At 36.0% G+C, this 60,948-nt stretch overlaps 1 protein-coding gene and 3 non-coding genes across 4 annotated transcripts; all 4 read right to left on the bottom strand.

Moving 5' to 3' along the window:
- Positions 1-442: 442 nt before the first annotated feature.
- On the bottom strand, positions 443-515 carry Trnak-uuu (transfer RNA lysine (anticodon UUU)). The gene has a single exon. It is a non-coding gene; the product is annotated as a tRNA-Lys (tRNA).
- A 13,744-nt stretch (positions 516-14,259) lies between these two features.
- On the bottom strand, positions 14,260-14,332 carry Trnak-uuu (transfer RNA lysine (anticodon UUU)). The gene has a single exon. It is a non-coding gene; the product is annotated as a tRNA-Lys (tRNA).
- Positions 14,333-15,135: 803 nt separating this feature from the next.
- On the bottom strand, positions 15,136-15,208 carry Trnak-uuu (transfer RNA lysine (anticodon UUU)). Its single transcript has one exon. It is a non-coding gene; the product is annotated as a tRNA-Lys (tRNA).
- A 4,408-nt stretch (positions 15,209-19,616) lies between these two features.
- LOC134658507 (uncharacterized) lies at positions 19,617-22,024 on the bottom strand. The gene is made up of 3 exons (XM_063514193.1): positions 21,983-22,024; positions 21,356-21,491; positions 19,617-20,949 (listed from the first exon to the last, which is right to left on the bottom strand). The coding sequence occupies exons 1-3, from the start codon at positions 22,022-22,024 to the stop codon at positions 19,622-19,624; spliced, it is 1,506 nt and encodes a 501-aa protein (XP_063370263.1). The 3' UTR covers positions 19,617-19,621.
- Positions 22,025-60,948: the final 38,924 nt, after the last annotated feature.

The raw sequence follows: 60,948 nt of genomic DNA, 5'->3' as shown, positions 1-60,948 counted from the left end.
GTCGTTTAATTCTTTTATTAAATAACATAGGTAATAATAAATTCAAGTTTTACCTGTAATATTTTTTAATGATTTTAATGAGTAGTTACTCATTAAAATCTGCATTCTCAGAAGAGTAAATTACCTATGAAAGCAATAATGATACTGATTACTGAATTATGATACTTACTAATTTGATTTTAAGCGTTCGCAGGGGCTAACTCAGGAATATTTAATGATTGCGAAAAAAAAAATTCTTTTGAATTTAAAAATTCACGTTCATTATTTAATTTTAATATCAGCGCCTTGAGCTCGCACATACATATATGCACACTATGTAACTGATTGAAGAGTATAATGCCTCCTTTTAAATATTTGAATAAGTAACAAATTATGCCAAATTAAGTTAACGGTTAACGTAGACTAACGCAAACTAGTAATATTCCATCGATACAAAAAATACCGCCCGAACAGGGACTTGAACCCTGGACCCTTGGATTAAAAGTCCAATGCTCTACCGACTGAGCTATCCGGGCATGTGTAACCGTCTCCAAAGTCTTTATCGCCTTCCACCATAAACTACGCAAGCGGCCTAACGATTGCATCACGAATACGTAATATAAAAGCAATTGGGCTGTTTCAGCACCGATAAAAATAGCTTGAAGGAATTTATGCTAAACCGTAATAAAAAAACCTGTTTTATTCGAATTTGAAACTTATTTCACCGTTATAAAGTCGTGTTTTGAAGTGCACACTTAATTCATATACGAGCTTGTAAGATTTTTCTAGTTAATATAATGAGAATATCACGCCTTAGGGAATATAATGTGTTGTTACATTGTAAAGTTAATGCATGGGCAGTCCGTAACACCTTAGTCCAATAACCTAAGTAGCCCAGTAAACGGAGGTCAAATGAGATAACGATTTACTCAAGTTCATGACTGGACTTACATATAATTGAAACTACTTCTAGAATTTTATTAACTTATTTATATTATACCTATCCTATCCTATAAACTATTTTTGGGAGGGTATATGGGTGCATATTCCCATCGAGTGAAGCGTGAAATGGCATAGCTTCGTCCTGCCCACGACACTCAGTTCAGGCCAATGAAATTTATACAAAAGTATTTGGAAAATACAGTTGATTTTCCTTTGTTTCACATTTTAAGTAAAAAAAAAAGAAGTTTCAGTGTAACCTGAACCTGTCCAGACTTTCATATTTAAAACTTGCTAAAATTGAATATGTCCTTTAGGAATCACAATGGGCAGGACAAACAAAGTACCGACAGAACAAAGTGAGAGAGTGTCTTCATAAACGTCATATTTTCATAGAAATTTTTAAATTGATTATGAAATGCTTACACTTTGTCATTGTAAATGCCATGCACAGTTAGCTTAGTCCGACTTTAAATGGCTTAAAAAGTTGCTACTTACGACGTTTTCATAGATTGCGAAAATCTATTAAATCCAAAAAATGGATGGGCTTTTAAGGGTCGTAGCGTTTATTGACTGGACTATTACCCATGGTTTTATGGGGGTCTGGCATGGGGCATTACTGCCACTCGTGTTGAGTTACTATAATGATCGGTAAGTAGATACAGCTGGTTACAACGGGAGTTTATGGTACACACTAAAATGTATGATTCACTACTAAGTGGTTAATGATTTAATTACATATTAAAGACGCGGCGAATCGCTAAGTATTCGCTTAATTAAAAAAAAACTCTAAAGTTTTACATTAGTTATATTTTGCTTTGATCTCGGACTGTCTAGAACACAAAATGACTAGTGTAATATTTTGCCTATATCTCTTTTAGTCTACATCGCAAACGGTCTAGAACACAAAATGACCATATATAGGTAGGTTAGGTTCGTTAGGTATCTTCAAATGGCCGAAGGCCAAACCGCACAGAAATAGGAGCTCCGTCGACATCGCTAACGTAAAGATAAACCGACGAAATGTAGGTAAATAAAGGTCTAATTAATTGTAGTCATTTTGTGTTTTAGACCGTTTGCGATGTAGACTAAAAGGGATATAGGCAAAATATTACACTAGTCACTTTGTGTTCTAGACAGTCCGAGACCAACCCATAATTTTTGAGGATAACGATTTTTTCTGCTCTATTCGGCTCGATCGAGGTTTGCGCATGATTGTTTACCATCAACAAATACAAAAGGTTAAATTCAAGTACTTAATTCAAGTATTTTGAATTTTTATACCGATAAAAGATGCTTCTTTAGTTGCTGAGAAGTGAAACGACTTGTACCTATTATTTTACGTGCAAACAACACGCATCTCAAACTAACGCTTATTGAATCGATAACCCTTGTTGAATTTTGCGCACAAAACAAAACTACTTACATGAAATTCAAGAATGAAATGAACTACGTAAAACACCAGGGGCCTTATTCGACATGCCAATTTTGACGTCGCATGTTGAAGTTCATTTGAATCTGAACTATCGTGGGTTGTCGAATAGGTAAAGATCATTATCTGTCAGTGAATCTCATGTAAACAAATCATTTCATCGCTAGACTTGGTTGTCTATTGGTATGGCCGCCATGTTTGGATTTATGACATTTAAAAGGGGATTCTATGGCATAGAGTAAACTGCATTTCTATTTTCTATAGTTTTTTGATTCCTCTACTCGACGCAAGATGGAGTTAACAGTCAAATTTTGATCTTGGCGTTATAAAAATAAACCGCAAGAACATGACATGCAGTTGCGTTGGTGTAGATCTATCATGAAAACGAATATATGACAATTGTCCAGAATTAAAAAAAACTTGACAATAAACATACAGCAATACATATGTCAAAAAGGAAACAGATTTATTATAATTACTAGGTAACAAATTATATATAAAGTTTAAATTTTAAACCAATCGTCGTGGTTCTTAGCAATGAACTTCTTGTAACTTGTGTGAAAAATATCATTTGATATTACACCAATTACTTTATGGTGAAGTAAAATATCATGAGTCATGAGGAAGACGGAGTAGCCAGTAGCCACAATAAGCTATATTTTTGTCCTCTGGGTTAGATGGCAGTGAAATAGGGAGAGATAGTGAAGAATGCGGCAAAATAAGCATTTATTGTGTTGTTAGTAGTTAGTAGACTAGTTTTTTTTTCTAAAAATGAAAATTGACGCAACAGCAAGCTCATAGCCCCCTATGAGCCAGTCTATTAGGTGCAGGCTTAAGGGCTAATCCCGGGGGAAGCGGAGCGTCGGCGACTAGCTGGTGCATCTGCTTATTAACCTCTTCTCACTTTTACCTCAGGTCCTTTGATTAATAAATTAAGGTAAAATTCGTAAGAACTAGTGCCTGTGTTATATTCTAAATTGGACGCTATGCCTAATTAGTTGTTATAAATAAAATAAAATTATTATTTATTTAATTAAATTTATAACAACGCAACGTGGGGTTATTCATGATGAATTTTAATGGCTTATATAAGACAGCGGTCGTATATTGCCTTAGAAATTTGGATTTTGTCAGTTTGAATGAACAGCAAACTGGAGACATTGAGATTAATTTTAAACTTATTATTTTAGGTGTTCGTAAGAAATAAGGTATTGACAGACATTGACGGAAAATCGCGAAAACCCGGCCAGGTGCGTCGGACCACGCAAAACGGAGGAGGATTCCATACTTACTTCTTCTACCATGTATCCATATGCCAAAATAGCAACAAAAAAGCCGAACAAAAATACAGTTTCTTCGCAGCACTAGATTTCAGTCCTTTTTTTAGAAAAGTAATATGTTTAGGTACATAATATATATATGTAAGTAATTTTGTTATGTGAAACTTATATGTTGTGTTACGAGACTTACGAGTAGGTAACTTTAAACTTTAACAGCCTAACAGATCCCAATAAGGCCTAGTTTACCCTCTGGGTTGGAAGGTCAGATGGCAGTTGCTTTCGGAAAAACTAGTGCCTACGTCAATCCTTGGGATTAATTGTCAAGAGAACAATAGGTTCTCATGATCCGTGGCAAAATCGAGATAACGCGAGGAAGAATAACTTTGTCACAAGAATATTTGGCCAAATATAAATCCTTATTTTAATACTCTCGTGTATTTGACCTACCTACTCGTATTGAGTCGTATTTTGCCACCTAGTAGCCTCGAATTGGTTGATATATGTGGCTTTCCATAAATTAAGGGTCCTTATGCTTCAATAAGGACGTTTTCATGGGGTCCCGTTGTTTCCCATAAAGTTTTAAGTCATAATGTATTGTTTGTCATATTATCATTACTCATAAAACTGAAACCGTTAACATTTCAAGATTTTAGTTAGGTTATCCTATAGATAGGTTAGGTTAGGTTAGATTTGTTTTATGGCAATCCTGAAAAGTGACGCGTTTCTGAACTAAATGAATTATGACTAACGAAAATTCGAGCAAACAATACATTATGGCTTAAAACTATTTGGGAAACAATAGAGACCCCGTTTTCATCTGAAGTTGCAATAGAAATTGAAAAAGCCACATTTTTTCAAGCTTTTACTTAGTTTTATCTGTCCCGTTGGTTGTCTGTCTGTTCCAATGTGGTTCCAATCAAATCATGCAAATTAAATCCCAACAAAAACATAAATGTGAAATGAGAGCCAAGTTCAATATTGAGAATACGTGTCGTTGTTGACTCGCCGACAAAAGAATTGAGATCTATATGGGTGCCAAGTTCTGTGCTGTGTAGAAAATCCTGAAATTATAAAGGATTTGTCTTGGCTAGTTTTTAACAACAAACCAAGTTTTTGAAAAACTAACAGAAAAATATATATTACCTATATGCCTATACGTAAAAACTAGCCAAGACAAATCCTTTATAATTTCAGGATTTTCTACACAGCACAGAACTTGGCACCCATATAGATCTCAATTCTTTTGTCGGCGAGTCAACAACGACACATATTCTCAATATTGAACTTGGCTCTCATTTCACATTTATGTTTTTGTTGGGATATCATTACTTTTTGTACAGAAATTACTATAGTATTCATCATGAAAGCAGTTTGCCTAAGCTGAAAAGGAGACCCTCGCTAACGCGCGGTTAATTGTCAAAAAGTGTATACGCCTTATAGTCTACTTTCATTCCAAATATCAAGTTTCTAAGTAATCTAGAAGTGGGTTAGGTTTTTGGTCTATAAGTATGTTTTTTTCCATCGATATATCAATAATTTCCAGTTTTCAGATTTTTCCCTCTATATGCACCTAATATTCTACCTTGATGCCAAATATCAAGTTTCTAAGTCATCTAGAAGTGGGTTAGGTTTTTGGTCTATAAGTATTAATTATTTTTTTTCCATCGAAATATCAATAATTTCCAGTTTTCACATTTTTCCTTCTATATGCACCTAATAGTCTACCTTGCCAAATATCAAGTTTCTAAGTAATCTAGAAGTGGGTTAGGTTTTTGGTCTATAAGTATTAATTATTTTTTTTCCATCAAAATATCAATCATTTCCAATTTTCACATTTTTCCTTCTATATACACCTAATAGTCTACCTTGATGCCAAATTTCAAGTTTATAGGTCACCTGGAAGTGGGTTAGGTTTTTGATCTATATGTCAGTCAGTCACAAAAATGCCGGTTTTTAAACGTTAATTTATCAATAACTGTTTGAACTATGTTTATGAAATAGTGTATTTTGAACAAGCTAAGGGACTTGAATACATGTGCCAAATTTCATGTGTGTAGGTTAAGTAGGTTTCAAGTTGTGAAGGGGTCAAAAGTAGCTCGAAATGGTTCGTGTAATATTACACACGGTTGCTGCGTCGCCAGTTCCTTTTTCTTTGAACTTGGCTGGACACGCTACCGCGTGTCTAGATTTGACCCACTTCTCGGGTGTTCAATGAAGCTGAAAATTTACATAAGTACATAATATGTAATATGGGTGACAATACAATATTTTTATGGTTACCATCGAGTTGATCTGATGGTGATGATACAGACAGTGGTCTTTTAAGTCTTTTTAACTTTGTGATAAAACAACGCAACTTAATTATATTTGAAAATATTTAAAGAAAAATACAGTCAGAAATTAGAAATATTGTTATCTAACCTCTCTATCACTCTTGCGTATTCGAGCGATAAAGAGGCAAATAGCTGAGTTTCGATTTTCGCACTTCCCGATAGGCCCCTTTGTAAACAAACCGCCTTGATGTGTCTATGTCAAATTATTAATTGTCTGTGAAAACTTGTTAAAAAAAGTTTAAAGCAAAGGCGTAGGCAAAGAGTAGTATAATATGTATATAGCTGGTCAACCAAATCTTGTCAGTAAAAAAGGCACGAAATTCAAATCTTCCATGGGACGATATCCCTTCGCGCCTACATTTTTCAAAATTGCCGACTTTTTCTACTGTCAAGATCTGGTTGACCAAGTATACCTATATAGCGCTGGCGGTACACCGAGAAATTCAGTAAAATGCTGCAAATGATGTTAAAGGTATGAAAATCGGTACGATTGATCTTTAGAACATTTGAAACAATTTGACCCGAAGCACCAACAAATAAAAAAAAACGAGAGGAGTTATGACGTCATCTTTTTTTGTAAGGAATAAAAAAATATTGTTTAAAAACCTATCGTGTTTGGTATTAAACGAAAGGGCTTTCTGAGCCGATTCCAAACATATATCACATCATTACATTTCAGTATTTTTTTTAAATTATAATATAAATAATTTTCAAAACATACCAATTAAGTTTGGGATTCTCCAGATACAATACGGTAAAATTTTTTTTGTAAAATATACCTCTAATCTTATACCTAATATCCTCATATCTAACCCTAATAAAGCAATTTTGAAATTATATACATTTAGGTTTTTTTTTATTTTTCAATTTTACATAGTGTGATCTATGAATCTCTCAATTAAATATTTAAAAAGAAAGCATAAAATTAATATATAACGGTTTTTTTCAGAAAGTCGCTTATATCTGGGAATCTATAAGTCGTAGTAAAAATTGTCTATGTAATAATTAAGAAAGAATTAACCGAAAAAACTCACCTTTAACGTCCCCCCTTTCCCGAGTTCTCCACCCCCCACTCATCTGAACTTTTTCTTACTTAAAGCTTAGATATTACCAAAGGAACATGTAATAGTATTTTATGCAACTGTTGTTTAAGAGAGGTCAAAAAAGGCGAGTGGCGTGAGTAACAATAACAACAAACAACAACCGAAAATTGTTAATAAAGACGCCACTAGTATTTTTTGACTCGGTTAAACAACGTTGCATACAATACTTTTTCTACGACCAAGCACTTACTTTGAAATGCAATGAAATAATAATAAAAATGGATGATGATGATTGTTTCATGTCCTAATGTGATAGGTTGTTCAGTGCGTGGGTTTCTTAAGGGGAACGAAAATTTCATTATTTTTGCGCTACGACGCACGGTTTAGGAGATACAGCCCTATAAATATTTTTCTTCCTCTTTTTCTTTTTTTTCTTTTTTTTTCTTTTTTTGTGTTTTTTAAATCTTACTTAGGGGTTTCTTAAAGGGGAACGAAAATTTGATTATTTTTGCGCTACGACGCACGGTTTAGGAGATACAGCATTATAAAGTTTTTTTTGTTTTTTTTTTAATCTCTTTTTTGTGTTTTTTTTTTTTAAATATTAATTAGGGTTTCTTACAGAGGAATGAAAATTTTAATATTTTTGCGCTACGACGCACGGTTTAGGAGATAAAACCCTATAAAAAAAAATCTTTTTTTTTTTTGTTTTTCATGTTTTCTAAATATTACTTAGGGGTTTCAAAGGGGAACGAAAATTTGATTATTTTTGTGCTACGACGCACGGTTTAGGAGATACAGCCCTATAAAGATGAAAATAATCGTACCATTAACCATAACATGTCTATGGTTTACTCATCTGTCAGAAATGACAATTAAAATTAGGTTGGAAACAATGTATTCCATACAATATTTTTTAAATGGTGATTACACGAAGTATCGTAAAAGTGCCAAAAAGATACTGCGTGTATGCACAAATATTTTTTTGGGGAATAGACTAAAGACTTGTGTTGATAACTATAAGTTAGGGGTTTAAAGGTGTGTGCACGACCCTTTAAATGACAAATAAAAGTACGGGAGTAGAAAAAGCAAGTTTCAATACTCTTATTTTACCCGAATGACATTATTACTCGTATTGAGTAATTCGGCAGGGCTATTATTACACTTTGTAAAATTGAAAAATTAAAAAAAAAACCTAAATGTAAATAATTTCAAAATTGCTTTATTAGGGTTAGATATGAGGATATTAGGGATAATTTGAGGTATATTTTACAAAAAAAAAATTATGGTATTGTATCTGGAGAAGTCCAAACTTGGTATGTTTTGAAAACTATTTTTATTATAATTTAAACAAAATGACTGAAATGTAACTATGTGATATATTTTTAGCATTGGCTCAGAAAGCCCTTTCGTTTAATACCATACACGATAGGTTTCTAAACATTTTTTTTTTATTTCATACAAAAAAACATGACGCCATAACTCCTCTCGTTTTTTTTTATTTGTTGGCGCTTCGGGTCAAATTGTTTCAAATGTCCTAAAGATCAATCGTACCGATTTTCAGACCTTTAACACCATTTGCAGCATTTTACTGATTTTCGCGGTGTACCGTCAGCGCTAGAAGTGGGCAGCAAAGAGTAGTATAATATATATATATATATATATATATATATATATACTCTCCCGGCCGATTTCGACCACGGCGACTGTTTCAACTCCGCTGCTGAAGACAGGACAGTCGGCAGTCAACGTTTGTTCCTAATAAATATAACATTGATGAATCAAGGCGGTTTGTTTAAAGAGGGCCTGCCGCGAAACCAATTTCGTTATCTGCCACCATTAAATTTCGCTCGTATATGCAAGAGTGATAGAGAGGCAGATAACGAAATTTCCCCCACCCCCCTTTGGATGGTTCTTGTTTGAGTTATAATGTCACTGTATTGAGGACTCAACCTTTCCATTTTTAAAGTGTTTTTATATCGACATGACACTGGCTACTGTAGTAAATGCCAAAAAAGAAAAAAAAACGCTGTCATAGTAACGAAAATAATAAACACGTCAATCGAAATAAACAACGTAATATCCAAGAAAAATTTGCAAAATAGTATATGATAAATATGTAAAACATCATTAATTATCGAATTAAGATTACATACAACTTTGTGTAAAAAAAATTGAGGCAATTATACAGCCCGATTATACGGGTTACATTTTGAAAAAGATGATTATCTTGGAAAGAAGAGTAAATATACATAGGTGAACATAATGGTGAACAAAGGTATAGTAAAATAGGTAGGGACATAATTCAGGGTTTGCTTGTCTGGTCCACGCATGCTGAGGGCCTACCGCGAACCACGTTCGACGTGTTACATCCCTGTCACACTTACGTACGAATTTACAAGTGCGACAGAGAGGCAACACGTCGAACGTGGTTCGCGGTAAGCGCTCTGTACCTATCACGACCACGGCACGGCCGTCTCCTGCTAACTTTTCGCTATAATAGTAAAATCATAGGTCTAATACCTATGATTTTAATATTATAGCGAACAATATTTCATGTTCATGATCTCGAATTTAAGACTTTAGCTTAGATTTATGGCGTGCGGCCTAGCGCGCGTTGCCTCTATGAGGAGCTGTCAAAGCGCTTTATATCTGTATGCTTTTGATGATGCGGATCAGCATTCTTATCCAGCGGGGCAAGCGGCCAGCCTGCAGAAGGGCACCCTACCGCACTTGGTAGGTCACTACACTCACTACCAGGATTTAGGGCTAATAATTTATTTATAGGTTTTTAATACCTTTAAACGAGCAATTCTTGTATATTTATTTATTTATTTATATGTATAATATATTTCGGGGATCTCGGGAACGGCTCTAAACGGATTTAGATGAAATTTGCTATATGGAGGTTTACAGGGGCGCAAAATCGATCTAGCTAGGTTTTATCTCTGGGAAAACGCGCATTTTTGGGTTATTATATGTTTCCAGAGCAAAACTCGGTCTCCCAGACATTAAGTTTTTAATTTAAGTGTTTTTATCATGTTTCATATTTAAACTTACAGATGTGAATCACCAGCAGAGTTTTTTGAGAGGTGTGGTTTTCTTATTTCCTGTTACCAACCTGAAACACCATACCTACCTAAATATCAGAAAATAATAAGGTGAAGAAAATTAAATAAAGTTGAATGCTTAAAATCTTTAATGTTTTATTAAAATTAAACGAAAAAAAATGTGTAAACTGAAATAGATCAATTTTTTTTATTTGTAGTTGAATAACATATATGTATTTAATCTCCTTTAATTAAAAATCATCTCTGAGTAGATACATATTAAACAATAGGTACTTTTAGGTCTTGGTAGTAATGTTAGGTCTTATGACCTACTGTATTTGACTATATATTACTTACCAAGACCGGAGCCTGACCTGTCAGTCGCCAACTATTTTGATGCTCTTTGTAGGTAGCATCAAAATAGTTGGTGACTGACAAAGTTACCAAGTTACTAAGGTAGTAGGTACCTATATAGTAGGTAGCAGTAGCGCAATATTTAGTCAAAATATTTTGACTAATTTAGATTATTTTTATGCCAAAAAAGTAATACAAGCTATTCATGTTCCACTTAGTAATAAAATACGGACTTTTCTGAATATGTGGTTTACGAAATGTGTTAAGGTACAACTTGTGGTTTATTAACGTGGTTTAGAAATAGGCAGCTTGAGTTGAGAGAGGTGATGAGTAAATTGTTTCATTTTTTTACAATTTTGAGCGTTTATAGGAGAATGTGTGGAGCAAGCATTATTTGACGTGTAGGTGTGGGTTCAACAAAAAGATCGCTTGTCAATAAGGCATTCTTGCTGTTAAAATTCAATTATTAATAGCCTTTATCGACCATCAGCAATGTAGTCCCTTTTTGATTGATGGAAATTGTCACGTAAGTTCCACTACTCGCCGCCGCATCGCCTACAGCGCATTCGTTGGTCTATCGCTCACAAGATGTCATTAATTCATGTAAACTTACGTACTGAAAAAAAAAAGTTTTACTCTTTGCTATAAATTACCCTTTCGCACGTCAAAAACTCCAAAATGGTGCCGAAGGTCATAGAGAACCAAGTCTACCTTTGGAATCATTACTTGTCAAAATTTGACATTAGCAATCCACAGTTAGGTGACAACCAAACCAAACCATTATAAACCTTAAAGTAATAATAAAACAAAGTTGTTTTTTGTTAAATTATTGTTTGTACCAAATGAACTTCAGCACTTGATGAACTTCAAATGAACTTCAACAGTTGAATTTCAAATGACGCGAAATTTGACAGTTTCACATGTCGAATAGGGGCCCAGGCGCTCCTATCGCTAATGAGCAATCTCTAGACAACCGGGACTGTAATAGTTAAGTTTAATTACAAATGCGAGGCATTGTATGTATTTTAATTAAGTCGACAGTCTTTACGCCTAAATAATATCAAGAACGTTTTTCATCCTTTCCCATTTTAAGCACGCTTGACGTCTTAAACGTCGTGCAACTTAAGTTAGCTGAAAAACTAATAGATGCAACGATATTTTCACCCCAAGTGAAGCGGGCTTAACGAACACAGTCGACATATTGTAAATCAATAAGCGAAGACTGTTGCGAAGACACACAGTTATTCGTTAGAGTTTTTGGTGTCTGAATATTCATAAATAGTTCAAGTTCTTTTTTTGGAATCATTTTGTATAATAGGTATTTTATAAGTGAGATGTTCAATAAGAGTTGTTCATAGGTTCATAACATTCGAACATCCTTAAAAATCTATCTATTATCTATGTGTTATCGCAACCAACCTTATAGGAACACTTCCTCAGGGTAATTTTATTACAATTTTGATAAAACACTTAAATAAACCATGTATCTTTCTATTTGTCACTTAGAAATTTTATATGTTCCTTGTGATTTCTTTTTATGGAAATCGCCCACGATTTACAACTTCCGCTTCGAATTTAATCGCAAATTTAGAAAGGTTTGTTAAGCGAGCTTTAAGCAAGAATTTGCACCATTTTTGATCAAACTTTTGAATATTAGAAAGTTGACCTTATTAGTCGGTAATGTAGCATAAATTGCATGCAAGTTCTTGCTTGCCTAAGCTTCGCTTTATTATGGTCCTTCGAGCCGCACACAATAGTCTCACACTACTGTTGAACGACTGTCAACTGTGCCAAAAGTCCTTAGGAGCCATTTTAAGCATTTTGTTATTTTTTGCGGCGATAAATAACAGCTAGGAGGCGAGTTGAGCGGTTGAATTAATTTCCCGAACAATCTTAGCTGGCGCGCATTTCCTATATTCATCTTTCGTTTTTAACACTTGCTTGGAATAAAAGAAATTTATTTTTGTCGGATTAATTTACTGTTATGTTTGGATAAGTAATGCAAAATGGAATGTCTGTCGTAATGATTTTAAAAAAAGCATACGCACAGCCTTAGAGACAGAAATATCAATTGAATTCTACAATTCTACCAACGAAATGTAATAGAATGTGCTCAGTATATTGACGCACCTCAAATAGCATATATTTAATGTAGGTAAGTATAAATTAATACCTACGTGAAGTCAATCTTATTCAGTCAACTGCGATCGTTTGATTTTTTCATACAGAGACCATAGGATAATTTTAAGTGGACCTACCCTCTAATATGGGGTGACCGACGTTTAACCTTTCATGTGTGTGGTGGTCAAAAATTGTGGATTCAACCAAATGCAAAATGATGATTGAAATGGAAATCAGGATCCTTATCTTTATTATTATACACAGACCTTTTTGTTTATTAGGTGTAGTATTTCGTACGTACATCTAATGCAAAAGGAGACTGTAATAACTATGTAAATTGAATAACAGTTCCTCGACTGCCAACAATATCGCCGGGTAAATCATTGCCCCAACATTAACTAATTCCAATTCATATTATATTGTAATTTCATAGTTACGGACTTAATAGACAACTAATTTAGTCCCTCGGGCCTGTAGGAAGGACATAAATATGGCCGGGGCATGTTTATGGCACTACAAGTAAAGTAGCAACTATCGCCCTTCAGGGCTTCCTTGATAAACTTATATTATCTAATATACATATATATCTATCTATTATCTTATATATCTATCTATCTATCTGAATAACTTTAAATCAGCAATTCTTGTATATATGTATATACCTATTTCATCGATCTCGGAAACGGCTAACGATTTCGATGAAATTTGCTATATGGGGGTTTTGGGGGCCGATAAATCGATCTACCTACCTCTGGGAAATATTTGAGTTTTTATATGTTTTCCGAGCAAAGCTCGGCCTCCCAGATATTATTTATTAAGTACTAATAGTACAGGGGTTATGCTCCTATATAGGGATTCTATTTCTTTTAATTGAGATAGTTCGCTGGTCAACGATCTTACATTAAAACTGGACTTTGCTACTTAATAGTTCTACACCTACTGGTGTACCAGCGAAAAGTTTCTAAAATTGCGAAATTTCTACGTGGAGAATTTCGGAAATTTCTCATATTTTTGTACGGGGATTGAAGTTTTCCATTTCCAAAATAAAAGTTTTCTTTGTTTACCGTGATATTTCCGCAACTTGCACGCCTCTCTTTCGCACTTGTAAATTGTTACGTAAGTGTGACACCAGGGAGGCAACACGTCGAACGTGGTTAGCGGTAGGCCCTCTGTAACTACACCTCAGTAATCTTACGAGTAAGGGGCACACACCGTTCATACAGTAATTCATTACTAGGTAATGACATTAGGTACTATAGTAGACACTGTAGTGAATTGATTGATTGAAAATTGGCCGATAAAATCCCCCGTTGACCGTCCTCTATAAGTATTTGATTTTCTTTTTCTACACTTAAGGGGCCCACTGATTACCAGTCCGCCGGACGACATCAGCCTGACAGTAAGATCAAAAAGTTGACAGTTCCGAACAACTGACAGGCTGATATCGTCCGGCGGACTGGTAATCAGTGTGCCCCTTAAGTGTAGAAAAAGAAAATCATACTAATAAAGGACGGTCAACTGGGGATTTTATCGGCCAATTTTCAATCAATCAATTCACTACATTGTATTAATAGTACCTAAGGTCATTAGGTCATTACCTAGTAATTAATTACTGTATGAACTGTGTCTGCCCGCATATTCATACCTACGTTTCTTTCAGTCGTTACATTAGTAACATAGGTTATCTTACCAAATTATCGACATATTTATTTATTGATAAAGCAAAATAAATGCCCGAACAGGGACTTGAACCCTGGACCCTTGGATTAAAAGTCCAATGCTCTACCGACTGAGCTATCCGGGCTCTTAATTACTGTAAGAAAAATATTACTTATATCCAAACATTCATTTATTACTTCAACTTCATAAAAGTGCAAAATATATACGATTATGAATCTTATTCACCAAATAATAAGTTATATAATGCGAGAGAAGAACTTATGAAATTAATTCAAAATTTGGTTACAAAATTCAGGCCTTGAAGCGAAACGTTATTGTACAAAACACTTGTTTTCACACAATTTCGCACTTGTAAATTCTTACGTAAGTGTGACACCAGGGAGGCAACACGTCGAACGTGGTTAGCGGTAGGCCCTCTGTAACTACACGTTAGTAAACATGCAGTAAACTTACGAGTAAAGTAAGGGGCCCACTGATTATGAGTCCGCCGGACATCAGCCTGAGAGTTATATCAAACCTGACAGTTGTTCGGACCTGTCAACTTTTTGATCTAACTGTCAGGCTGATATCGTCCGGCGGACTGGTAATTAGTGGGCCCCTTAAGTGTAGAAAAGGAAAATCAAATACTTATCTTATAAAGGACGGTCAACGGGGGATTTTATCGGCCAATTTTCAATCAATCAATTCACAAGGTTTTGCCCACGATTGGTCTTGTAATATTAACATGCATGTAACTTGTTATTATTCAATATCAAAAAAAACTACACTGTATCAATAGTACCTAATGTCATTACCTAGTAATGAATTACTGTATGAACTTTGTCTGCCCGCATATTTATACCTACGTTTCTTTCAGTCGTTACAAAAGTAACATAGGTTATCTCACCAAATTATCGACATATTTATTTATTGATAAAGCAAAATAAACGCCCGAACAGGGACTTGAACCCTGGACCCTTGGATTAAAAGTCCAATGCTCTACCGACTGAGCTATCCGGGCTCTTAATTACTGTAAGAAAAATATTAGTTACATCCAAACATTCATTTATTGCTTCAACTTCATAAAAGTGCAAAATATATACGATTATGAATCTTATTTACCAAACAATAAGTTATATAATGCGAGAGAAGAACTTATGAAATGAATTCAAAATTTGGTTACAAAATTCAGGCCTTGAAGCGAAACGTTATTGTATAAAACACTTGTTTACACACAATTTTACTGTGTAATTAGCTGGTGAAAGATAAACATTAACAATTTACAAATAACAAAAATTATTTATTTACAAATAAGATATATACAGTGGTATTAGTAAAAAAAATTATAACTAGCTTAAATCTAAAATAGGCCCTTGAGGAATTGTACCATGGATGCTGGCGACATTTCCTCGCTGTATCGCAATGCTGATACGTTGTGCGAGGTAGCCGCCAGCTCTTCGGTCACCAGTTACGTCAACCAGACGCTTTGCGATTTCTGCGAACAACTTATGCGCGCTTATAACAATAGTTACCATATTAGTTATGCTGACATTGCTGACGTCAAATGACCGGGATTATTACATTTGTAATTTTTACATTATTTATTAATCATTCGGTAAGTACCACTTATTTTCGATAAGTAAATACTTAAATTCGACCTAAAAAGGGTTAGTTACTTTGTACTTATTACTCGTAATTCTCGTATTTTTGAGCTAGATAGGTATAATTAATAGATTTAACAGTTAGAAATTACTCTCCAATCCAATATCATTCACTTACCTTAGGTAGGTAGAAGGAATAGATAGAAGTATAGTGGTTTGGTTGGTAATTAAATTACTTTTTTTTAGTAGTTTTATTTAATTTGCACTCTCCTCTTCAAACTGTCTGTCTTCCCCCTTAGTGCTACCTAAGTAAAAAACTAAATAAAATAAACAGTTTTAAGGGCGTGGGGGATAAAGTTTGTATGAGAGCACTAAACTAAGGTTGAAGACGATGGGAGACAGATTCAGAGGGACTTCCGCGAACCACGTACGACGTGTTGCATCTCTGTCGCACTTGTAATTTCGTACGTAAGTGTGACAGGGAGGCAACACGTCGAACGTGGTTCGCGGTAGGCCTTCAAGTCTTGCGCTCGGACGAATTCGCGGACAGATGCTTGTATAAAACATAACTAAGTATTTACATTCTTACACCCTAGGTTACACGATTTTGTACTTAGGTTGACTACTCACATTAAACAAGTCACGAGTTTGAAGCGAGTTAACCATGAATTAACGACTCTAGTGTAATAAAATTAATTGATTATCTGTGTAGTAATTAAGGCAGTTTATTAATTTAATGATCCCCGGTTTTATAATTAGGCTTTGCATTTATAGCCGTAAGTACTGAAGTAATGTAAGCAGTACTTGAGTGCGGATTACGAGTAACATTTTAAAGGTTTTTAAGTGAAATAATTATGGAAATATCAATATATCAGTTCAAAAACCATTTTAATCGATGTTATTAAACATTATTGTTTAAATAACTTAGTTAACCAACATTCTCAAATCGGTTACATTTTGGGTAGGCCATTGACGTATAATATCTAAGGACGGGCTAATGGGGCACTAAAAATGGTACTAGTTCAGCGGTGTTACTCACGAATTCCAGCCAATCGTGCAGTCTAACGCAACTAGTTGCGACCAATAGCGCGCGTAATGCGAACTCGTCAACCAATCGCGCGCGTGATGCGAACTCATCAACCAATCGCGTTGTAGCGATTTCACACCGCGGTGCTGGCCCCTGTCATGCCTCATTATTATTGCCCGTAAAGCCAGTCCTTAGATATCTATGTCAATGCGGTATGCACATCTTTCTTGCTGGCGAGGTTGCGGATACCTCGGCGTTCCTGGGACCTCGCCGTATAGGAGTGAGGCGGCAACAAAGGGGTTTTAATAGGTAAACCATCCCATTAGCCTGTATGGCAGTCCGACATAAGGCCCGTCCCCGCGCCTGGGTGACATGCGTAATGCATTCCCGCTCTATATAAAAAGGATATCTTTATTTTCTTTCAGATTTTTTTCATAGATTTACCAATTATTTTATTGATACGGTGGAGAGTAAGTAAAAATAAATTAAATACAGTAGAGTCCGATTAGTACGACTTCGCATATAACAACCAACCGCTTATAGCGACGTAAGTATAGGCACTTGTTTGGTTTTAGTATGAGCTACTATGAAAGTACAACCGTTTATTACGACTCCGCTTATAACGACCGATCGCTTTTAACGACGGAAATTGGCTCAAAATCCGTCCGTCAAGTCCGGTTACAACGACGAGCGACGTAGTTTTTACAAATAAATAGTTGGTAAGAAGCTTACTCCGTCCCGCGCACCTAACTCCCCTCCCCCTTTTGCCTATACGCAGCAAGACTTTTCGTAATCTTGCAAACTAAATAAAACCCAATTCCCATTATTCAATTAGCTTAAACTTCACATACATAATTATGTACATAAGTTAGGTACAATGCAATATTTTGGTAGGTACCTTCGAGCTGATCTATGGACACAGGAGATGGCCATAGGAAATGTGTGATAAAACAACGTCAGCTAGATTAGATCCCCAAGAATTACGACTTTTTATTTTACGGGATTCGAGTAATTTGCGGATGACGAGTGAGTTGACTACGCGTACCTTGAAAAGTGGCTTCTTCTAAACACACAAGTCTCTCCATTTAAGACAGTGGTGTAATACTAACGTAAATAAATATTTCAAAGGAAATGTTTTTTTTCCTTTAATTGTCGCATAAGTATTAATAAATACAAAATGACGTAATTATTTTGATTAAAAGAATATATTAAAATTGGCAGTTCGTTTTGTACGACGTCCGGTTAGTACGACGTAATATCAGCGGTCCCTTGGGCGTCGTTATAACCGGACTCTACTGTATTAGGTAAACAAGCATACGGTAGAGGGGCGTGAATCGTACCGAAGTTCTACGAAAACGAAGTCGTGGACAAAAACTAAGAAGTGTCTCAAATCACCACTAAACACCACTAAAATCATAACATGGATCGTGATGAATGAACGAAAGCAAAAAGGTTATGTTGTATTGATGTTGCTATATTTAGAGTCAAGTCAAGGCACTGATATGACCTAACCTATCTACCGTTATGTTATGTTATGGTCACAATACTAAAGTACCTACCTACCTACCTATGAACGCGTAAGGCCCTACACCGTTACTTAGTCCTTTTCAATTAGGGTCGGTCTTGTAAGCTAACGGTTTACGAGTACCTACACGCGTGTTATCTCAAAACCGTCCGGTCCGCGGTACATTATAACAAGAAAACAATCACAAAATTATATCTGCGAATGCTTACACATTTCATTTACCTGTTACCTGTGCACAACGTGACTAGGTACAGTCAGCAGCAGAAGTTGCTAAGCGGGCGAGGTGTTCATATTACTTTGATGCGCTCTTATTCTCTTAACAATAAAGTCGCGTCAAGATTATTTTGAACACCTCGCCCGCTTAGCAACTATTGCTGCTGACTGTACATAGGACTAGACGGTTTGGGGCCTACCTACCTATAAAAAGCAATTTTTTAGAATTCACCCTTTTTGACATCCGATATCGGATTGGATAATGTGAAAACCCTCTGAGGATTCCTTTTTAATATGAAACCCTTATCGTAACTGGCGTCTGTGTCTAGGTCTCTCTTTACGTAGCTTGCCAGTTACGAAAAGAGACACCTAAGCCCTCCTACGTGTACACGGTCAACGCAGCTGTCCAACTTTATTGTCACGCGTGCAACAGAGTATTTAAGACCAAGTTCGGCCTGGCCAGCCACATTAGGGCTTACGCTAGACAACGTCCATGATATTTATTTAGGGTCGCCGTCATCGAAAACGATGAGGAGGACTATACATATATAATATTCCCCTAGAAATATGGCATAAGCACACATTTAGCGCCTCCGTACCGAACACCTCGGCGTTAGAGGATCTATTATCGACTAATGACCGGCTCCGACTGCAGAACTAGCTCAGCGCAGAACACATTACAACAACCGTACGGCAAAAGCGAGACTTTAAAAATTGCAAGCGTCTGTTGGCAACGGTACCATATTGCTAATAAATTAGGCGGTTCCGACGCATGTTATTCATCGAAATGGTCTAAAAATCGAAGTATAAACAAGTTGGGCCTAACTTCTGTTTCACTTGAGGGATTAACAAAAAATGAAAAAAAGAACATTAAATAAAAAACAAGAAGAGTCTTTATATCTCATAACAACTAACATTAAATTACAATTACCTACTGTTCAAGGTGCTTGGCACTGACCATGATAAATGAATTTAATATTTTAAATTGCCAAACAAGGTTTAACGCATGGTGTTTCGACAATTCATAATCACTATTATGTAAATAGGAGTTTCTAAATATAAATAGTCTTAATGTACAATGATTTGGGAGCTGTACCGACGCAGCAGGATATTGCCATTCAGAGGTTCCGACTCTCTCCTGTCTTCAAGCACAGTGTTTCCTCTCAATTCATCCTCTATCTCTTGAAGAGTTCTATCCTTTGTCTCTGGCAAAATAAACCAAAGTACGACCAGACAGTATGATACTATTCCACCATACACGACATACGTTAATGGCAGACCTATGGATCCTGTCAAAACTGGGAAACTCTTCACAGCTATAAAGAAATTCAGAGACACTGGCAATGCACTGAGACCACCACCCAACCCCCTGTATTCCAATGGAAATATTTCTCCAGAAATCGCAAATGGGATTGTCGATAAACCGAATGTAAGCGAAAACATGTACATACATATTAGAAATATAGGAACAATCTGATTTTCGAAAGGTAGCCAGTTGTTTTGCTTTGTTAGCACATATGTTGCTTTACTTATATATGAAATTACGCATATTGCTCCTAAAGTGAACAGAACCGTTCTTCTTTTACATTTCTGCATAATGAACACAGCTAAAATGTTACATACGAGTCTTTCGCAATCTAATATGACCATGAGCACTACAGCGTTTGCTTCAGGACCCACTACTTGTTCTATGATATCCTTGGCATAAGAACTGATGACATTTATGCCAGCGAATTGAAACATAGCAAACACGTGGAGCATGATCAACATGGGCTTGTAAAATTCAGGCTTCTTAAAAGTGGATCCTATATATCTGAAGAATCTTTTAGTTTTTGTGCAGAAGGAAAGCTTCTGACCAGCGACACTGGACTTCCGAATCATCTTTTGAGCTGTAATCATATGTTGGAGCTCGTCTTCTTGTTCGGGCCCCTGCCCACGAAGCCAATAAAATACTTCTCTGCTCTCTTCGTATTTTCCTTTCGCTATCAGCCATGGCGGTGTTTCAGGAGTGAAAATAATCATGTTCAAACTCGTAAAGCTTAAGAAGGAGCATAATAAAGCCGTCTGCTGCCAGCTCAACAAAGTCCCGATTGTATGCGTGAACATTACTCCAATAGTCAAGGATAACGATATGCAAGTCAGAAAGGCTCCCCGGTACTTTGGATCGGTCATTTCACTTATGATAATTGAGCCTAGAGGCCCTAATATGCCCATGGATATGCCCTGTAAGAATCTGGCCAGGATTAAGGCTTGGACGTTGTCAGCCAGAAGAACCAGGAACCATCCAACTAAGATGGGTATGACGGAGAGGATGTGGCACTTTTTCCTGCCAATTACATCCATGAGAGGCATCACTAGTAAGTTGCCTGGCATGAAAGCGAAGCCGATGACGGAGGCTGAAAAGATAAGGTATAATTAATCCAAATTAATAAATTAATAATTGATAAAAACAAAATGCAAAGGTTTTGATAACCAATTATTTCTAACCAAAGCGAAATTATAGTTCATAATCTCAATGCTAATTGTAGAGCAGTGATTTGTTTTTCTCAAGCCACTACGGGTAAAAGAGTTTAGCAAAAGAGAGTACTCGTAGCTAGAATATGAGGTCATATCGCTGGATCGTGCATAATTATTTTCCATCGTATTTTCACGCAAACGTACGAACGTGTCGTGCTATTTTAGTTAGTCTCGGTACAAAAAGTACTGAGGTTGACTGAAGTAGCATGACAAGTACGAACGTTTCCGAGAAAATACGATGGAAAACAATTATGCACTACGTCTGTAACCATGTGAATGACTTACCGATCCACGACTCCTGACTGGCCGTAGGATGAATATAGGACTCGGGCTGCCTCAATCTAGGAATCAAGACTGCGGGGTAGCCTATGACACAGCCGTGCCCCATGATGTTAAAGGCCACACTTGCCGTTAGAAAACACTGGAATTTACAGAAATGTATTTAAAACGAGTCGAACTCGCGCACGGAGGGTTCCGCACCATCAACAAAAAATAGAGCAAAAAAATCGTGTTTGTTGTATGGGAGCCCCCCTTAAATATTTTTTTTAGTATATGTTGTTATAGCGGCAACAGAGATACATCATTTGTGAAAATTTCAACTGTCTAGCTATCGCGGTTCATGAGATGTCTTAGTAATAGGGTTCCGTTTTTTACCCGTTGGGTACGGAACCCTATACGTAAAAAAACTAACTTTTAGACCTTTCAGAGTGCACACTGGCACTAATAACGTTAAAAACGGGCAAAATTCATGAAAAACCTTAATTTGACAATAACTTGAAAACCGTGCCACTTTTACTGGGGTCATGTTAAGTTAGTTTGGGCCCTCTTGGCCTGGTCTACCTCCAGTGTCACTGTGACGTGTCACTTATGTGTCCCATACCTGTATATCAAACTACGATTATAAAGAGGTACCTGTCTCAAAAATGGTATACAGCTCTTCTGCTTCTTATCCATTTTTCAAATGATGTGTATTCTCCTAATAACTGATTTTAAACTCGTAACTAGTTTCTAAAGTAAAACTGTAATCTCACTATTGTCCCCGATGTCTCAGATATTTATTTGGCAGACAAGTGATCGGGTTTGAGCAAATGTTGTAACTGAAAATGATTAGGTTGAGATAATCTTTCACTGATCGATGAACAACGGAGATAGCATTGGATATGAGTGATATGCTGGAATGACTTGCCACCTCTTTATTATATAGAAACTGTGGTTCCAAATTCGGTTTCAAACGGAAACTGCGTGAAATACTTCTTAGTACTCAAATTGAATCTGGACCCGCTGCACATTGGTTATCTTTATTATTTTTATTATTTATTTTTTATTTCTTATCAAAATATCGTCACAAATATTTTAATTCTTCATTTTTATGCCGCTTTCTTTCTTTCTTTACGCCACTTTATCTTTTATGCTGCTTTTAAACTCAAAATAACTATTAATTTATTTTTCACTCACATACTTTATTATTATGTTTATTTTTATTTTATTTTTTTCTATATAGTTATAATTTACTAATATTTAATGTCACTCCCTAAGGCCTTGGCAGAATAACAGCGTTGGAATTTGCCTCGTTTGCAAATTGCAACAATATGCTGAGACAGGGCCTTTTCCCTACGGCACACATTGCTGGACCCAAGTGTGTATTTTTTCTCTGTTTTGTTTTTTAATGTGTACATATAATAAGAGTGTATTGATAACGAACGAAGTTGTAGAAGGTACCTTTTTCTGAACTGAGAGAGTAAATAATAGTACCTACTAGGTACAGAAGGTGTCTATTACGACAGATATGACCGCTAGGTGGCGCAAGCGCGAGCAGACTATTATGGCTAGACACCAGAATTAGTGTGGGCCGCATCATAGAGAAAAAAATACATAGAGTGCTCACTCCATACATCAGTTTTAGTACCAAAAAGACTATTAGCATCTAGCATCGAGTAGCGGAACTATCAGTACTGCTACTTGACAATAGATGTAGCACCGACCGGAAAGTCTTATGCTGTTGAGATAAGACTTTCCGGTCGGTGCTACACCTATTGTCAAGTAGCAGTACTGATAGTTCCGCTACTCGATGCTAGATGTAGACACTGAAATTAATAGTCTGAACTGATGTATGGAGTGAGCACTCTTGTCTTACTATATTTCTCTATGGCCGCATGTACTTGTAGCGAATTAGATGTCATCGTCATATATTCGATGAGATGTAATTGAATTATTGCTAAAATTTTAAATAGTCTCGGGTTATTTTATTTCCCAGCCCTAAAAGTAAATCTTTCACGACAGTCGGTTTGTTATGATTACAAACTTCAGATTATGTCACATCGTGTTCAAGATTACAGGTAGGAAGCTAAGTCATATCAGTGATAAAAACGAAGAAAGTCAAGAAACTGATAAATAAAAGTTACATAAATGTGGTTCTTCAGTCACACGTAGTATTTATCATTGTCACATTATTTTTGAAAGTAGTTAGGTACCAACATCAATATTGAAGAATTATTTCATTAAATGAATTAACTTTGGATTCGGATTTAAATTGTATCCGACTCGGCCGTACTGATTTTAACGCGTCCTCTGTGCACTCTCTCTCTGTGCGTCTCTGTGTAAGTCGTAAGTCTCGTGATTAATTCCGTTGCAAAATAACAGTGTGTGTATAAATACGGTCATATATCTGCGTATAATGGGGAAGAGCTTATGAAACTTGTTATTATGGCGGCAATCCGCACTGGTTTGCGGTTAGTGCTTTATATGTTACATTTATGCGTATTTTAGCGGTTAGTGATTTATATGTTACATTTACTAGGATTTTAATGATAACTGCCGTCAAATTTCACTCACTTGATATTGTGGTCCAATGCTTATTTTTCATAGGAATGTATACTTACTATAATAATAAAAAATATGTTAGAGAATCGGTAAGACGAGCATTTATAGATTTAAAAAAGTCATATGTCGAATCCCGGCTCGTACAACAATGAATTTCACGGAAGTTTTTCAGAAAACTGAATTAATTTCGACATAATTTGGTACATCTATAGCATACCTACTTAAACTAGACTGCCTAACTAATAAGTAGGTACCTATAAGATACTTTTTATTCTGGAAGTGTTCCGTTTAGATCGTCAGATGTGATATCTCGTCTAGGTAGGTACCTATTCGGAACGCAAGTAACGCGTTCTACGGAGACAAAGTCGCGGGAATAGTCTAGTTTATAATATTTCCTGAATTCTTACCATAGCCTCGATTACAGGTAAATTACCAGGCAGCTAGCCCCGCCTTGCGCCGCGCATTAGCAACGATTAGCCTGGATTTAACACTCGACCTATGATTTCGCTCAGTAATTTCACTACATATATAAATATAACTTTGACGTTTGTTGGTCATTACTTGCATGTTAATGAATGTATAATACCTACTGGGTAATAATCACTAGTAACACACGCAAATGTGTGATTGTTGCATTTTTCATAACCATAATATAATAGTATAATAAGGTCAGGTAGAGTAAGAAAAACATGGTTTATTTTGCTAGGGGCAAGACATGAGTATGAGGTGTTTCTCTCGCCCCAATGTTTCTCTTACCAAAATGTTCGATTGGCCAATTTACTAACCAATCATCCTGTTTTTATGCCACTTTTGTACTAAAATGCCGATCGATTGGACGAATTGGTACAATCAAATTGTCATTTTAGGGTCTGCGATATAAAAACAAGATATACCTAGCGATGATTTAAGTTGTGTGTATTAACCCTTACGTGCGCGGCGAATGCACAAACGTTGATATTGTAAGGGTCATTCTATGGAACTTGCTAACTACTTATATTAACTCACATTTATAGACGGGTCTATCGCTAACTAAGAATAAGAATAAGAATAAGAATATTTATTTAACAGAAAGCCTTATTAACAATTAACAATGTCCTGTGGCCCCACACTAGGCTATGCCTGTCACGTGGTAGCCGAATTCGTTATTCGTAAGCTAAAGGTTTAGTAAGATCTAACTATGGGGCGGGGCTATTGCTAACTATGTAAACAAACCGCCATATTGAAATTGTCTCTGAACTTCGATCAACACGGGCTTCCTCTCTGAATGATGAATTTACTAGTGACTTTTGTTTACATAGCAAGTTCCATATAGCATGACACTTTAGCGCCTGTAGCCGCGCGCGTCAGTTGACGTCTATAGCGGTCGAGTATACCGACCGAAGTATCCGGGATGGCTTTTATTTTAAACAAATACATACATATGTATTAGTTATAGATGCTTAGGGATTAAGTTTCCAATAAAGTCGGAAACTTTCATTTTAATTTTAACCTGCTGAGACCCAGAAGCATTTATTTTGTTTTTTAATTTGGAACCCTTAAGTTACTCAATTAAAGTTAAAAATATTTTTTGGAATATGTACAAAAATTTGTGTCTTAGGAGGTTACGTTTAGGATGGCTAATAGTGGCGTATCTCCATCTCCACGAAGCCTATTTACATGATATGTGTTCCGACGTTAATATCATTTTTGCATAACGCGTTGCTTCGTCCATCATCATAAGTCGTGGGCGTTATTATTTTAGAAACTATTTAACATTGACATATTTATAACGCGACTGGGCGATTATAGAGGCCGTTTAGAGATCCGCAATAATATGATTCGACCTATTTTATGGAATAGGCTATTTTTTTTATAAATTTTCGTATACCTTCAATAGCCAACTGGTATTTTTCTTTAATATCGCTATATGTAAAGAAAAATTGATTAAATTTAAACGATAAATGTTGGCGCCAAAAAAGCAGACGCCATTATTTTGACGCCCTGACGTCATAATAGCTGTGCAGTAAGTTACTGCATTCTATGACATAGTTAAACGTCTAATGTGCGCGGTGCAAACTTTTCACCGTTGTTACAAAGTTAATCCTTGTTTCTGCTATAGTGACGTCACTCACGAGTCAAAAATGGTGGTGGCGTTATCAGTCACGTGACATACAGATAATAAAAGTACGATTTTCGTTTTGAAATTAATAAAAATAAATCTTATTTTTATAACAAAATATTATTGAATTCGTATTTCTAATTTTTAAGGGTCCATGGTACTGTACTGACTAAAATAAAAGAACATCTTGTAATACCATGGTTGTAACAAATAAATTTATAATATAAATATAATAAATTATATTAATTATTATTAAAAATGGTATAAATAGCAATTCTTTCATAATTTAGTTTTTATGTAGGTATATGAAACTTACAGTGAGACAGAACCTTACAGAAAATTATGTTCTTAATTCATTTTTTTTTCGTATAACATCATATTATGGTCAGTTATGCCATGCCTGAATAATAGTCATTTTAATTTAGGTGACGCTATTTTGTAAGAAAACGTGGTAGCAGATAATTTTGGCGTGCGAACATAACAATAAATCTTCTATAGGATTTGAATTAAGAATCCTGTTTTGGACTTGGAATGTTTTTGTTGAGTCATTTGTCATATATTTTTATGAATGCTATGCTATTTATTTTATAAAGTTGATTTTATTAGAAAATTTATAAAAAGGTTATTGACTTTTTTGTTTTATTGACTAGTGTTTAGGTAGGTACACTATTGATTAGGTTAGTACCTTAACACTAAATTGTGTTGATTACGGCATTTCATATATGTATTACAGCCAACGCAAGTATGTACATGTATACTGTAAGTCAATAGGTATCTACGTCTTCAGTAGTTAAAACATTGTACTTTATTTACCTCATTAAAACAAATTGACGGCAATTAGGTATGAAAACAATTATGTACATAAATTATTCATTAATAATCGAGGAAAAGTTTGATTACCTTCATGGTTGAATTTATGAAACTATAACTGTACAATGTCCATAAAATGTAGGCGCTGATCTGACCAGTTAAGCAAAACTGTCCAACTATACCTATCAATGTTTTACAAACGACAACCAAATCTTTACACAAACCCTGATTACTTATTTAAAACTAAGTTCACTACATACCTCTCATGATACACATTGATCAACAGCATTTTCAACCATAACTCTATAGGCATAAGATTGAATTTAGTTTCACGGGTTTTAAGAACAATTGTACGCATTGTCCGTCAGTGGGTCCGCTCTCAAGTTAAATTGAGTTCCTGTTATCACCTTATCTCAGAAGGGTTCGTCCAGGGGACAGATTTATTTACTTTCCATGACAAACTTCCGTATTACGGCGTGGAACTTGTGCTGACTGTTCCAAAAAGGTTCGGTGGAGAAAGGCGTATGTTTGTTGTAGAAAAAGGCAGTTACGTCGTTGTGAAAAAGGTGCGTAGGATTGACCTAGAACTTGGTATGGTTAACGCAGTCAGATGGTATCGGGAAAAAAGGGGGAATAAGAAATAAGAAGGATGAAAACAATGCGTTAGGTACCTATTACTGGTGTATTAAATAATAGGTACTCGTACTACAGTATGACCAGATAAAACCTATAAATTGTCTTAAATATTAGAAAACTAACGGTTCGGACCAAAAACTTAAAGCTGATTTCGACCATAAGTTAATACTACCAATTAAATTGTTTTACCAACCAAATACTTTGCTGTCAAGACGATGTTGTTGAAATATTAAAACTATTTTAAACGGGCTACTCACATAATATTATAAATTCGAATAAAGCCCTTTCGAGGACCTTCGACGGGAGCACCATCTCTACTGATCGAGCGCGCAGACGTGTACAGGTATCGAATGACCTTAAAAACGGATCGAAACATGTCGAGCGTTTATTCGACTTAAAAATTTACGTATGTAACCCGTAAGTAATTTGAATACCTATGTTCCAGTCTCACGGGAGTTTTATAAGTAGATAAAAAATATGTTGTTGATGTTATTGTTGTAAGTACCTAAATGTAAAGACGAAGAACCACTTAACGCAAATGAAATCGCTTTTAAACCATAATTAAGTCAGGTCTCTTAGTACAGGAGATATAGATTGCTATCTTGAGACTCTTCATGCCTATTACTTGGTGAGCATTAAAATGTAGACTAGGGAAGAAGAAAGTTCACTTAGCAAAACATGAACCCTGAAAACAATACACTCCTTTTAGGGGCAGTCGTGTAAAAATAGCACTCCGTTTTAATCAAAAGCAAACCGTGTGTCTAGAATAGAACTTACTAACTATTATGTAAACAAACCGTCATATTGAAACTGTTAAAAAAGATTAATTTACTAGTGACTTTTGTTTACATAGTTAGCAAGTTCTATAGAATGACACATTTAGGTACCGTAAAACACGTTTATGGCAATCTGATTTACACGACAGATGATTTAGGTCAAATTGATTATGAACTGCGCAGAACCTTGTACTAATAACAACGATTGAGTCTGCATTATTTGATCGCTTTCACATAATAAACTGGGGGACATGTTCCGACCTTTTTAGGGTTCCGTACCTCAAAAGGAAAAAACGGAATCCTTATAGGATCACTCGTGCGTCTGTCTGTCTGTCCGACCATTCCTCCCCCTTTATCTCCGAAACTACTGGGTCTAAAATTTTGAAAAAAAAAATACACTAAATAGATCTTTACCTATAAATGACAGGAAATGTATTAAAACCTATTAGAAATGTGCAGTCAAGCGTGAGTCGGACTTAATGTACGGAACCCTTGGAACGAGAGTGCGACTCGCACTTGGCTCTTTTTGGTAAGCATTTTCCAAAAGCAACGTTCACGGCCGCTCCCTGAGCGTGTAAAATTTTTGTTATTACCTAGGGCGTTTTAAGTCTAAGTGTCCTGACTGTTATTCTTATTCTATATTCTACAAGTAGAGTTCATAATAAGTTCATTTCAGAGGTAAAAGTTTGGATGTTAACCGTAATGGTGTATCTTTTATATTAGTCTAGTTACAGCTAAGTGAGCTGAAAGAATCTGGATTATGTTAAGCGTCGAGTAATAGAGACAATATGGCTCGGGGCAACTACTTTTTAACTCTATATACTTAGTGGTGCATTTACGGGTTAAGTTTTTAAACACTTTTACTTAAATACTGATTTCGATATAGAGGAAATTTCTCATTTGGTTGAAAAGAATCTAGAAAATAATTTGGTTTTAGTACAGTTTTCGTAGTTTGTTCAGTAAAATATATTATACAAAAAAATCAGACTACAAAATTATTTATGCGTACCATACCTAGGTAGAATCGGACCAAACTAACTCGGCATGGTATTTGCCTTAAACTAATAACGCATAGACAGATAGTCCCCATACGGCTAACCTGAAGCCGAAACACGATCGACGTGTGCGACTGTGCGTGCGAGGCTCGTGGTTTACGCTCAGCACACACACATTATATCGTCGGTATACTTCCAAAACATGATAACTGACAAAATAGACAAAAATGAGTTATATATACCTACAGTTTTGTTCAAATTTTATTGTTTTAAATATATCTTTACGGTATCCTTATTTAACTTCACATATTTTACTACTTTGTGGTCCTACCAAGTCAACGTATTTTATCTATAACATCCCCAAATCTCATTAACAACGTCCAAAGACAGTTATTATCTGTGAACGGGAAAATGCAGTCGTTAAGCGCAAGAATTGAATTTCAAATTCGGAACACATCGGCGCTCGGTAGAAAACTTGGGATTTGAATGTGGAACCAACTTCTGTCATGGCGGACAGAAGAGTCGGTAGGGTGCTTTGCGGTAATGTGGGAAATTTTAAAGTACCTACTGTAAAACGTTGTACGATACACGTGCGATTCGCAACTCGTGTCAATTTAAAACACTTCCTTTGGGCGCGTTTTAATGTATCGCCACTCGTTGCGAATTTCCTACTTTCCGCACTTGTATCGTAAATAACTAGATGGGTTACCTCCTGAGATGTTTCCTTTGTACTACGACATGGGTTTCTTCAAGAAGCGGGTATTCTGTTAAGGGTCAGCAACGGTGGCTCCTCCAAAGCTGCTTATGTCCATGGACGACAAAGACCGCTTCCCATCAAGCGGCTGATTATCACATTAAAAATACATATCTACGTATCATCTCGCGTTATGTAACCGACAATTGGATTGGTTACCCCAGAAGCATGTGTAAGGGTGCTATTTCATCTGTCCACTATCTTGGCCCAATGTGTATTTTGACTCACATTTCTCTTGATAATTTCTTCTCAAAAGATAGAGTGAGACGCAATGACATTGGACAAAGAAATTGGACCGTTGGAATACCACCCTAACTGTAAGGCATTCAAATAAGACACCATCACGGGAGTGAGCCGGCAACAATTTGGCGGGAATTAGAAAAGTAGGTCAGACGACGGATATGTTTGTGCAAACTTCAAACTTGGAATAGCACATCACGTGCTATTGGTGCTAGCTAGTGGAGATTCTTATCGAGGGTCCCTAGATCTAGACTTATGTTTAAATGCCTGGTATATTTGGCTCATGGTCCTTGCTCACACTGTTTGCCTTACCCCGAGCATAATAAACTATGATTCTCTTACCCCACATGACCTTAGCTTAAAAATTGTAATAAAGGCTTCATCACACAGGCGCGTTTTCCGGGTGGGGCGTGAGCGTTTTATATGTAAAAGCCGCACCCCGCTCACGCCCCGCCCGGAAAACACGCCTGTGTGACGAAGCCTTTATTACAATTTTTAGCCACGAAAAGTAGTACCTAACTAGTGGTAGTTAGTAGTTGTATGTTTATGACGAATTTTACGAATAAAAGTCGCGGGCAGAGGCTAGTAAGAAAACTTTAAGTATGATATAATTATGTATATTTTTCTTTCAAAGAAAAGAAAGGAAGAAGCCTGAGTGCCTGGCGTCCGTTGGGTCGTTGTGGGTGGACGACATTCGGAATATTGCGGGTCACTTCTGGATGAGATTGGCTCAGGACCGGGACAAGTGGCGTACTAGAAGAGAGGCCTATGCTCAGCAGTGGGTAGGGTTGCCAACCGTACTATATTACATATAGTATTGTACTATATTTTGGCTCTCTGTACTATATAATTTTGGAAAAATATATAGTACGCTAAAATACTATATTTCCGATTAAACGTATTTAACACTTATGTATAGTATTTTATCTAAAAGTACTATATTTTTTTGAAATTACTATATTTCTGATGCCTTATTCTGGAAAATACTATATTCCACCAAAAAATAGTTGGCAACCCTAGCAGCGATAAAAGCCTGATATGATGATTTTTATTTGAAACTACAAGCTTTCATTGAAGTTTTCGCAAGAGTAGTAAAATTCTGTGAAATTAGCGTGATTATTTACAAAAAATCCCGAAAAGGTCGGTAATTTGCATGCGCTCATAAAGTTGCAAGCGTCCATAGGCGACGGTATCCGCTAATAGTTAACAAGCTGGTTGTAGGTAGGTATGGTTTTTTGCCACCATCGTGGTACAACAACACCAACTATTACATTTCCGATCTCCAAGTATAAGATCAAACAAACAAATTCATTGTTGCTGAAAACTGAACAAAAGCAGTCTGCATCAGACACGAGCTCCAACGAAACTTAAATACACAATCTGTTTCTTTCACTCGATCCCGTCACGGGCGAGAGTGGAAGAGACAGCACTAATGATGTCTTCGCGAAGTCAGGCCGTGTTCGTATTGCTTACAAGGTGCAGGCGAATCAAACGTTACAAAGAACCAATATATCAAAAAGGTAGTTTTTATCAACAATTCGACATTTCCTGCAGTAATGCGGTTGGCAGCTTGCCTGCAGATTTAATTTGTCTTTTTTGGTAGGTGTATTAATTAATGTATTGTACATGCTGGAAGGCGTAGCGTGGGTATACCAATGATATTATATAATCATAGATAGGTTATACTCATACTTGAGGAACACAAAAAATACTTCCATATTTATTTCTGTGCTTACGAAGAAATCTGTTATTTTTGATTAATTTTTTCATTCCACCCATCTTTGTCACACTCGTTGTTAAACATAAGGTCGTCTCTTCCTCTTTCGGTGTGCGGGAGCTCGTCAGCACGTGCACATTTCTCGCTTGTCCAGCCGCGACTAAAGGCAACTTGTCCAATTTGTCACAAGGTAAGCGCTTCAATTTTGGAGCGCCTATAATCTATCTTAAGTTATAAATCATTGGGGTATACCCCCCACAAGGTGGACTGATGACCTGGTAAAGGTCGCGGGAGTCCGCTGGATGCGGGTGGAGCTAGACCGGTCATCGTGGCACTCTTTGGGGGAGGCCTATGTCCAGCAGTGGACGTCCTCTGGCTGATATGATAATAATGATGATTGTACATGCATGAAAATATTGCCAACTAGCGACCTGCCCCGGCTTCGCACGGGTTACACAAAACCTTACTCAAGAATCACTCTATTGATAGGGGAAAACCGCATGAAAATCCGTTCAGTAGTTTTTGACTTTATCGCAAACAGACAGACGAGGCGGGGGACTTCGTTTTATAAGGTGTAGTGATTTCATATTCCTAAAATAAATTTAACCCCAGATCTGAAAACTCAATAATTTGACTATACATTTAAATAAATGTATAGTCAAATTCTAAAAAAACGCTAAAAAATTTTTAGAAAGCGTAACTAGCATTTGCATAATTGCGGTGCATACCCGCAAGTGTAAGCCGGGACAGTCTCGCGAAGCTTACTTAACCTATAAAAGTTGTAACAAAAGCTATTACCTGAGACGCTCCGTTAACAGCCTGTACGAACAGCTTCTTTAAAATATTATAGCTATTCTTTCAAAGTATATGTATGTATATGGCATATCAAATAGATGATATATTTATTTTAAAACAATATACATAAAAATTAAATTAACACTAACATTAATATACAAATAACATATCAAATTGATAAATACATATTTAATAACTTGTAAATGTGCGTATTTAATTTATTAATTGATCAAAACAAACCTTAGAAATAAACCAGTTCATAGATATGTAAGATATCCGCAACGCAGGCTACGTCAGGCCAGCGGGCTCAGCACGGTTCAATTTTTATCAACTATCACTATGCCCGTCACTTTCGCACTTACATACTTGTTAGAACGTGACAGGCATGGTGATAAACGATAAAAATGCGACCGTGCTACTAGGGCAGGCCTTATTTTATTAAATGTTAATTTTCCTTTAGTGATTTTTGAGTCAATACCATGGTAAAAAGCCTTTCAATATGACCATCCATACATCGGGGTTTTCGGTGCGAGAATGATTTCGTTTATTTATAACTTAGAAATAATGTTTATTGTAAAATAATTACCAAACTATGAATTAAACGTAGGTAGTAAGGTCCAAATGTTAATTTAGTATCGTTTTTTCAGTTTTTACCTGTTATTTGGCTAGTGTAAAACATTCCCGCACCGAAAACCCCGATGTATGAATATGACTTAAGGTGTAAACAACATAGAGTGAATTTCGGGAGTTACATATATAATAATTGCGCATTCATAGATGCGAACTATATTATGTTCATAAAATACACACAACAACAAAGAGTGGGCTGAAGAAGAAGAAGAAGAATTTTATCCTGCGGCGGTAGCACGGTCGCATTTTTGTCGCTATTGTCACCATGCCTGATGTGACAGGACAGGCGATAAAAATGGAACCCTGCTGCGCCCGCTGATATACCTACTACAATATGTATAACGCATTACAGTAACCAAAAGTGTGACCACACATCACAATTTACAATGTATGTTTACAGTAAGTAAGTACTCAAGTTTAGCAAGTTTAGGGTGACAAGGCTGTCCGCAGCAGCTGCTAACTCGCAGACGGCGCTAGGATTATCCGCGGGCACGTTTGAATTATGCTCGCACTACTGTACCACTAAATTGTATGCATTTTGCCATTGTGTTTTGTCTCCAGGATAAATTAAGGATGTAGTTCACATTCGTTGGCACTGAAATCCTTTTGCACTTTAGAACATTTTTTTACCTAAATAAGTAGTAAAGAGACGTAGGTATATCAATCAATTATTTTTTGCAAAAAATCTTGGCGCGAGCTGAAGGTATGGTTCTGAAATTTGTGTAAAATTAGTACCTATTTAAAATACGAACCGGGCTATAACAGCGAAATACACTTTACAAAGTTCGTTTATGACTAGACTAGCTGTTGCCCGCGACTTCGTACGCGTGGATTTGTATATTGGTGGTTATATATTCTACATTAGCTTAGAACATTATGCAGCAAGAGATTGCGGTAGGACGGTTAATCATTTCTTAATTATTAATATTATACAACGCATGAGACTTTTCTTTCACAACCTAGGTACGAAGTTTCAAGCCCCTAACTGAATAAAATTGTCCTCGATGTAATCCCTCTAAACCCCCTTAGAAGATTTTCATGTCCTCTATTTAATTAAACCTACTACCTAACTACCTATTTACGAAGTTTCAAGTTCCTAGCTTTAAATAAAATTTGCACCCTAAGACGAACTTTCATCCCCTTTTTAACCCCCTTAGGGGTTGAATTTCCAAAAACGTTGCAATTACTTTTTTTGTAATCGGCTATTATGCCTTTCTAAAAAGTTTCAAAGCATTTGTAATGGATTCAAACTTTCAACCCCTGTTTAACCCTGTTAGGGGACGAATTTTACAAAACGCTGAAATTACTTTTCCTGTATTTTAATAATATCCCCAAATACAAAGATTCAAGTCCCGCGTTCGAAAAAATGTTTGATATCCATACAAACTTTCAACCCCTTTTTCACCACTTTAGGGGATGAATATTCAAAAACGCTGAAATTAGTTTTCTTGTATTTTAATAACATATATTTTTACGAAGTTTCAAGTTCCTCGCTTAAAATAAAATTTGAACTCCATACAAATTTTCAACCCCTTTTTAACCCTCTTAGGGGATGAATTTTACAAAACGCTGAAATAACTTTTACTGTCTTCTAATAATATCCCCAAATACAAAGATTCAAGTCCCGCACTCTCAAAAATATTTGATATCCGTACAAATTTTCAATCCCATGTTTTACCACCTTGGGGGATGAATTATTAAAAACGCCGAAATTTGTTTTCTTGTTTTTTAATTTAATACCTTTTTACGAAGTTTCAAGGTCCTAGCTTAAAATAAAATTTGCACCCCAGGACAAAGTTTCATCCCCTTTTTTACCCCCTTAGGGGTTGAATTACCTAAAACGTCTCAATTACTTTTTTTTGTCATCGGCTATTATGCCTTTTTAAGAAGTTTCAAAGCATTTGTAATGGATTCAAATTTTCAACCCTTTTTTAACCCTGTTAGGAGATGAATTTTCAAAAACGCTGAAATTACTTTTCCCGTCTTATAATAATATCCCCAAATACAAAGATTCAAGTCCCGCACTCTCAAAAATATTTGATATCCGTACAAATTTTCAATCCCATGTTTTACCACCTTGGGGGATGAATTATTAAAAACGCCGAAATTTGTTTTCTTGTATCTTAATTTAATACCTTTTTGCAAAGTTTCAAGTTCCTAGCTTAAAATAAAATTTGCACCCTAAGACGAACTTTCATCCCCTTTTTAAACCCCTTAGGGGTTGAATTTCCAAAAACATTGCAATTACTTTTTTTTTTGTAATCGGCTATTATGCCTTTCTAAGAAGTTTCAAAGCATTTGTAATGGATTCAAACTTTCAACCCCTGTTTAACCCTGTTAGGGGATGAATTTTAAAAAACGCTGAAATTACTTTTCCTGTATTTTAATAATATCCCCAAATACAAAGATTCAAGTCCTGCGTTCGAAAAAATGTTTGATATCCTTACAAACTTTCAACCCCTTTTTCACCACTTTAGGGGATGAATATTCAAAAACGCTGAAATTAGTTTTTTTGTATTTTAATAACATATATTTTTACGAAGTTTCAAGTTCCCAGCTTAAAATAAAATTTGAACTCCATACAAATTTTCAACCCCTTTTTAACCCTGTTAGGGGATTAATTTTACAAAACACTGAAATAACTTGTCCTGTCTTCTAATAATATCATCAAATACAAAGATTCAAGTCCCGCACTCCCAAAAATATTTGATATCCGTACAAATTTTCAACCCCATGTTTTACCACCTTGGGGGATGATTTTTTAAAAACGCTGAAATTTGTTTTCTTGTATCTTAATTTAATACCTTTTTGCAAAGTTTCAAGTTCCTAGCTTAAAATAAAATTTGCACCCTATGACGAACTTTCATCCCCTTTTTAACCCCCTTAGGGGTTAAATTTCCAAAAACGTTGCAATTACTTTTTTTTGTAATCGGCTATTATGCCTTTCTAAGAAGTTTCAAAGCATTTGTAATGGATTCAAACTTTCAACCCCTGTTTAACCCTGTTAGGGGATGAATTTTACAAAACGCTGAAATTACTTTTCCTGTATTTTAATAATATCCCCAAATACAAAGATTCAAGTCCCGCACTCTCAAAAATATTTGATCTCCGTACAAATTTTCAACCCCTTTTTTACCACCTTGGGGGATGAATTTTTAAAAACGCTGAAATTAGTTTTCTTGTTTTTTAATTTAATACCTTTTTACGAAGTTTCAAGGTCCTAGCTTAAAATAAAATTTGCACCCCAGGACAAAGTTTCATCCCCTTTTTTACCCCCTTAGGGGTTGAATTACCTAAAACGTCTCAATTACTTTTTTTTGTCATCGGCTATTATGCCTTTCTAAGAAGTTTCAAAGCATTTGTAATGGATTCAAATTTTCAACCCTTTTTTAACCCTGTTAGGGGATGAATTTTCAAAAACGCTGAAATTACTTTTCCCGTCTTATAATAATATCCCCATATACAAAGTTTCAAGTCCAACACTCACAAAAATATTTGATCTCCATACAAACTTTCAACCCCTTTTTCACCACCTTGGGGGATGAATTTTCGAAAACGCGGAAATTAGTTTTCTTGTTTTTTAATATAGTACATTTTTACAAAGTTTCAAATTCCTAGCTTAAAATAAAACTTGCACCCCATACAACCTTTCATCCCCTTTTTAACCCCCTTAGGGGTTGAATTTTTCAAAATCGCTTCTTATCTCTTGTACACTTTATAAATTCAACCTAGTGTGCAAATTTCAACTTTCTAGCTTTTGTAGTTTCGGCTCTGCGTTGATGAATCAGTCAGTCAGTCAGTCAGTCAGTCAGGACACTTGCATTTATATATATAGATTAATAAATTGAGTAAACGATATAGACATTTTAAAAGGAACGAATCAGGAATGTTGCGGATGCAGATATTTTTTGACATCCGCGGATGCGGATGCGGATATTTAAAGGCTCACATCCGCGGATGCGGATGCGGATGTCAAGATTAGGTACTTAGAAAACGTCAAATATTACATTTTTAGTATTTTTTTATGAAAAAAAAAACGAAACGTTTAGTATTTGAGCAAGAATATATATAGGTGCGTTAAATATTTAATAAACAGTAACTTGGCCGACTTTTCTGGATCTAGACGGTTTCGTTATAGGTAATGACGAAATTACCTAGCACTTACGTCGCCGCTAAGACGTTCCTGTACCGACTTGTTCGACATGAGCATCCGCATAAGCTCCGCATCGATTTTATGCGGATGCGGATGCAGATGCGGATGTTGAAAATAATGCGGAAGTTCCGCGGTTGCGGATGCGGATGTTCGCAACATCCCTGGAACGAATGTTAAAAAATATAATATTAAAAATACTCGGTGATAGCTAATGGGGTGGACTGTATAATGAGATGATGCAAACACGTAGAATCGTAGATATTATTATTTATTTATTTAAATAGTACACAAGATATATTAAGAGTAACGCGGTGACAGGCAGACTGATATGGAAAGCCAAGAATTCAAAAACGTAGAAAAGTATATGTGACGTCCCACGGATAAAGGTACCTTATGGCCGTTGGCGCTTACGCTATTATTAACGCCGCTCCGCCGCCGCGCGCTATTATTATTGCGGCGCTATGCGACGTAAGCGCCAACTGCCATAAGGTACCTTTTTCCGTGGAACGTCACATATAGTTTTAAAGGTAAAAAGGAGGTCGCACGCCAGCCAGTCGCCAACACTCAGTTTGAAGGACCAATGCTTGCACTCCTAATGATTGCACGTTATGCAAACACAATAAAAATATCAGTAGTGCGATGTAGAAAGTTCCCTATCCGATTCAGCGACATCTACCGAGTTATTCATTAAACTTTGATGAATGAAATTATAGCTTGGCCAACCAATTTGACATTAGAACAAGGTCCGAAAATAAAAAATCGATGGGATTTACGCCTAAATTGTGCTTTCAAATTTCTAACTAAAGTGTCAGTCAATAGAACTTGCTAACTATGTAAACAAAAGTTACTAGTAAATTGACATCCAGTGTCAATTTTAGTATGGCGGTTTGTTTACATAGTTAGCAAGTTCTATTGAATGACACTTTAGTCTGTAGCATACGCGTACAGTATTTATTTATTTACTATTTACACAGCATTACAACAGTCTTATAGTTCTATTACACTGTGAAACGATACCGTATGTAGCATTTCGGAATATTTATTGACAATGACACGACTGCGCAGGCGCGGCACAGATGCTGCCGATTTCTTGACGTGCCTCATAATCACAATAACTCAAGGGTTGCCAGTAATGTGAAAAATGCCCTGTTATATTCTGTCAAGCCATTTCCGTCAGCAAAAAAACCGGCAAATTTAAAAAATGTAGGTGCGAAAGGTTTTTGTCCCATAGAAAATTTTAATTTCGCGCCTTCTTCTACTGATAAAGTTGTTTGACAGACTATAATATACAAGGTGTCCCAAGAAGTAGTGATATACTGAAGCTGGGAGGTAGAGAACCTAGGGCGCTATCTGAATCACCCCCATGTATGTTCCGCGATTTTTCGTATTTTCGGAGTTATGATTTTTTTTAATTTTTCACCTATCGCCGAGTACGATGAGATTTTTATTTATGGTGACGTGAATTATTGCGGTAGATGCTTGATTTTTTTTGTGTGCTAAGCTGATAGATAGGCCAATTCAGTATGGTAACATTTACTATCGTTAGATCTTTGACTGGAATTAAAAAAAAATTTCAAGAAAGATAAAATTACCCAGTACGTTTTATTTTTTTAAGCGCCCTTGAAGTTGTGAACATACTGGGTAATTTTATCTTTCTTGGCATTCATTTTTTTATAATTCCATTCAAAGATCTAACGATAGTAAATGTTACCATACTGAATTGGCCTATCTATCAGCTTAGCACACAAAAAAAATCAAGCATCTACCGCATTAAATCACGTCACCATAAATAAAAATTTCATCGTACTCGGCGATAGGTGAAAAAAAAAAAAAAAATCATAACTCCGAAAATACGAAATATCGCGGAACATACATGGGGGTGATTCAGATAGCCCTCTAGGTGCTCTCCCTCCCAGCTTCAGTATATCACTACTTCTCGGGACACCTTGTATATTTATTTATTAATTATCAAGCTTTTGTAAGTAACACAGGTTCATCAATTTCTCTTTTCGCTAATACTGTAGGAGTCCAACTCAAGTCTAGGTCCGAAGTTTCAGGGGTGTATTTGTCACTCTTTTGTTTGTTTTAATTGCTTATAGGTATTGGACCCTCAGTTTTATGACGATTGCTAACCGGCCGTTAATGGTACACAGTTAAGTGAAAATGCCCTATATGGATTCCTTATTATCCGAAATAAATGAATTTTATTTTTACCCCAATCCGCATTGGGCTAGCGTGGGGACTATAGCCCAAGCCCTCTCGCGCATGAGAGGAGGCATGTGCCCAGCAGTGGGACATATACATAAAGGCTCAAATTATTATTTTATTTTTATTAATGAATTGTAGGTTGCTTAATTGTGTATTGTAAGGTCTCCGGGGTAAGTTTAATTTGGCAAGAGTGTCAACCCTAACAGTGCGTACAAATATTACCATTCAGCCCTGGATCGCTTGCGCAAGGATTAACAGGTGTGGCGTTATGTGTGTGTGTGCGTGTGTGTATGTGTGTGTGTGTGTACGTGAACTAACACTAGATAGGGTCTAGCTTAATGCTAGGATAATTGGAAGAACCTTATCTCAAGGTTCGTAGGTTCACGTTTTTGCCTATTTGAAATCTATCCGTTTGATGCCGTGACTAAATGTGGGCGAGTGGCTTGAAAGACTAAACTTAGTACTTAATAACATTTGAAATACTTTTTGTGCACAAAACACAAACAAATAAGCTGAAATCAGCTTAATCTGTCAGCTCCCACGGCTCATATATGAGCCAGAACGCTTATGGTGACGTCATATCGTGGGATTTGACAGGTTAATAACTTTAAAATATCTAAATTAATTTAAACTACAAATAAACTAATCAAAAAGACCTCCGCGAGCTGTAACGGGTGCAAAGGTGAATGCTTTTGTTTTATCCTTTTGGGTAAAGTAATATGAGTAATAGTAGGTAAGTTGCTGAACAAATGTTGGTCAGTTTGAGGAGTACAGCCTTTAGTTTAATTTATTGCTCCTGTTACAGGAAGCACCCTGTATATCTAAACTGTAGACCTATAGTCGCCGTATACCTAGAGCGGGTAACAGTAAAGGGCGCCATTATGCTGTCCGCGGCGACAACTCTAATGAGAACTTAATTCCGAACCGAAGGCATCCGTGCCCTTAGCTGGACCATAATTACCGCTATGAAGCTTTGGGGTAATTCCGATATTTTTCTAAGATTTTTTTTATAAAAACATTTTTACCAGCCCGCCGGATGTTTAACCTTTCGTGATAGGTACCTCTAAAGTTACTTCATTTTGCGTTATTAAATATTTCTTCTCCCACAGCGATACATCAGTAACGTTGTGAGAGATGCCGCTACAGTACGGCTACCACCAGTTTAACATTGACATATTCCCTAACTATGCACCTGTGCATAGTGCGAGCGAGACATAGAAAGAAAATTACGCAGTCGTTGTGAATATGTCAGTTTGACTCTGAGCACGTACCATGAGTCATTGACAGTGTCAAAACTGACATAAATAAACGCTTTCGAGAACGTAATTTACTTTCTATACATCTCGCTTGCAGTAATATGCGAGTACGAGCGAGATACATAGAAAGTAAATTACGTTCTCGATGGCGTTTATGTCAGTGACAGTGGTAGTGGTACTGATAAGGCAGTCGTGGTAAGGCTCCTGCTGCCATCCGAGTGTCAATTTTACGCTGTAATTTCATTAAATACACGCCCGAAATGTCAAAACGCCCTACACATTAACACAGTAAATCCTCATAATTATAAGCAAGCGCCACTTCCATATATAAATAACTTCAAATATCACCTTACAAAATTAAGTGTAATAAAGATTTGGAATCATCCCAAACCCCTTCACTTTTTGATTCGTTAACTTTACCTAGGAATGTCCGACTATTCAGCTACACTTTATTAAGTCTTATTATCATTTATGTTGCGAAATGGTGGACTAGCGTTTGATTGGCGAGTAATGTAGCGACATCTAGTTAAGAACTGTTAAAGAAATGAGGGCCTAGTTATAGGTACCGTATAACCACCCAACTAGTACAGTCAGCACCAAAATTATCAGATCCAACTACGCGACAAAACTTATCTACCATTCTCCAACAGCTTAACAATAGTACTTTGTGTTACAAGGGATCAAAACGATATATTTCCGTCAAGGGCGTACATTTAATCCTGAGCGTAATGAGGGATTCAAGTGTTAACGCCCAAGACGAAATAATGTTGATACCGTGTGACACATACTGCTTTTCACATCAACTATGAGGAAAATAACAAAATTTTTCAAAATGTTGACATAATCTGATGCTTAAACAAATTATTTAAGCTAAAAAAAATGTAAAAATAGTGTGCTAGAACAGAAAAGTGTTACTTTGATCCCTCCTAGCAGGGAGGAAAAGTGCCACTTTGATCTCTCCTAGCAGAGAAAAAAAGCTCTTTCCTGAATAGGAGGTGTGAAAAAATAGATATTATATACGTCTCTATATGTAGAACAATTAGACTTTAACACACTTCAATTTGGACAGCGAACTGTAGAAATGTAATTATCTCTATTTGGAAAAATATTTCAGGATGGCAGATACTTTTGGCGCGTCAAATACAGAAGTTTCCGAGAAAATACGATGGAAAACAATTAAAAATAAATAAATAAATATTATAGGACATTTTTACACAAATTGACTAAGCCCCACGGTAAGCTCAAGAAGGCTTGTGTTGTGGGTACTCAGACAACGATAGATATAATATACAAATACTTAAATACATAGACAACAACCATGACTCGGGAACAAATATCTGTGCTCATCACACAAATAAATGCCCTTACTGGGATTCGAACCCAGGACCGCGGCTTCACAGGCAGCGTCACTACCCACTAGGCCAGACCGGTCGTCAAAATTATACACTATATCTGTATAATTCTGTACGTTCGAATATGCCCTTTGGGCTATAGTTGTACGGTTCCTGTGGTTGTGCGTGCTATGGCACAGATTGAGCAGAACAAGTAGCTTAATAATGCATAAACAAAGTATTTATTACCTAATAAGTAACCCCTTACCTATTTACTATACCTAGTAATATTTCTCTCCCTATGGCGCACACTGAGGTATTTCTGTATTGTATTGCACAGTTAGAATTTATAGATGCTGAGCATAGTGGGCATACCTACGCGATTGCTATCTTAGGTTCATAGTGTTCAACTTTGAGCTAGGATTTATCGTTCGCCTAGAATTCACTAATGGAGTAGAAAAGACGTGCTGTTTTCGTAGGTGTCACGTTATACAGTCACGTCACACGTGCAATCATATCTTATAGGGTGAGTGCTATAGTTATTGGCCACCACAATACATAGTAATTGGGTACTTTCCTCTATTTAAAATATATTATTACTCACTGTGCACGAAATAAAACACCAGATTAAAAAAAAAAAAATTGGTAAAGCCATTAGAAAAATTTGGTAGCAGTTATATTATTTAACACAATTTCTATTTAATAAATCGGATTGAAATATAAAAAGTAGGCGAGTTGACTGTGACGTCACTACACATGTCTTCATATAAATTCCATATTAGCAAATCGTTTTGACAGTTCTATAAAGAAGCTGATTTGACTAATAGGACAGTAGCCAATTGGCCACTCCTAACAAATCAGAAAGAAACAAGCCAATAGAAAGCCTTATTACCTAAGCCTTATTGTTAAGAGTGACCATAACTATAACAGTTACCCTACCGCAGTTCTTTATTTTTATAAAAAAACCGGCCAAGTGCGAGTCGGGCTCGCGCACGGAGGGTTCCGCACCATCAACAAAAAATAGAGCAATAAAATCGTGTTTGTTGTATGGGAGCCCCCTTAAATATTTATTTAATTTAATTTTTAGTATTAATTTTTAGTTGTTATAGCCGGCAACAGAGATACATACATCATTTGTAAAAATTTCAACTGTCTAGCTATCGCGGTTCATGAGATACAGCCTGGTGACAGATGGACGGACGGACGGACGGTCCCGTTTTTTACCTTTTGGGTACGGAACCCTAAAAATAGTTATTTACGATACAAGTGCGAAAAAGAGTAAATTCGAAACGAGTGGCGATAAATTAAAACACGACCGAAGGGAGTGTTTTAAATCGACACGAGTTGCGAATTACTTATTCGCACGTGTATCGTACAAAGTTTTACAGTACATATGGCCCTTTAAAATTTTAAATTCGCACGAAAAGTGTTATTTTACGCACTTGTGCGGGAAAATAGTCATAGTCATAGTCATTTATTTATAATATTTTAAATATTACATGTCAATTTATTTAGGTATTAGGTTCCGTTGTTATATAATATTCAAATTAATTAAGTAATCAGCTTAATTAAGATATCAAGATAGGTACAATTACAATGTCAGTTATTCAATGAAATTAGATACATTACATTATTATTAATAAATTACATTTACAAATTATTCGGTAAGTAGGTAAAAAAAATCTTTAACATCGTAAAAAGAGTAAGTAGTCCAATAGCCATTTTCTTAATTTTTTTAAAAATAATTGTGTACTACCCGCATTCTTTATCTCCGCTGGGAGCTTGTTGTATACTTTAGGTCCTACATGTGACATAATTTTAGATGACTTGGTCAATCTAATAGGTTCAGTGCGGAGTTGATTTTTCGATCCCTGTCTTGTGCGAGTGGTCTTTTTGCACGGGAATGTGTCTAGATTTTCATTAACATGTTTTGCTACCATATGTACTGTAAAATGGTTTTATTTTTCATGTCTCATTGTAATAAAATACTGAAAATGTATAACATACCTTTACAATTAATTATAAGCTCTCCAATAAGGCCCAGTTTCCCATCTGTTACAATTATATGAACAGTTAACGCACAAGTGACGTAGTAATTAACCGCACGATATGATTGACCGGAGATTAGCGGCCTGATGGCAGTTCGATAATGCCCAATCCTGTTTCAATATCCATGTACCTGTATAGCTTAACCAAAATGTTTATTACACATAGCAACATATACACAGAAAAAAATGTTCTTAGTGTAAGGCCTGAGTGGACGCTCGAGTTGGGCGTGCAGCGGGGCGCGGCGTGCGGCGTTCATGTTAAACAAATGCAAGCGTATAGGAGCGGCCTTAGTGCACGCTGCTCAAATCACTTGTGAGCCAATGATATTATAACTCAAGATAGGTTATAGGCGTTCCAAAATTGAAGCGCTTAACTTGTGACAAATTGCCTTTAGTGGTAGCTGGACAAGCGAGAAATGTGCACGTGCTAACGAGCTCCCGCACACTGAAAGAGAAAGAGACGACCTTATGTTTAACAACGAGTGTGAGAAAGATGGATGGAATGAGAAAACTAATCAAAAATAACAGATTTCTTCGTAGGCACAGAAATAAATATGGAAGTATTTTTTGTGTTCCTCAAGTATGAGTATAACCTATCTATGGTTATATAATATCATTGTTGAGCCCGACGCCACGCTGCACGCCCCGCCGAACGCGCCGCTTCGAGCGTCCACTCAGGCCTTACACTTAGCAAAGGGCATGGCTTAGGTTTCCACACAACAGAACCCTATTACCATGGAGAAAGAAGTAAGCTTACCTACTTATTTCTTGATGCTATTACTAATGGCGTTATTCATAAACTCTAACAAACATTTGATAATCCTTTGTCCCTATCCGTCATGTTGACGTTTCTGTTTGTTAGAACGAGATAAAACTTAACAGAGGTTTGTAAGAAGTCTCTAAGTTTTCATGAATAAGGGGGTAAGTCTCCTCTGCCTGCCCGTCCAATTGTCTGTATGTCAGGGGGCGTGTCCCAAGAACAATAATATGTAGTTGTATTTAAACTTTTATTTATATAATAACAAATAATAAAAATAAATAAACATTAACCTAAGACTGGTTAGTTCTAGTTGAATTAAACGATTTTAATAATAATTTTCAATTTTCTCACGACAATCGACAGCCTTATGTAAATACCATATCTAATTCCAATTTATCGCTAGTAAGCGGATCTTTAAAGAATTTACTAACAGGTTAAACCTAAACCTTCACACTGCCAAGTAATTATTTTCCAGATTCCTTTAAATATCAATTATTTGCCTAGAATCTTAAGTCAACGCATTAAGATCGATATTCGAATAACTAGTATATCGATTCGAAAGACAATCAAAAATATTAACATAATAATCTAAGCCGTTTCAGACACCAATTGCTATTCAAAATTACTATCATTACATCCCATTTCACTCAAGCAGTATATACCAAAACGAAACCTTATAGCAATTCAATACAGTTTAAAATCCCTTGCAAATATTTTTATGTTAAGAGAATTTGAAAATTACCTCTTCTATTCTTATCATTTTGACGTTTACTAGAAACAAAACACGATAGCGTCAACGTATTGAGTTACACAATCTTATTAAGGATATTGTGTTTTGATACAAACTTAGTTTTGCGGATGTGAAAAGCGCTACTGTTAACTGAAGTATGTGAGATAGTATCTAGGTGTGATAGTTCTGGTTTTAGCCGTGTTCAAGGATACGTTTGTAACAGATGGCTAGATGCAATTTTGAATCGGTAAGTCTGGGAATAAGTAAATTAGGGTCTAATTTAGTCGGCTGTAGTGTATGTTTCCATAGGACTTTGCTGTAGCAGTAGTATATCACTTCAGGGGACCTAGAGGCCTATTCAGAATTCCGAATTTAGATAGTAATTATTTTTGGAAGAAATGTCATTGTTGATCCCTTACAAATCATATATGATCTGTAACAAGTTAATAACAAGAAGTTACTATCTGAATAGAAGTCCTAGCCAAGTGCCAATCGTTTTTAGAAAACGCCAATCAGTCGCTCTGGCCCCGTAGACAACATATGTCAATCGCTAACGCTCCGTAGCGAACGAAACGCAACTGTCACTGTCACACTAAGTAATATGGAAGAGTGTTAGAGAGACACAAAGCGATTCGATGGCGAAGCGATAGCGATTGTCACCTTTCATTTTAAAACGGCATTACATGAAACTCGGCATGAACATTTTGCTTATTGTGTGTAAAAATTAATTTCGATTGCATGATATTACATAGATACCTAATCAGGTACCTAATCATATTGCTTTTGTACCGAATTTTATAAAATTCGGCTACTAAAATGACAGTTATATATCTAAGTAGGTATATCTTATCTATATATATAAATGCAAGTGTCCTGACTGACTGACTGACTGACTGACTGACTGACTGATTCATCAACGCAGAGCCGAAACTACAAAAGCTAGAAAGTTGAAATTTGCACACTAGGTTGCATTTATAAAGTGTACAAGAGATAAGAAGCGATTTTGAAAAATTCAACCCCTAAGGGGGTTAAAAAGGGGATGAAAGGTTGTATGGGGTACAAGTTTTATTTTAAGCTAGGGATTTGAAACTTTGTAAAAATGTATTACATTAAAAAACAAGAAAACTAATTTCAGCGTTTTTGAAAATTCATCCCCCAAGGTGGTGAAAAAGGGGTTGAAAGATTGTATGGAGATCAAATATTTTTCTGAGTGTGGGACTTGAAACTTTGTATATGGGGATATTATTATAAGACAGGAAAAGTAATTTCAGCGTTTTTGAAAATTCATCCCCTAACAGGGATAAAAAGGGGTTGAAAGTTTGAATCCATTACAAATGCTTTGAAACTTCTTAGAAAGGCATAGTAGCCGATTACAAAATAAAGTAATTGCGACGTTTTTGGAAATTCAATCCCTAAGGGGGTTAAAAAGGGGATGAAAGTTCGTCTTGGGGTGCAAATTTCATTTTAAGCTAGGAACTTGAAACTTTGCAAATAGATATTAAATTTAAATACAAGAAAACTCATTTCAGCGTTTTTGAAATTTCATCCCCTAAGGTGGTGAAAAAAGGGTTGAAAGTTTGTATGGATATCAAACATTTTTTCGAGCGCGGGACTTGAATCTTTGTATTTGGGGATATTATTAAAAGACAGGAAAAGTAATTTCAGCGTTTTGTAAAATTCATCCCCTAACAGGGTTAAAAAGGGGTTGAAAGTTTGTATGTGGTTCAAATTTTATTTTAAGCTAGGTACTTGAAACTTCGGAAGAAGATATATTATTAAAACACAAGAAAACTAATTTCAGCGTTTTTGAAAATTCATCCCGTAAGGTGGTGAAAAAGGGGTTGAAAGTTTGTATGGATATCAAACATTTTTTCGAGCGCGGGACTTGAATCTTTGTATTTGGGGATATTATTAAAAGACAGGAAAAGTAATTTCAGCGTTTTGTAAAATGCATCCCCTAACAGGGTTAAAAAGGGGTTGAAAGTTTGAATCCATTACAAATGCTTTGAAACTTCTTAGAAAGGCATAATAGCCGATCACAAAATAAAGTAAATGCGACGTTTTTTGGAAATTCAACCCCTAAGGGGGTTAAAAAGGGCATGAAAGTTCGTCTTGGGGTGCAAAGTTCATTTTAAGCTAGGAACTTGAAACTTTGCAAATAGATATTAAATTTAAATACAAGAAAACTAATTTCAGCGTTTTTGAAAATTCATCCCCTAAGGTGGTGAAAAAAGGGTTGAAAGTTGTATGGATATCAAACATTTTTTCGAGCGCGGGACTTGAATCTTTGTATTTGGGGATATTATTAGAAGACAATACAAGTAATTTCAGCGTTTTGTAAAATTCATCCCCTAACAGGTTTAAAAAGGGGTTGAAAGTTTGTACGGGGTTCAAATTTTATTTTAAGCTAGGAACTTGAAAATTCATAAAAAGGTATTATTTTAAAAGGGAAAAAAAAAATTCAGCGTTTTTGAAAATGTATATCTCAGGTGGTGGTTTGTATGGAGTTCAAACATTTTTGTGAGAACGGAGCTTGAATCTTTGTACAGAGGCATATTATTAGAATACAAGAAAAGTCATCATGGTTAAAAAGGGGTTGAAAGTTTATATAGGGTTCAAATTTTATTTAGTTCAAACTTCGTAAATAGGTAGTTCGGTAGTAGGTTTTACTAAATAGAGGACATGAAAATCTTCTAAGGGGGTTGAGAGGGATTATGTCGAGAACAGTTTTATTTAGTCAGGGGCTAGAAACTTCGTAGGTTGTGAAAGACAAGTCTCATGCGTTGTATACTTAATATTAATAATTAACAAATGATTAACCGTCCTACTGCAATATTTTGCTGCATAATGTTCTAAGCTAATGTAGAATATATAACCACCAATATACAAATCCACGCGTACGAAGTCGCGGGCAACAGCTAGTATATTAATATATAAATGCAAGTGTCCTGACTGACTGACTGACTGACTGACTGATTCATCAACGCAGAGCCGAAACTACAAAAGCTAGAAAGTTGAAATTTGCACACTAGGTTGCATTTGTAAAGTGTACAAGAGATAAGAAGCGATTTTGAAAAATTCAACCCCTAAGGGGGTTAAAAAGGGGATGAAAGGTTGTATAGGGTTCAAGTTTTAGTTTAAGCTAGGAATTTGAAACTTTGTGAAAATGTATTATATTAAAAAACAAGAAAACTCATTTCAGCGTTTTCGAAAATTCATCCCCCAAGGTGGTGAAAAAGGGGTTGAAAGTTTGTATGGAGATCAAATATTTTTGAGAGTGTGTGACTTTAAACTTTGTATATGGGTATATTATTATAAGATAGGAAAAGTAATTTCAGCGTTTTTGAAAATTCATCCCCTAACAGGGTTAAAAAGGGGTTGAAAGTTTGAATCCATTACAAATGCTTTGAAACTTCTTAGAAAGACATAATAGCCGATTACAACAAAAAGTAATTGCGACGTTTTAGGAAATTCAACCCCTAAGGGGGTAAAAAAGGGGATGAAACTTTGTCTTGGGGTTCAAGATTTATTTTAAGCTAGGAATTTGAAACTTTGTAAAGATGTATTATATTAAAAAAATAAGAAAACTAATTTCAGCGTTTTCGAAAATTCATCCCCCAAGGTGGTGAAAAAGGGGTTGAAAGTTTGTATGGAGATCAAATATTTTTGTGAGTGTGTGACTTTAAACTTTGTATATGGGTATATAATTATAAGACAGGAAAAGTAATTTCAGCGTTTTTGAAAATTCATCCCCTAACAAGGTTAAAAAGGGGTTGAAAGTTTGAATCCACTACAAATGCTTTGAAACTTCTTAGAAAGGCATAATAGCCGATTGCAAAAAAAGGAATTGCGACGTTTTAGGAAATTCAACCCCTGAGGGGGTAAAAAAGGGGATGAAACTTTGTCTTGGGGTGTAAATTTATTTTAAGATAGGACCTTGAAACTTCGCAAAAAGGTATTAAATTAAAAAAAAACAACAAAACAAATTTCAGTGTTTTTAAAAGTTCATCCCCCGAGGTGGTGAAAAAGGGGTTGAAAGTTTGTACGGAGATCAAATATTTTTTAGAGTGCTGGACTTGAATCTTTATATAAAGCCATATTATTAATTCTCAAGAAAAGTAATTTCAGCGTTTTCAAAAATTCATCCCATAAAATGGTTAAAAAGGGATTGAAAGATTGTACAGGGTTTAAATTTTATTTTAAGCTACGAATTTGTAACTTCGTAAAAAGTTATTTCATTAAAAGAGAAGAAAACTAATGTTAGCGTTTTTCAAAATTCAACATTTAAGGTGGTGAAAAGGGGGTTGAAAATTTGTATGGAGGTCAATATTTTTTGTAAGTACGGGACTTGAATCTTTGTATAATGACATATTATTAGAATACGAGAAAAGTAATTTCAGCGTTTTTAAAAATTCATACCCTATAAGGGTCCAAAAGGGGTTGAAAGTTTGTATAGGGTTCAAATTTTATTTAAAGCTAGGAACTTGAAACTTCGTAAAAAGGTATTTTATTAAAAAACAAAAAAACCTATTCAGCGTTTTTAAAAATTCATCCCCCGAGGAGGTGAAAAAGGGGTTGAAAGTTTGTATGGAGATCAAATATTTTTGAGAGTGCGAGACTTCAATCTCTGTACAACGCCATAGTATTAGAACACAAGAAATCTTATTTCAGCGTTTTTAAAAATTCATCCCATAACAGGGTTAAAAAGGGGTTGAAAGATTGTATAGGTTATAATTTTATTTAAAGCTAGGAACTTGAAGCTTCGTAAAAAGGTATTTTATTAAGATAAAAGAAAACTAATTTCAGAGTCTTTGATAATTCATCCCCCGAGGTGGTGAAGGGGGTCGAAAATTTGTATGGAACACAAATATTTATTGGAGTGCGGGACTTGAATCGTTGTATAAAGGCATATTATTACAATACAAGAAAAGTAATTTCAGCGTTTTTAAGAATTCATCCCCTAAAAGTTTAAACAGGGGTTGAGAGTTGGTAGAGGGTTCAAATTTTATTTAAAGCTAGGAACTTCAAACTTCGTAAATAGGTAGTTAGGTAGTAGTAGGTTTTATTAAATAGTGGACTTGAAAATCTTCTGGGGGTTGAGAGAGATTATATCGAGATTATCGAGAACAATTTTATTCAGTTAGGGTCTCGAAACTTTGTAGCCAGGTTGTGAAAGACAAATCTCATGCGTTGTATAATAATTAACAAATGATTAACCGTCCCTACTGCTATCTTTTGCTGCATAATGTTCTAAGCTAATGTAGAATTTATAACCACCAATATACAAATCCACGCGTACGAAGTCGCGGGCAACAGCTAGTACAATATAAAATTACAGCTTAAATTATTTATCGACAATCCCGTTAACTCTTGGACATAGACATCCAATTGTTCCATACCAGAAATGAAATTGTAATTGCCTTCTGATACGAAATGCGTAATCGGGCCTAAATCATGCACTAGCAACATTGCCCTACGGGTCCCTTTACCTTCTAACCCGCGCCATTTAAAAAACAACCTTATCGATAACATTTAAGGCTCACTTTTGATCCATCACTCCGTTATTTATAGCTAATCTAGCCACGAATTATGCGACTACTTATTGGGACAAAACTTTAATAAGATATATTACACATTAACGTATCAATCTAAAACTCTATTTCCAAGTGTTAAAGCTTATTATTGAATAACATTAGCCTATAAAGTTTAAGTATTTCGTGGTTTTCTTACAGAAATTTCGCCTACACCGACCTTTAAGCGTGATCGATGAAAAGGTCGTAAGTGAAGAGTATTTTCAAGGCAGATACGTCCTTTTTTAAGACAGTTTTGTGAATTATAGGTTTTAATGCAGTTACGACGAGAATTAGTTAATTTAATCGCTCATTGGCGCGGTAATTTGATTTTGCGTTTAACACACTGATATGAAGTATCGAATTAAAGTGCGAATGGCGCACCTACTCCGTTCTACGACTTACAGGCGTAAGATTATTGCCGTGGTTAGAACTTATAATTATCAATGAATCATTTGTACAAGATGGGTGAACGACGTGTTCCTTTAAGGTGGTATTATGTATAAGATGTATGTAATGTATGTTTTATTGCATAACCCGAGATAAATTAGAGGCAACTAGTACCGCAGATTTGCACCTTGCAAATCTGCGGGCGATCATATTCGCTCGGATCACCAGGGCCCTTCGTTATGTAATATCATTGTTATTAGAGTATATTTATTAGGCCCAACCTTGGGAACGTGATCCCAAAGCGCCGCCTATCTGCCAATATCGGCCACTCTTAACACAACATTAGAATCATTTCAGACCATAGATAACTTGCCTCTAGATGGAGCAAGGAGGATCGGCGTACATCACGTATTACTGTTCCCAGAGCGATATTTGTCGCTTTCCATGAGAGAAGGGGTCTTATGCTTCATCTGACATAAGGACGTTTCTATCAAAATTTATGTTGGAATTTGAGATGGAAACGTCATTATTGCACTTGAAGCATTCCTTCTGTATGGAAAGCCACATTAAGTTATCTGCTCCTTTATCGTTCGAATATGCGTGAGCGATGAAGAGGCATAAGTACTGGTAAAGTTGAAAAGTGTGCGCACTAGAATACTTGCCGGTACGCGCGTAAATGCAATAGTACGAGGAGATTGTTAATCAAGGGATGAAAGGCACTAATTTCTGCCGGGGTAGTTTGGCGCTCGAACGCAGTGAGAGTGAGATGGTGCCTTTCACCCGAGTTCAGGTTTTCACGAAATAGTTTTAGGGAAAAACATTAAAGAAGGCCCATAGATACATGTAATTACATAAATAAGTTCAGCATACATATGTTCGCCTTTGTACACATTTATTGTATTCTCTCTGTGTTTACTTACTGTTAAGGTGGTTCGATTTTCATACAAAATTCAATCGACTTTCATTAAGTAACTACACACTATTACTACATAAATATTTCCGCATTTAGCTTCTTTCGAATATTCATTTTTGCTAAATGAATAGGAAAACAATGTTTCATACAGAAATCATGCAAAAATCATAGTTAACTTTTCATCAATTTTACGTATGTGTGCGTCACAAATGTCGTGTACGGATACATTTGCGACGTTGCCATACCATTTCCGACGTTGCCGGGCTGACCACGGCGCGAATTTGAAGTGCCGTCATGTTTAGCGCAATTTTGTTGCACTACCCGATTTTGTTGAATAAGTACCCGAAGTTCGTCAGCTTAGCTAAGAACTATCATGGCGCGTTTTGTAAACAGTCGCTTTTTTGCTTACCAACGGAAGGTTCCCGGTTCAAACCCCAGTCATTGTATGCTGGGACATAACTTTTTGTATTTTTTTTTACACCTAAATTTCGTGTTGTGTTTTTTATTTTTATTTAATTTTTCTTATTTTCAAAAATCGATGGATTAAGTATGGGCTAAGCGTATTCGTTTAATTTTTACAAAGATAATTAGAAATTATACTCTACCTAATCTTTTTGATTTTTACAATCAGGACATCCTCACAGCAATAAAAAAGAAATGTATAAAATTTCCTGTGGTTGAAAATAATGGAATTTTGTCTATGAATGAAAAACACAATTATTACTAGTTACTACCAGGTATGTAAATTATAACTTGATTATAACTTTATTAGAATCCATATTGTTGCATCATCTTTCTTCCTAATATTTTTTTCTATCATGATTCATGATATTATATTTCTTTCAGGTACAGGGACTACTACGGATAAGAAATATAAAAAAATGTACTGTAGGTACTTGAATAAAAAAAAAAATGATTTCCTTTTATTTTATTTTACAATTACCTACTACTTTATTAGAGGCTGGGCAGTAAGGGATTGCTTTACTTGTAGAACAAACTATTAGCGCTTTAAAAAAAACTGATACCTGACACTTACAAACTGGACTTCCTTGGGCTTTTCTACTAAGAATCGTCAGTAGGTATTCTCCATCCTAGCATAAAAAGATATCCTAAAATGTCGGTCATCACGTCAGGTTTTAGTATCAAAAATGTTTCCCAGCCTGCGTGACGTAGCGGAAACTAAAACTTCTATACAAATATTTGGGACATAGTTTTTATATTAGCTTCAGGATTCAACAAGAATATGCTAGTGATTCTGAGTTGGAAGAACCCAAAAAGATCGTAATCTGTGAAAATCAGGTATTGATTTTTTTTTTGAAAACGTTGATAATGTAATTTATTGATAATAGCTACCCGCCCCGGCTTCGCACGGGTTAACCAATTATACATAAACCTTCCTCTTGAATCACTCTATCTATTAAAAAAAACCGCATCAAAATCCGTTGCGTACTTTTAAAGATCTAAGCATACAGACAGACAGACAGAAAAGCGACTTTGTTTTATACTATGTAGTGATAGTGATGATGATGATACTGAATATCTGGGGGAAGCGCTGGTGGCCTAGCGGAAAGAGCGTGCGACTTGCAATCCGGAGGTCGCGGGTTCTAACCCCGGCTCGTACCGTCGTACCAATGATTTTTCGGAACTTTTGTACGAAATATCATTTGATACCTATTTACCGGAACCTATTTATATACCGATACCTATTTTTCGGTGAAAGAAACCAATGTGAGGAAACCGGACTAATCCCAATAAGTTTACTCTCTGGGTTGGAAGGTCAGGGCAGTCGCTTTCGTAAAAACTAGTGCCCATGCCAATTCTGGGATTAGTTGCCAAGCGGACCCCATGCGAGGAAGAAGAGATTATATAAAAACCCAAAAATGCGCGTTTTTTCACAGATCAGACCTAGCTAAGAGATCAAACCCCTTATAGCAAATTTCATCGAAATCGTTAGAGCCGTTTCTGATATCATCCAAACATATAAATAAATATATATATAATAATTGCTCGTTTAAAGGTAAGATAACACAAAAAGGACAAAAATAAACAAAAAGAAATTACCTACTCGCACCAGTCTTGAACCCCAATCCTCTTGCACGTATTTCCACGAACATACCGTAACGCTATTGCAGTATACTTACGTTGTGTGAAATTGTCTACTATAAGCATCACGGAAACACTGCTTGCATCATCATCAGCATGCAGTTATCGTAGGAAAAAGCATGACAGCAACACTCCGTCGACTTTAAAGGGTGGTTTTTGCACAATGAAGTATTCAATGTTTATATTAATAGTTCAATATTTACTTAAAGAGTTCGCTAAACATAGTTTTAAGTATACAAATACCAAGACCATTCCATAAAAAAATTAAACATGAAATTTTGCGAAAGTGGCACCATCTAGCGAGGGTTAAGCTTTGAGTAACCTAGTCGAACCACCTTAAGTACTACTACTATCTGTAACTATCTATGGGAGGCAGTCTGTCCCAATGCCACCCCTATCCGACACAAAATCTCCATTCGCACAGCTACCGCGCCACAGACTATCCAACCTTTAAAGGTAACGCCAGATAAGCCTCAGTTTAGCCATAGATTATAGACGTTTTAAAAAGGCCCGCCGCCCTTTATCGAGATTTGAAATGAGCGTTTTGTGTCATTCCTTATGCGGAGATCGATTTAATAAGGCTAGGAATATATTATCTTTATCTTTTGAAGTAGCGTTGCAATGGAAGATGGGATCACGCATTCGTTATGGTCACGCCGAATGCGTTCCGGCAATATCTTGCATAGTAATGTGTAAGTTGCAGACATTCGCAAAATTTGCACAATAATACCATATTGACTACTAGTCAAACCAGTTTATTTTTTTGAACTGTCAAAACGATTTTACTACTATGGAATTTATATGAAACACTAACACGTCACGATCAAATTACCTACTCTTTATAGTTTTATACGGGTTTTAAAATAGAAATTGCGCCTAAAAATAACTGCTGTCTACGTTTGTCTATTAAACTTCTGATGCTTTATTTCATGCATGGTGTAAAATAATTTATTTTTAATACATTCAAATACCCTATTTGGGGAAACTTTCATGAGAAAAATCCTAATACAAGTTTCCGTTCAGATTTAGGGATTATTACTCAATTTTCTTAACTGTTCACGACTGTTTCATTTAATATTTACGTCACTCATTATAGTCTATTTCATACACTTATTGATGAAAAAACAAGTAGGTATTATATAGGAGGCCTCCTCAACTAATTAGATTGACAAGTCATGAGCCTGATTCAGATTTAACAACTTGTTATGTTTTGATCTTATTTAGATCTACTCCAAATTAAAAACGTGCCTTTAAAAATACACAAATTGTAATAACCACATACATGTATAAGGTGTAAAGTGCGACCTTTCACAGTGACTAGGATAATTAGGCCCACCCCTGTTTTTTTTATAGCCTATTGGATATTTACGTCATCGCGCGTTAGATAGATAATTTTAATGTAAACAATATCGAGTAATTATCACAAATGAATCGAAACCTACGCCGTTAGCTAATTACAGTTGTAATTTAATGCTGACAGTAATTACAGGGTGCCTTAAGTCAGTAATCGATAACGGCGACCCATTAGTATAGGATATCAAGCTAAGCGTCATATACAACACTAATTATATTAAATTAATATAATCTATTTCAGGGCAAAATTATGCATTTTTAAAAGGGGCACTGAGGGCAGCTAAAAGATGGATATCTTAGGACACTAAACTCTTTAAGTAGGTACCTAACGATAGTTGACATTTACAGATATTTTATAAAATGTATAGCTATCGTCAAAACCGTCAATTTTACACAATACAATCCATTTTACTACATTTGTAAATAATCATATCTGATCAGTAAGACATTCAAACTCGCATAAATAAGGCAGCCTTTCTTTCCAAAATTTCGTGGGTTGGTTGCTAATCTTGCATCATAGACATCATACATTATGACGAGGGATTCGAAATCGCATCAAATTTGAGACGGTTGCAAAAATATGAGATGTACCTAATGCATAGAAAATTTCGTAGCCTCTGCTTGAATCATCGTAAGGTCTTTAGCAACCTATGTTGAAGCGAATCAACTCTGTATCATAGTATCTGGAGACAACTCCTCACCTTACAAATAGATCAATCGGTGACGTAAGCTCAAGCTTATGAACACAGTACAAGTGTTAATCGATCAAATGAGACTCCTTATCCAACACTAGCGACCCGCCCCGGCTTCGCACGGGTTATACAAAACCTTAACAAATACGTCGAAACCTTCCTCAAGAATCACACTAGTGTAGTGATGATAGTGATCTGGACCTTACGTCTTTTTTTCAAAAATTTCGTTGTATTGTGGTGATTACTTGCCTCATAGGTTACACGTACCACTGTAAACTGTTTGGTTAGGTAGGTACAGTAAAGCGAACGGCCCTTTCATCTCTGTATCTCAGCATCTCGGGACATTACTCTGCACCTTCCTTAATAGATGCAATCGGTGACGTAAGCTGCACTGTGTTAATTTGTTCCGCTGATATTACGACACGCGGGTTCGATTCCTGTCGATGGTAGATGGATGTGGGGGTAGATACGTGACAACGACTATTTGCCCCGAATGCAAAGGAGGCGACGAAACAATTATAATTATGTTAGTCTATAAGATATATGTGAAATTGTTGTATTGTTGCCTGAAATACCTAAATGAAAAAAAAAAGAAAATCTTTGTAGTATTTACCAGGGATGTTGCGGATGCAGATTTTTTGACATCCGCGGATGCGGATGCGGATGCGGATTTTTAAAGGCTCACATCCGCGGATGTGGATGCGGATGCGGATGTCAAGATTAGGTACTTAGAAAAACGTCAAATATTACATTTTTAGCATTTTTTTTATTAAAAAAAACCAAACGTTTAGTATTTGAGCAAGAATATAGGTGCGTTATATTTAATAAACAGTAACTTCGCCGACTTTTCTGGATCTAGACGATTTCGTTATAGGTAATGTCGAAATTACCTAGCACTTACGCCGCCGCTAAGACGTTCCTGTGCCGACTTGTTCGACATCCGCATCCGCATAAGCTCCGCATCGATTTTATGCGGATGCGGATGCAGATGCGGATGTTGAAAATAATGCGGATGTTCCGCGGTTGCGGATGCGGATGCGGATGTTCGCAACATCCCTGGTATTTACTACCTGCTAACAGATACTACTACTATTAGGTACACAAGTTTTGTTCTAAATATATGTCTTTTATATTTGAGCTGAGCAATAGGACCATAAATTTAGTAGCAAGACTTTAGCTTAGCTTGGTTTTGCTAAGGGAGAATAGTGTTTAATCTTTTTATTACTCATTTAGGTTCTATTTATTGTTTTTTTTCTGATCTATTTAGTTCTAACTGCTGTTAAGGAATTTGTTTTCAATTATTTAGTTGGAGGTATCCAGTTACCTACTATAATTATTAATAATTGCCATCATCGTGATCATATAAGCCGAAAATGACCACAAAGGACTTTTCTTGCGCTTCCTTCAACCAACTGGTTACTGCGATGTCGACAACAGGGTATTTGACAAGTACTTAGTCTAATCAGTTTCTTTTTTCGAATTGTCAGAACGATTTTGATACTATGGAATTTATTGTATAAAACACTAGCATGTGACGTCATAATCAAATTACATACTAACACTGATTTAAACTTTTACGATTTTTACACATTATTAAATTGTACAACGGGACTTAATCGCGTATGTAAGTTTTAAGATTTACCTCCGACGTTTCGAGGACGGCGTTGTCCCCGTGGTCTCGGAGAAGGGGTATCCCATGATGATTGATGACTCTTGCGGTACGTGGTCACTCTACAGTTCTCGCATCTGTAATGAAATACATCTAATCCAGGCAATGCAGGTATCAGATTACAGTAAATATACTTGTTTATTTAACGATAGTGCCTCCTGACCCGTGGCGCAAGCGCGAAATGTCTTCTCGCAATGATACTGCAAAGTGGTTTTATTACCCGTAAAGAGATCCTTCATGGTGTTACGTCATGGCTTAAAACTACCTATTTAATGTTCATATATTTACCTAATTCATTTAAATTTTAATTCTTTTTATAAGGTTTACCCCAGTTGCAAAAAGAGAAGTGTCATAAGTTTAACCGATATGTGTGTATGCATGGTATGTGCGTATGTCTATGTGTCTGTCTGTGTCACCGTAGCTCTTAAACGGGTGAACCGATTTGAATCCAGCGTTGGCCGTTCCGCAGCAGCAGCAGTTCAACAGTTTCATTGCGTGGGGGTTTTTATTTATTTATGTTTATTGTTTTTTAAATATTGAAACCATGGTTTTACACCATGTCTGATCTTGTACTTTTGTGTGTATTTCTGTAAATTCGAAACCATACAAATTGGGAAATAATTTCCTTTATCTAAAAGAAACAACTGTGTGCTTATATCAACACATAGATCTAACCTAAACGTATAAGCGTATCATTTGCCAACATTCCAACCGCACACGCAGTAGGCGTACAGTCGCCGCCGTTTCAAATGCCGACTCGTTTACCTAACCTCTCACCTATGTGAAGGGAACTGTACCAGAGTAGGTTTATCAAGAGTAGTCTATCTTTCGGGTCTCCCTCGCGATTCCTAATAACTTTTGCCCTAGAATCAGTTGCTCTAATGGGTTTTATTTAGCCCTAAATGCTCAAAAAACTTTAAAGGCTTCGTCAGTCGTCACACAGGCACGTTTTCAGGGCGAGCGGCGTGAGCGTGTAAAAGCGGCGCGCCCCGCTCACGCCCCGCCCTGAAAACGCGCCTGTGTGACGAACACTAAGGAATCCAACACATCTAGGCTGGATTAATTTGGACAGGTTGGATCAACTGTTTTTTGTTGTTATTCTGTCTCGTCAGCCAGCGTACAATAGTAGCATAATTTGTTTATTAGGAGGAATGCTATATTACATTCTTTTAATGTGATAAGAAAATGACTCATTACGGAAAAGGCTTTAAACGGATACAAAAATGTAATACCTATGTTTGATTATTTTAAATAGATACAATAAACCAGGGTTTTAAGAGTGATCCCCGAGACCGACTCTGTGAGCTATAATAGAGTGAAGTAGATTCACCCAACATAACATAATATAAAGTTTCCTAAACGTTCGGAGATAGGCTACTGTCGTTGTCTCTATACTCTGGCTGTACCTAAGTATCAATAATGTAGATATCGAGGCATTGAGACATAGGCTTGGATTTAAATAAGACTAAGATAATATCTTATGCTATTAAATTGCGCGAACTAAGACATTTAGATAATTCCCTGGTTATGTTTACTTGACTAACGAAGAAGGGAAAGGAAAATTTAAACCTTTGTTCTTTAATTTAGACATATTACATTGTATTCATTAATTGTAAATTACCAAATGGTTCGTATACAAATCCTCAAAATCCTCAACTCCGCAAAGATTCTGGTACCTGGCTGAGAACCTTGGCGGCACTATTTTTCACAGACGACTCTCGCGCAGGTAGCTTTCTCGTGCAAAGGATTGCCATCGCTATACAGCGCAGGAATGCTGCCTGCATGATGGGCTCCTTGCCGAGGGGCCTAGGCTTAGAAGGTAGGTTTTAGGGATTTTTATTTTTTTGTTAGGTTTAGTTTTAGTTATTTTATTTTATAAGGTACTTAAGTATTAAGTTTATATTATTTACGTTAAATAAACACGTTTTGTTATTCACTGTGTATATTATTTTGAATAGTTCTTGTTCAACAGTTTGAACAGTAGTATACCGGGTATCCGGTAAATAATAGACAACCTTCTAACAACCGTTTATTAATTAGGTACCGGATAGTAGATAGTAGATCGAATCTTGAGGAACTTATTTCGAGGTTGGTTCCATAGTCAAAATTGTCTAGTACTCTATATAGGTACATAACATACCTACCTAAAGTTCGTCTCGTAGAATATGGGTAAACGTTCATATACTAAAGGATCAAAAGGATGACTCAAGTTTGACCGGGCCGTGTCCGGGCCGGAGCTTCCGGCGCTTCGTTTTCTATGGAAAGTAAGTGCTATATGTATCTGTCATAGAAAAGTAAGCGCCGGATGCTCCGGCCCGGACACGGTCCGGTCGGCCCGGTCTAACGTGAGTCATCCTTAACACCCTATATGTAGGTACGTGCTTATTACGGTTTTTATAAACATTTAACTGTATTTATTTTGTACTAAGGC

This window comes from Cydia amplana, chromosome 22 (genome assembly GCF_948474715.1).
Source record: "Cydia amplana chromosome 22, ilCydAmpl1.1, whole genome shotgun sequence".
NCBI lineage: Eukaryota > Metazoa > Arthropoda > Insecta > Lepidoptera > Tortricidae > Cydia > Cydia amplana.
The sequence above is the reverse complement of the archived record's forward strand: the minus strand, read 5'-3'. Positions and strand labels throughout refer to the sequence as shown.

Excerpts from the sequence above, each read along its gene's own strand:
- LOC134658507 (XM_063514193.1), bottom strand. The coding sequence starts at position 22,024 with ATGGATAAGAAGCAGAAGAGCTGTATACCATTTTTGAGACAG. Across the intron at positions 21,492-21,982 it reads GTATACCATTTTTGAGACAG|TGTTTTCTAACGGCAAGTGT; the intron begins GTACCTCTTTAT and ends TGTAAATTCCAG. Across the intron at positions 20,950-21,355 it reads CAGTCAGGAGTCGTGGATCG|CCTCCGTCATCGGCTTCGCT; the intron begins GTAAGTCATTCA and ends TTATCTTTTCAG.